The sequence below is a fragment of the Thalia democratica genome, chromosome 5 (genome assembly GCF_965202585.1).
Source record: "Thalia democratica chromosome 5, ktThaDemo2.hap1.1, whole genome shotgun sequence".
NCBI classification, from domain to species: Eukaryota; Metazoa; Chordata; class Thaliacea; order Salpida; family Salpidae; genus Thalia; species Thalia democratica.
This window is the reverse complement of record NC_139169.1, coordinates 54,700,047-54,763,790: the sequence shown is the minus strand read 5'-3', so window position 1 is coordinate 54,763,790 and position 63,744 is coordinate 54,700,047. Positions and strand designations below refer to the sequence as shown.

The following is a 63,744-nucleotide window of genomic DNA, read 5'->3' as shown; positions in this document are numbered from 1 at the left end:
CCTATTTAATACAAACTAGTTTGAGAAATGGTAATTTATTAAGTTGATACATTTTAAATCAAAATAGTTTAAATTCCATCAAATAATCAAATAAAAATTACCACACACTCAGAATATGACTATTTGAATACTTGAAATCTCAGGTAAATTTAGTCATTTTTCAGTTTTTGGCTTGAATTGTTTTTTGTATTCTAAAATATCAGGCTAGTTTTGGTCACTCGGATTGACTTTTTTGCTTTAAAGAGTCGTAAATTAAATTTATGATGTATGTCATAAACAGTGTTGGTTTTAATTAAAATATATTTTAAATTTAAAGTTCTACAGAAGATATAATTTGAATTATTATTTATACTAATTGTATACATATAAGTGTGAACAGATAGTGTTGACAAAAATCCCGGAAAAGCTTGGAATTTTAAAGTTTATACTTAAAAAATCTGAAGAAGCCTTGAATTTGAGAATTATCGAAAAAACCTGGAATTTTAAACAATTTTTTCATGTAAAGTAATAAAAGCTCGATTTGACACAAAAAATCTACCATATAAATATTTTTTATTAGAAAACACATTTAAAGTATCTTGACAGTTTTTTTTAACATTAACTTAATTATATACTATAAATAGAAGCAAAAAATTATAGTTTTAAAAACTTTATATTGGTGCATTGTACCTTTGCTTTTAAATTGTTTTTATCTATTGTTGTGCTTTGTATTGGAATTACACCTAGAAATTCTTCTAAAATGTAGAAATTAGTAAAAACACCTATAATAAAAATTCTAAAATTAGCAATATCTGTTGTATCAGTTCTCGCATCTTAACAGATTGATTTAAATCCTAATTTGGTTTATGCGGCTTTATAATCTTCAGACATCTCCTAAATGCGACTTCTTGTTCATATTGAAGAAATAAACATTAACATTTTACTAACCCAAACACAAATTATTTAAATAAGTTATAACTCTCAACGGTATCTTTTTTTAGTAATTACGTTTGCTACTTAAGATTATTTATAACGCAAAAACTGTTTTCTAAAGTTAACATTTTTCGATATGAAAAGGTGGTTTATAATATATAAAATGTATAAAAGTAACCATTAAATGTTTTTCTAGCTCGGTTTTTATAGAAAATTAGGTTGTAAGTAAAATAATAAATGTATTTTATTAAGTTTAACTTATTAAGTATTTAAAGAAGTACATATTCTATTAAAACTTAATTATATCAAACAATATAAATTTTATTATAACAGATATTTATATATTAAATAGGCATTCTATGTGTAGCTAAAAGTCATTTAAAGTAATTAAGTGAATAAAAGTAAAACTATATCTGGTGTGACCAAAACAAAAGTCCAAAAATTATTCAAATATCACTAAAACTTAAACTGTGGCCCGCGAATATTTTGAAAACTTTAAAATTGGTCCGCGAGCACCAACTGCCTGCCGACCCCTGCAGTAGAGCCATGATAAACTTGAGCATCTAAAAAGGAATTAAAGGAAAAAAAAGTTCATAATAAAAAACTCAGTTAAATAAAACGTTTTAATAAATAAGTTAAAAAAAAATCCTAATTTATTTTAGGAGAAAAGCTAAAATAAGTAAAAAAATTGAAAAAAAAAAAAATTAAATTTTTAAAGGGGCCCACTCAAAAAGAAAAACCCCATTCCAATAAATTTAAAAAAAATTAAAGGCAAAAGAACGTTCTTTAGAGAAAAAAAAACTTCCAAGTTAGCTTTAAATATATGGACAACAATTGGATCTAAAGTTTAGACATTTTTCTAAATTAAAAAAAATATATATTCGAACCAAATTAACCCTCGTAACTTAACCTCTAGTCATCACAATAAACACATAAATAAAAATAAAAATTGCTCAATTAAAGCTAAACAGTTACAGAACTATCTCTTAAACCTTATTTACTAAGTCTAAAAATAATGTATGGTATTTATAATTCTTAAAACTGTTAAGTTTTACAAACAACTGTTGAGTTAATGTAACTTATCTTCTTAAGTGACTCTTAGATGTAAAACAACTTGTATTTTCATATATGAGAATTTATTTTATATAGCACACTGTTCAAAAAATTTAAATTACTTACAACAATATTTTTTAATTAAGAATAATATTAGAACAAAAATACTAATGTTTTTTCAAAACTATAGAAATTTAAAATGTGCATGTTTACTAGATTTAATAGCTTACTTCAGCATTATAAAAATCTCCCTAAATGGAAATATTGCACATGATAAAAATCAGTTGCTCTTAATGATCATTTAATACACAGTTGTTTTATATTTTGATGTACTTTAATTAAAACAACTAATTTATTTCGATATTCATTTAATCAAAAAATTTTATCCCCTTAACCACCTTTGACAAAAGCTCAGTTTTTTGTTGTTGCTAAGATACTTATCCTTTTGATAAGCTGACTTAGAAAAAAAAGTTTTGTACCCTACATTTAGTGAAGTAAAATAGTCGTAAAATTTTTCAAAATGTTTTAGTATTTTTAGAAAAATTAAGTAAAAAAATATTAATTGTATTAAGAATAAAATAGTGTGTGTTTATTTTTAACCAGAATATAAATTTAAACTTTAGTAAAAAGAAAAGAAAAAATAAAGATTTTGTCTTAATGAAAAGTTTGCATTGCTTACATCCTTTAAATTTTTAAAAGTATTAACTTTAGCGACTTGTTTTGGTTTTTTTATCCTCCGAAAATTTTTAAAAGAAAAACTATAAAAGTCACTAAATTTTTGCTTGATTTAAATAGACAATTATAAAATATTTTTTATGTTTTAAACAATACCATTTTTAAACTTTGCTTAACTTAGTAATTTTAAACTAAATATTAAAATAGTTATTTTATCTTTTTGTTAAACTTAAATTTTTATTCATGTAGTTTTTTTATTATTTTATTTATTATTATAAAACCGAAGAAAAATCAAGAAAGTAGTAATGTTTTAAAAAAAAAAATTTTTTGCCTAATAAGCGAGTAAAGTAATAGAGACTACAGAAAAAAATGTAATAAAAAATGTAACAATCTAATTTTTTAAAACTATTTAATAGTCAGTACGAAACATTAAAACACGGCAGGAAACTAAAAATAGTAAGCAAATAAATGAGGTAGATTGATATTAAGATTTTAAATACGGCAGTATTTAGCAAATAAAAACAAACATCGTTAAAATGGATCCATAAATTTTAAGGTATAGCTAAAACATTGTAAAATTGTTTAATGACTAGAAAATATTTCCTTTACGACTTTATATAACTTTGCTTGCTCTTATTGCCTTACATAAAGTTATATTATTATTATTATTATTATTTTTAATATAGTATTATATTAATGTTTTTGCTTGCTTAAATATTTTTTCATTAAGTTAAATTTAATTTCTTAAAAAAAGATTTTAATTATTACTTTTTCATTTCTAACATTGTTCATAGCATAAAACAAAATTTAATCTAATGAAAATTGAAGAAAGAAATCATCCTTGAAAAGGGTTGCATCTGTGGTGGTTTATTATGGTCCGTATCCACCTCATGTACTTTTGAACATTTGTGTATGCTCCAGGTATCATCAACTTGCAGTCAGCATCACCCCAGCTTGTTATTCCCACCAGATAATGGACATCTTTTCGCTTACACACAAGAGGTCCACCTGAATCTCCCTAAAGCAAATTTTTGTAATGTTCATGAATACTGCTAATAAAATTGAACTTATGTATTAAATGTTAGTAGTAAGTACTTTAGTATGAAAGTAAAATAAATATGTTTAAATAAGTTCTTAGTTAATAATTTTGTTTTTATAAAACTTTAGAGCACGAAATTTATTTTAAGCAAATGAATAAAAACTTGACTTTTATATTTTAAAGCTTATTTTAAAATTATATTAACATATAACAAAAAAAAAGGTTATAATATGATAAAGTATAGTTGTTTCGAATATTTTGTAAGTATTTTTTGAACGCGTCATTTTTTTGTTATACAAAACAACGAAGCTTTAGTAATAGATAAGAATTTTTCAAGTAATATTTTTGTGACACTCTGTAAACACTTCTAAAAAATTATTTACGTGAAAACAAAACAGTAATGCGTTTTTGTTATTTCAAAGTACTCTTTGCTAGTATAAGTCTTAGGAGTCGAGAATCCCCTAGCCTTACTTTTAATTTTTAAGAACTTCTAGTTTTGTTAAAAATAGGTTTCTTTTCAACTTAGTCTGTTAAAAATCAATTAAGGATCTACTTAAATAAACGAATACTTTTTTTGAACAAGTCTAAAGAAAAATAATTTTAATAACGTTAATCAAATAAATTTTATAAACATATCAGTAACTAGTAAACTAGTTATTTAAACATTCAGAAATTCCAAATTTTTTTATTCATATAAGTAATTTATTATCATGCAGATATTCTTATTAAAAAAATATTTTTCAATTATAACGTTTTCAAACTTTAGCTGTATATATCATGTCATTTTCAATGTTATATGTTTTAATATTTAAACTTTAAAAAAGTTTCTATTTTAATTAATTTTTACATTTTATTACATAATCAACAGCGGGTGTGTCCAAATTATTTTCTCGAACTATCACTGCTTCAGTTTATTTTTAAGAAGTTTAAATAATTGGAATAATGTCTAAAATTTTTATGTTTGAACTATTTTTTTTAGAACTGATGACATCTTATGAAAATAGAAAGCTCAAAATGCAACTGTCGGATGAACAATTAAAATTTGATTAAGTTAAGTAACAAACATATTACAATTGTTGCTAAATTTTCAACATATTGACTTCTACAGTTAAATTTAATAAAGGTACATATATAAAGCAATATAAATTATTTTAATAGGTTAAGACAAAGTAAAGCTATGAGTGTATTTACTGATTATTTGATATAAAATTTATTGTTTAACAAGAATAACTATGAACGTCAAAACAACAGTCTTCCAAAAAAAAAAATCAAAAAAAAAATTATGTGAGGTACTTGAATGAGTAAGTTTACAAACATTTTAATTTTATATGCTAGAAATTTATTAAACCGCTTTTCATTCAGCGTTCATAATTAAGATCTGTTAATAACTTTTATAACTCTCATTAAAACTTATTATCACTTTATTAAGTCAAACTTTAATTAACATTATTACCGAGTTAATAGACTAACTTAAATTCAATAGTATACTGAATAATATCAAGAAGACATAAACTATTATTTTTTTTTAAACTGTAAAAAACATAAGTTTTTGTTGATAGCAGTTCATACAAAATACTATTATAGTTTAAAAAATAGCTGTAGCACTCTTTGTTATTTGAAATTTTCATCCCTAAAAGTAGTTAATAAAAAAAAAATTAAAGAAGGAAAAAGTAACCAAGCAGTTCACAACTGGATTTGTAAAACTTTTAGCGAAAATTGAACCAACCTATAAGTACTTTACGCTTAATTAGAGTGAATATACAATTAAACTCTGACCAAAAAAAAACACTTTAAAATACCAAAACAGTTTGTTTTGATACCATATAAATAACGTAAATAAACAAAAAGAACAACATCCACATAGAACTAGTTTACTGAAAAGCAGTTAATAAAAGTTATAAATGTAAATTTTGGACTAATAAGTATTAAACTATTACACCACTTAAATTTATCTATTTAAAGAAAATAACATATTCATGCTTTTTTTAGTTTAATAAGTCTTTTTTTTTTCGGTTTTAACTTTAACTAAACTAAAACAAACCAAACAAGAGTTTGCTCCAGTGCCTCCCGCGCAAACCAGTTTCTCGTGGATGTTATAAGATGGATAAAACAAGTTTTGGCACGCGACTTTGTCGATCAAAGGAACCTCTCCTTGTCGCAATTTTCGAACTATGTCTTGTGCTGTTTTTTTTATAAAAATAATGAGCGGCTTGAATCTCATTTATGCTTTCTTAAATAAAAGTGAGCAACAAATTAAATTTAAAATTTCTAATTAACTTTTACAAAAAGATTAAGTAGCAATGAAACATAAAAAAGAATTGTTTTTATCAAGAAGTTTATGTTTAACCAGTTAAAAAAGCTACAAAAAAGTATGCTTATTGGTATTACATCTAAGCTATTGAAAAATAACTCAAAAAAAAAAAAATAATACTTAAGTCATGTACTATACGTCTAAAAACTAATATAAGTTTTCATTGGCATAAAAAAATTAATAGAATTAAAAAAAAAAGATTAACATACATTACATAAGTTATTAAGTTTTTTGATAAACTTATACAGTTGAAAATAATACTTTTTTTGGAACAAAGTAAAAAAAAGAAGGATATTTTAAAACAACTTTTGCTTGTTCTTCCCCAACCAGTTGTCATGCAAACAGTTCCTGGTTGAAACTCAGCATCATTTTGTGACAATAAACAAGCAGTCTGTACGGATGGAGAAGATCTTGCAGGGGTTCTAAAATTTAATTATACTTTTTTATAGTAGTTAACTTTTTTTAAATATTATAATGTTTTTGAATTTAGGAGGTATCAGTATAGATGTAACTAGTACAATCTCGTAGCAATATGTAAGTATTTTTGTCAAGTCACTATAATCAATTTCATAAAATCTATGTATAATTTTTCATTATTAGACCAATTAATATACCTAAGTTTGACTAATGCAATATCTCCTTGCAGGTCACCAGAGAGTGAATAGTTTTTATTGACGTAAACTGCTTCAACCTCAAGCTTTTGCTCTGAACCTTTGTATTCAAGCAGATCATGACCACCCAATACCACACTGTGTTGGTGACCTCTGAAAAATACTTCTTTATTAACTGGATAACTTTTAAAGAACTAGAGTATGCACTAGCTTAATTCCTATAAAGAGCACAACTGCTGATATTTAATATAAACAAATTTTTATTGTGTAGGTAAAATGTTAAAGATAAATTGTTTAAACAAGGAATAGTTTTAACTCAAATGTACACTTGATTGTTAATTATTAACTGAAAACAAATAATAACAACTTTGAACTGTATTTACAAAAACTAACAGCCCTGGACAATGGGCAGCTGTGAGTATCCAGTATCTATCAATTAATGTTGCCCCGCATATATAAGAAACCGGAGTGCTGCTTGATAAGTCTATTACGAAGTAAGTTGCCTGTTAAATTTTTACTGATAGTAAAAAAAAAATAGTATTTTAACTACTTAATATCAAATATTCAAGTACTGGTAGTAAAGTATTAAAAAAATATAACATAATTGTTTTAAAAATTGACCATTAAATTAAAAGTTTGTTTATCAAAAAAAAATCGTTTATTGCACTCATTTCTTTTCAAACAACTTACATTAAAAATACTGTTTAAGTATACGTTTAATTTTTAATGTTTCAAAAACTATTAATTCTTTAAAACAAAGTTTTCTGGCTAAAAGGACTTCATCAATTTTAATAAAAGTTTTTATAGAAATAAGTTTAACGATACTATTAACATTAAAATTACCTGCCAAGGCCAACTGTTACGTTTCGCTTCATTTCCCCCGCTTATTTTCAATCTAAATTTTTCAATTTAAATTTTTGTCAATAAAATGTTTCAATCCTTAACAAAAACATATACTATAAAGAACTCAACTCTAAATACAACAAACAAATATGGGTAACGTATACCATGTAAAAGTTTGTTACTAAACTAAAACTTATTAAGGTTTCAATAAAACAAAACTATTTTGTTGCAAAACAGATACTAATATAATTATAAAGTGATATGTTAATTGATAAAAAATTTTACTATGACAGAACGTTACTTAAATATAAATATGAATTATTTTATAACATATATTTTATCTAAATAGATTTTAACACTTTATCAGAAAAAAATTATACCTATGTCTAAAGATTTTCGGTTTTATTAATTTTATTTAAGAACTTTATTAATTCATAAACTGCCCAGCATACTAATCCGTGTGCAATAACTTAGTTTAAGTTGTTTTTAAACAAATTAATACTTTTGTAATGTTTTCGTTTAAAACAAGTTTTGTATTTCGAATAACTTAATTTTGTACAACTAAACTTGATAACTAACCTTATGTTTGTTTGACTCGTTTGTTTTTCATTTAGAGAATACATCGTGTTTATATCAATAGAAGTTTTTATTGTTTCAGTGTTTAGTTTTTCAAATTCAATTTTTTTATTTCTAAAAGATGCTGAATAGATTGGAGTAGTTTCTTGTAGATCTTCATTTATCATGTATTCATGATTTGTTATAAGACTTCTATATTTTTTTTTCGGCAGTAAATTGTTTTCTAAAGGTTTCTTTTCAATAAACTTGAATAGTATATCGGAATAGGAAATTTTATTTGACATGAACTGCCGTACCTATCAAATTTTTATTTATTTTAGTTTTAGTTTTAAAATAGATTTAAAATATAAGCTGTCTAAATATGAAAAAAGTATAAAATATTTAATATTTAAAACTATTTTTATTTTATAAACTTTGAATATTATCACCAACAAAAAAGTTTGTAAGTTTTTTTTTGGTTAAATATTTGATTGTAACTATTATACAAAACTAAGTTATTGTTTTAAAAATATTTTTTATTTTAGAACTAAACCTCAGGAACTTCGCGGTGCTCAATGCTGGTTGGATTGCTGTTAGCATTATTTTTCAAAAATGAAAGATCTATTATTTTTCCGTACTGTAAACTTGTTATTGGCTTAATCGGAGTCACGCCACATCCTATTTTGATCAATAGTTATTTTTATTTCATAAACAAAAAAATAGAAACAATAAATTACAAGTCTATAAAAAGAAAAAGTTATTCGTTTAAGTTATTAATTTGTTCATCAATTAGCATCAAATGTTTCTTAAAGCTAGAAATGTGTTGAAAAATACGTGTTTTGGAAATACTGCGGTTGTAGTAAAGTGAGCACGTTTAATAATTTGACGGATGTATTCGTTTAACAAAGTTTATTACCAAAACTAATCAACAAAACAAAGCTTGAAAAAAATATTCAAAATATTCGGTTGGATTTTTTTGATTTAAGTATTCTTAATATAGAACTTAAGTTTTAAGGTTGTTATTTCTTTTATTTTTTCTTTGTTGATTAATATGAAATTTTTCGTTTAAATTAAGATAAGCGTAACGAACATTAAATTATTTTTTTTCTAAAAATATTTTGATCAGTTAGCACTTAGTACTAGTTTTTCTTACGTAAGAACAAAATGAGTTCAACAAAACGCAATCTGAGTACAGATAAAGCTTTGTATATATAACATACAATCTATTTTTATAAAGTTTAATGTTCGATTTTATTTGTAATAACACAATAATGGTTTTAAAATTTTAGTTGTAGTAGTGTTTTATTAAAAAGCTAATTTAAACAAAGAAAAAGATCTACAAAACTGAATAAATATGAAAGTATTTTGTTAAGTTTTATTTGTATGAATTTTATTATTTTGGCCAATCACAGTTAACAAAATATCTAACATTTAATATCTATTACCAAAAAATTTAAAAACTGACTTTTTTTTGTTCACTTTTATTGAACAAAAAAAGTATTTTTTAATTTTTACGAAACTAAAACCTTGACAAAAGTCCTCATCGCTTCCATCCCTACAATCAGCTATTCCGTCGCACTTGTGTTTTGCCAATATGCATTCGTAGTTGGAGCATTGAAACCATTTGGAAGCTGCATTGTCATTGCAGCATTTCACGCACAAACCGTTTTGTATTGTGACGTCGTCAATTGCCAGCTGACCCCTGCTACCCCAACCTCGAACAGCTTCGAAGATAATCTGTGGTTTGTTTTACATTAATGAAATAAAACCTGTTTTTAAATAATGATCAAAATGTAGTCTAAAATGCTAATAATTAAAAATTTCTGTACATAATAGTTGAATTTCGTTATCTATATAGTTTACACTTTTTTAATAATTTACATTTTTGTTATATAAACGATAAAGTAAGTTTAACACTTATAGTTTTAAATCATAAAATTACAGTTCTAAACTTAAAATTTGGAAGACAAGGCACGAGATTAATAACTTTTCATTTGTTAAACCTTTTTTCACATAAAGGGATCTTAAATTACAAAACACTTGCTATTAAAACACAATTCTTCCTAAACAAAAATTGTTTTGTAATTTTTCGTGAAACCTTATTTTATAATAAATTATGCTATAAACCTCATACATTAATAAAAATAGTTAGTGGACTCTCTGCTCATCTTGCTACAATTTTTGAATAATACCTTTCGTGTATTGACTAAATAAAAAATTCAATCAAGCTGATTGTACTAAAGTTTTAACAAACTTGAAATGGCTGATCTTCTTCGATGTCGATTGCAGCAAGCACCCACCTGTTACCTGCACTTCTGCTACGCTTCCACACCCTCTTAACATTTCCATACTGCACTTTAGTGCCGTTTGTTGTTGAGTTAAGATGCTTTTTAAAAACGCTTATATCCCCCATTCCGTTTCCAAACATGCGATACCAAAACTTTAGACAATATTCTGTAAGAAATAAGTTTGATGTGCTTTGCATTCGAGTTTTATTTTAAACATTTAATCAAATAAATTATTGAAATAAAACCCAATATTTTTTCTAAGAATAAAAAAATAAAACCTATCAAGTTTAGGCAAGCTATAAAATGTATAATATTTTTAAATATGTTTTATGTACCGACTACCAACAAGCACACTTGCTTTTTATTTTTGACTAAGTACAGTAATTTTATAACGGCACTTTTTATTACATATTGTCAAAAGTTTTAGTAAAAAAACTTTAAAATAAAACTTATAACAGCTAACTTTTGTGCAATTTCTTCACAGGATAAATAATAGGACTTATTAGTCTTCCGTTATCACCCTTTCCTCTAGGTGTTGAAGATTTAATATACAAAAATCTGTCATTTCTATTTTCTGCAATAAGAAAAAAACTCGAGTTGCTACATACAAAAAAGTAGAACAGCAAATATTTCTATGATAAAAGTTTAACCGTAACAAACTCGTCATTAGTTTTTTTTGATGACGATAATCACCGTCATAGTATTACAACCTCATCAATAAATGAATTAAAATTTTACAAACTTTTTTTAACACTAATCCAATCTAGCACGTCATTTTTAATATCTTGCACCCAACCGCATAATCCTTCGTTGAATGAACAGTTGAACATCTCTTTAAATAGAAAAAGCTGTTATTTGAACTTTTAGTTTGTAGCTAAACTATTTTAAAACTAATACTCATAGCTTTTGTAATAATTTGTGTTTTAGTTTCTGTACTTAATTATTACTATATATATATATATATATATTTATAGTATAAAAAACAACTAATTTTCGAATCGTTTACTTAGTTTCAATGTTTAATACATATCTTCAGAACGAAATAAAGAACAAAGCAAAAAAAATTTAAAGAACTACACAAAAAACACATTGTGACGTTTCAAATAAAATTGAATAATTTTAGTTAGCCTATTCTAAAAACAACTTAAGTACAAATCAACTTATTTTTGGTTTGTTTGTTCTTGTTTTTGATTTTATTTTGTTGTTATTTTTTGTTATTAATTATTGGTTTTTGTTCTTTTAAAATACATGTTTTGATTATGGAGGCAGGGTTGCTGCCTTTCTTTTCTTTTATTTAGTGATATATCTTTTTAATTTTTTCAATCTCGTACTTTTCCAAGCAACATAAATGGCATATTTTGTTGTTTTTCGGTTTTGTTTTAGTTCTGCAGAGTATTTCCTATTTTAAATTATAGTATTTTTTGAGTCTTTTAACTCCCAAATATAGTTCAATATTCGATATTGTGCCTATTTAATTTGTTAGTAAAGCTTGGTTTATGGTTGCTATATCTGTTTTTAGATGTTGTACTAGTAGAACCCACGTAAAATTTGTTATATCTTCTGTTTTTATAATAGCTCAGTAGATTATATTTTTTGATAGGCAGTTATTGTTTAAAGGATATTTTTCTTTCCTGCAGTTGCAGGTTTTTTCTTGTTGTTTGAAGTTTAGGTTGTATAATATTTTGTTATTGTGTTTAAGAATTTTTGTTTTAAAATTTTCTATACAGCTATAAGAAATTTTGAGTGTGTTCCTGTTAAAAAATTTGTGGTATGGGTGGTTTGTGTCAAAGTGTTTATTTATCAGGTTTAAGAATTCTTTGCCTATTTTAGTTGCTACAGTTAGGGAAAAAGGTGGGTGGAAATAAATAATTTTTCCTTTTCTTTGCTTTTTTGTTGTTTTTTCATTTGCCTTTTGGTATGCTAGGTTGAATTTGTAGTTGGTGGATTTTAGTGCTGATTGATACTATGTTTTATACGATTAAATGATTCTTCGTTACTTGATAAATTGTTTAGTCTTTTGTTAATAGTTATAGGTAATTGTTTTAATATTTGATTAGGGTAGTTTGATTTGTTGCTTACATAAAGGATATCCGAATTTGGTTTTCTGAATGGGTTGTATGTTTTGTTGGGTAAGTTTAGTTCGATATCTAAAAAGTCTGTTTTGATTAGGCCTGCATCCACTGTTATTTTAAAACCCCACTTGTTAAAAATTTTGTGTAATTCTTTTGTTGTGTTTTCTATGGTTCTCGGCGATTTAGGTTGGATGACCGCAAGGCCATCGTCTCTATATATACCGAATTCTTCTTCATTGAATATATTAGTTTTATTTTATTTCGCTTAGCATGAAAAGTCCTACCATGTCGCACATATATTTATTATATATAGTTATTTATTCAATATTTAAGATTATTATTTGTTTTAATTCTTGAATAGTTTTCGCGTGAAAACATAACAAACTTACGGCATTCCCCATCTGTAAGCGTTATGTCATCAATTGAAACATCGCTTGTCCAGTTTAAACCTCGAATTCCATGAATTTCAATCTTTGACCAACCAGTGTTCTTATATTGTTTAAACAAACTGGTTATTTTACGCAAGAATATATTTAGATAGGTAGTTTTAAAGACTTTTTTTAGGTTAGATAAAAATAAAATAAATAGAACTCCTTAAAACTTTTTCTAATTCTATAAGTCATGTGATTTAACAAAAAGCTTTATAACTTTACCTATAAAAAGTTATTAAATTATGCGACATAAACCAAACAGAATTTTTATAAAAAATACAACTAACTAATAAGCTTGTCTGAACTTCTAACCACTTATTTCCATGATTTTCTTTTTCGCTCCAGAGTAACATATCACGAAGAACTCTGCTTGTATTATTTTTTTCAACTACTATGTGATGGACCTCAATTGAGCCAATGCCTTAAAATATTTCAAAAGTAAAGTGAGCAGTATAATCAATGCTTTATTTAGTAGTTTGTATCTACAATAATCGTTTCAATTCTGTTCTAAAAAAGCAAGGTATAAAAGTAACTTTTTGTTTGATATGTACCCTTGAAATAATAACATTCTAAACACAAGTACCTTTTCCATGCAAATGATACCACATGCTCATACACACTGGTTTATTAATTTCTGTGTAGTGGGAGGATATAATTGCTTTATCATTGGGCAATCGTGGATTCGATGATTCAATGTATGCAAATTGTCCATCTAGTTTGCATGAAAAGTAATTTGGTAGTACAAAGTAAAGCAATTAAATTAAAAAAAAAAACATTCTTTTTTAACGAAAAAATTTATGGCAAAATACTACTTGGTCTAAAAAACTAAATATATTTTTTTTAATAAGTAAAAAATAATTTTCTATATCTATTTACTTAATTGATAATATTAAAGAAAAAATAACTTCCAGTGGTATGATCTCTTGTAGGCCCAGTGCCAAAAGAAAGAGTCTGACCGCCATTTGAAACGGTCCAATCGAAATCGTCTTGGTAGGATTGTGTCCAGTTACACAAAGTAAAGTCATCAAAGTTGCAAGAAAGATCATTAGCTAAAGTTTTATCAATTTTATTACAAAAAATATTGATTTAATTTTGTAATTTGTTAGTTTTATATTTTTTACATAAAAGACCCACTAGTGTAGTTTTGTAGCTCGTTTTGTTTTCGTGCTGTTTCTATTTTAATTTGTTTTTGTGTAACACCTGTTAAGTTTTTTTTATATGAGTAGTTTTTAATACTTAAAATGTTTATAAAATAGCAGTATAGTTATAAACATTCATTTAGATTTTACTTAGTTTTAAATTTTACTTAGTTTTATCTATTTCAAATAAGCTAGCTACTTGTATTATGTTTTAATGTATTTTCAATAACTTTTAAGCAACTAATCATATTTTGTTTTTATACGAAAATAAACTTCTTGGAAATCGTAAGAAACTGTGAAGAAAACACACATGTCAACATACTTTACTTTAAGGTAGATTATAATAAATTGTAATATAGCAATGGCGTAGCGTGGTGTTTTGGTCAGAGGGTGCGCAAATTTTTTTTTCAAAAAATCCCTTAAGCTAAAACTTTTGTAATTAGCTATAAAAAGATCTTTTTATAAGTAATATAAATGAAATAAATTCATTAAGTAAAATAAGTTCGAAGTAACTGTTTTAAAGAATATTTATATATTACAAAATTTAACAATCACAAATAAGTATAAATTTCATTATAATTATTTATACTTCCACAAATGTAAACTTACTAAATAAAAATTGTTTTTATTACATACAGTAAACTTTATATCTTTAAAAATGAAAATATTCCATAAAACGAAAGTGTCTGTTTTATTTACGAAAAAAATATCAATCTCTTTAATATACAATACAACAGTGATAACAACACCTCATTGCACATAATTTAAATAAAGTTACACAGAAGTTAAAATAGACCAACTTCATAACTGTTTATACAATTTATTACAACTTTGTAAAATAGTTTAAAGTATACTTTTAAAATTTAATTCATCTGATTGTATTTGTTTAAAATAAAAATTACAAACAAAGTTTATTTCTCATAGGCCGACACGCTTTTTCTTGTATGTTTACAAAAATAAAGTTCAGAATACTAGCAGTAGTCTTAACACTTATTGTACCATAAAAAAAAAATTGTAAAGTTGTTTAATTTTCCTTTAAGCGTGACGTATTTTTGTAAACTTTTTGTAGAAAAATCTGTTATAAGGTTATACTACTGCGGTGCACTAATAAGTTACGTACTTTTTGAGTCTAAATTCTTATGAAGTTAATGATGTTATAAAATTTTTCCTTATGGAGTTTTTCATCAACTTTGGTGCGCACTTTCGCTTGCTGACCGAATCAGTATATTGGGTAATTTCCCTAACTTGTCACTAATTGGTATTCAAAATTTCGTTTAACTTTTCGAATACTAGATAAACATAGTTGAAAAAAGGCAAATTAAGCAGAAAAAATAAATAATAAAGGATAAAAATATTACATTCTTTTTTTGGGTGGCCCGCATGCGCCAGTGTCCCTTCCCACGCTACGCCCCTGAATAGCTAATCATAAATTTTAACTTTATAAGTTGCAGAAAACGTTGATTTTTTATTCAACATTGTATATAAGTTAACTAATGAACCTTAGTCTAAAATAATTAAACTTACAAATATGCAATTTTTTCATACATTGTACAACAATTGTGTATAAAAAATTAAAATCATTTATGATATTCTATCTATTAATCGTCTTTAACTCCTTTAAGCTTTAGTTTAAGTAATTTTACTTTAAGGTAAATTGTTAGTCTGTCTTAATATAGGTTTTTAATATTGGTCTTTTTTAAAATAAGTTACTTTTACTTCTAGTAGTACTGAGAATTTTTTTAATCATGTTTCAATATTTTTTAAACACATACTGCACTTAGTTTTAATAAGTAAATCGTCAACTGCAATATCCGAATAGAAATCTTCTCCTCTGGTCGCTCTGATAATTATTTGGAATTCAAATGCTTCTTTAATTTGTACCTCCGCTAACTTCCAGTCATTTTCGTTTTTAGACTTTTGTCCACTAAGCCAAAGCTTACTAAATAGTCTGTTAAAACAACCTTTTAAGGTTTTTAAAGAGTAAATAAATCATATTACAGAGTTTCAAAAGTAAGTACACTTGTAACGAAATAATGTTTCTTTATAACAACTAAACTTGTTTCTTTTTACCTGTTGTTACCAACGGGAGTAGTGAAAACTTCAAGTTTACCCATAGACTTTCCAAACATGTGATAGTGAAACGTAAAACAAAAGTCTTTTTGAGCCGGAATTTTTACACTTCTAAGCTGTGTTTTGTCACCTTTTTGTGCTAAAGAAGCTTCCGTGTAAATGTACCAACCATCTTAGAAAAGCAAAGAGTTTAAAGCTTTACCATAACGATAGTTACTAAGAATGTAAAAGTTGAATAGTTTAAAAAACTGTAATTAAAACTTAACCCTGCTATACAATTAATATTCACAAGATTTATATAAAATTCTCAAATCATTCCAGGACACAGTTAATTTATTACTTGTGATTTTTTCCCCTGCATCAGTAGTTACATAAAATCAAAAGATGGTTTAAAAAATCTACAAGTTTAATGCATACTTGTTTAGTTCAAAGCACTTTAAGACAATAGCCCGTCTTCAGTTAACTTATATTAAACCCTTTTGAACTAAACTAGTATGCATTAGACTTGTAGATTTTTTAAACCTTCGTTTGATTTTTTGTAACAATTTATTTAACGATTTGAAAACTGTTTTAGTTTTAGTTTCAGATTTTTGTTTTTATTTTTCACAAGATAATCATTATATTAAGATGTATGATTAAACATGTTAATATTTCTTTAAATAAAAAATTTTACAAAGCATAACCCATTTATATAAAACTTTAAAAAACGAGTTGATATACCTAAATTCTTATTACAAATTTTATAAGAAAAAAAAATTAAAATCTTGGTTTTTGAGTTTTTTATTGTATAAAAAAAAAAAATTACAAAAAAAAAGTAAAAAAATAAGTTTTTGTTTTTGTAAATGTAGTTGTAAAAAGTCATAACAAAAAAATATCTCAAACAAAAGTTTTATTTATGTATATATTTTTTTATTTTCGGTTTGAATCAGTTGCTTGTGAAATAGGATTATACCAGTAGATATATAAACCCAAAATTCTAACCACCAGTAGTGTGGTCGTTTCTTGGACCTGTCATTTCAGAAGTTGTATTGCCGTAGTGATTATGCCATAAAAAGCGCTCATTCTGAAAATTTGTTTTGTCAACTGACCACAAGCACAGAGTTTGTTCGTCAAAATTACAATTTAGGTTTTCTGTTTTCAAAGAAAAATTTGAACTTTTAGAAAAAGCAACTTAAAATAAACCATTTACATATATATTAGGGTTTTCAGATTTTTATGGTTAAATTTAATTTTCTACTATATTTTTTCTGATCGTCAAATAGGTTTATTTTTATTATATAATATTTTTAGATAATAATATTAAATTTGATAGATACATTTAGTTGGAAAACAAAAAAAAAATATTTAAAAATAAGATTAGTATAGTACATAAATTAATAAAAAATATTGACTCAAGATACAAATAGTGATTTCATAGTTAGCAAAATCTAGTTATTATGTTGACCAAATAACAAAAATAATTGTAAAAAAAAAATTAAAAGTAAAGTCTAAAAAACAACTTTATAGTTTTTAAGTAAGTACTCTATAGGTGTACCCGGAAATTTGTCTTGAACTGTTTTTGGAATCTGATTGATTGGAAAGTTTATTAGTTCGGTGGAATTAAACACTTTTACATTATTTGGGTAGCAACCGGTCATCATGACATCATCAATAGCAATATCTCCCTGATGCTTGTCTGACCTCCGAGCTTCAATAAATACCTAAGTTCAAAAAATTTTGTAGTACATAAAAAGAAAAAGCTGACACAATAAACTTTTAAAGTCTACTTTTCAATGAGCTTAAATTTGACTATAGTGAGAGTTTTAATTTAATAACCCTCACAACTTTACTTGGTTGTAAGTATACAGCAATAAGTTTTAACTATACTACTGTATACACTTTTAATGATAATTTTGAAGTAAACATTTTTTTTATAAGAAACTTGATTAAACCATAGTTTATGAACAAAATAAAAAAACCTCTTCGTTTTTATGAAATCTACTTAAAGTAAAAAATAATTATCATTAATTTTAACATTCATGTTGCGCTAAAGGTAGCAATAAAACAATATAATTCTATATTTAGTTTAACTTTAAACAATCACATTTAAATTGTTTTGATACTAAACTGTCATTTCTTAAGTTTCGTACATTTAATATTGTCAAAAACTTGTGTTTAGTTATTTTAGAAAACTTGTTAATTTGAGATATTTTTTTTTAAAATTCTTAATTTAGTAGAAAAAAGGGTAACAGGTCAAAATTGCACGAAAGCACAAAATTGCACGAAGATACTTTTGCACGAAGACAAATTTGCACTAGGGTACAAAATTTCACGAAGACAATATTGCACCAAGAGTCAATTTTGCACGATAATAAAAAAAAAAAAAACAGAAAAAAAATAAATAAAAAAAACGAAAAAAAAAAAAACTAAAATATAAAAAAAATTAAAAATAAGTTTCTGAACAAGGGTAAGGGTTAGGGTTAACAGTGTTAGTAAAGATGAAAAAAATAACTTAATAAAGTTATTATTTAAAGAAAAACAAATAAATAAAGATTAAAAATAAATTAACTAAAGTAAAAAAGCTACCGACCAAGGGTAAGGGTTAGGAGTAATAGTATTAATAAAAAAAAAAACTAAAAAAAAACTAAACTAAAAAAAAAATCAACCCGTGCAAAATTGTCTGCTCGTACAAAAGTGTCTTCTTGCAAAACTTACCCTTCGTGCGAAAGTATCTCCGTTTAATTTTGTCTTTGTGCATAAGTATCTTCGTGCAGTTTTATGCCTTCGTGCAATTTTGTCCTCTCGTGCAATTTTGTACGCTCGTGCAAATTTGACAGCTACCCAGAAAGACCATTTAGGGTATTAATTTAGCCCATCTTAATTTGTAACTTTAGTTTCAGACGTTAAAGGAATTATAAAATTGTAAGTATGATTATTAAACACAATAATTTATATAAAATTTTTAGAGTAAATACAATTTTAGAACTAGATCATGTACATCTAACAACTTTCAACGGTATTTCAATGAGCTTAAAATGATAAAAAAGTAAAAACAGATGATCATAATAGAACGACAGCAAATGCTTTAATAGAAAAAATATACAATTTAATTTTTTTTTAAGTTTACAAATTAAAAAATAGTATCAAAACTAGTTAGTTCCACATAAAAAAACTTTAAACGATGTCAACTTTTTTATAAGAAACAAGTTATGTGTTCACCTGACTGTTTAAACTATGTTCCATATAGTTTAAAATTCAAATCTTTAAATTACTGAAATAAAATTTAAAAGAGTACAATCAAGTAAGTTTACTTCGAACTAAATCTGAATGATAGTTCTAACCTGAAAATTAACGTTGCTACGAAAATCATCAGGTATATTTATTTTCGCTAAATTCCAGTAATCTCCATGACTTCCTTCTTTTTTCCAGACAATAACATCGTTAAGTACGTTGTTGACTTTTCTTAGAAAAACTTCTAAAGTTCCAACCGATTTACCATACATATGATACCTATTATTATTATTATTATTATTATTATTTTACATTAAAAAAAATCACCGAAGTCTTAAAACACATAAATATATAATAACTATAAAAAAAACTAACTAACAGTTTTATAAAATTAAGTTTTACAGTGTAATCAAATATAAAAAAGTAAACTATAGATTATAAAACTATGTTTCGTAAATAAAACGTTTACAAACATTAAAAAGGTTTTGTTCTCGTAATAAACGTTAAGAAAATGCTATTTAGTAATTTAACATTGAAAGTCTCAATAAGAAACCTTTAAATTGATTTTATTTTTACTAATAACTAAATTACCTACTAAACTTTGAAACAACTAACTTTTTTGTTACTTTACTATTACAACTGAAGGTTACCCTTTCAATAAAGTTTAATATTTAAGGTTTAGTTTTAAAGTTATCTAAATAAATGATTAGTTTATTTTTTCTATAAAACAAATACATATCTCATGAGTTATGTAAAATAAAAAGTTTCTCCTGGACAAGACATTAAACTGTACCCGGAGTGTATAACTGGATAACCGAAAGGTTTATTTGTACACAAGGTCCTCTGACCAAACTTGTAGAGAGCTTTGTTTGTCGTTCAATAAATAATTTAATTGAATAAAATCAGAAACGTTAAAATTAAGGTTTGTTTATTTAATATATTCTAATAAAATTGATTTATTTTTAAAGTTTTGTTTGTAAATATAGACAACTATTTCTTGAGAGAGTTAGTATAAAAAGCTTAAAGTATAATAACAAAGCAACTTTTAGTTATGAAAAGTTTATGATTTAAACAAACCAAAATTGAAACATTGGTGTTTTATCTTCTGTGCAGTAAATGGAAGGTGAAAAAATTTTAGCCGAGTCCCTGTTCACCCGCGGCCATGATACTTCAGTGTATAAATATCGTCCCCCTTCGATTCCTTTATTTTCATATAAGATTAAGATGTATCGTATTTTGCTATAAGTAATTTTTACCATTCTTTTTGTATAAAGCTTTTGTCAAAGGTTATGAACTTCAGAGCCTTCGCAATACTAGTCATAAAGAAATGATTGAAAATAATTTTTTTTATATTTCAAAACAAGTATATAAATCTGCTTTAAAGTGCTTTAACGCAGCATAAATATAATTTACACTGCTACTTTAGTTTGTAAAATAAGTAAATTCACTAAATCTATTACTTTAATTAAATTATATTAAAAAATTAAAATATAATATAAAGTACCACTTTACATTCTTATTAGTATTAGTTCTATCCGAGACAACTAAACTTTATTTTTAATTGTTATATTTTATTTAACTTAATTCAAAAACTGTCTTCTTTGACAGGTCTAAAATTTAAGTACATACATAAGTATAAAAGTAGCTACTTTAATTTTTAGAAGTAGAAATTACTAAAACTTGTGTGATTACTAAAACAAATATTTCTTAAATACATACACACAAATATGTTATTATAACTTCCGTTCTATTCTATTCTTTGACAACTAAAAAGAGTTTATTATCAATGTAGGATTATGAACACTTGAATGCTTAAAGTAATAAAATAACTTATATATTTGCTGCGGCCACAGAAAGTGCAAAAAACTAATAACCTCGAAGTTTTTTTTAAGAACAGAATGTTAGTTTTGACGTTGTGAATTTTACATTAATTCTAATTTAAGAACTAAGTTTAGAAAATGTTATAGCTAAAGTTAGTAAAACTTAATTCTGAATATCTATTATTATTGATAAACTTTTATCATTTTTATAAACCTTTTAAGCATATTTAAGTTTTTAGACGTGGTAACTATAAGAAACTGAACAAAGTTTTAATACAAAAATTAATTACATAACTATTATAATGATGAAAACAAAAATATGGAAAATTCATAACGCCAAAGTCTGGATTTTTATTTGCTATAAAATCAATGCCGTAATTTCCGACTTAAATTTTGTCCTAATGTTTGTTTTATTTTAATATTTCTGACGTTATTACATTTTTGGTTATTTTTGCAACTATGGCGGTGGGATTGTAAACTTAATTTTTTCATGATAAATAGTTGATATATATAAAAAAAAACGAGAGAATAGTATAATTACAATAAAAGCATTACTTTACTGCTTGTTATAAGTTTCACTAGTTAGTACTATCTCTTTGTTTTTGTTTTGACACAAGTTATCATAGTTTGTTTTAAGTTTAACTACAGCAGTGTACTTTAAAACTAATGTTTGATAGTTATTAAAGCGTAACTTGATTATCTCAATTTTTTTTTAACTTTGTGTCACTAAACATCTATAAATTTTTACGTTACTACCTTTTGAGCCGAGTGTGTGGTCTCTTACTGGTCCTGTTAGCCTGGTTTGAGTGGGTCCCTTGTTAGGTAGCCAGTTGTATTGGTCATCGTCAACCTGTGTCCATCCACACATCGTATCTTCAAAATTACAATCCAATGTTGCTGCATTTCGCAAAGTTTTTTGTTTTATAAACATCAAGAAAAGAATTCTCTATAGAGCTTTAACATTAAAGAAAAAAAAAATGTTTTTTTTAAATAAGAAATAAGTTCTAAATAACTTAAAACTTATTATAATACTTAAATTCTAAAAATGATAAATTTATTATTGGTAATATAAAAGCTATGGTTCTAAAACTAAATACTTAAAAAAGAGCTTATTTGAAAATTATACAAATGGTGCTAAGGAGATTTCAAATACTAAAAAACATCAGTCTCAAACTCTACACTTTGCAACGATAAAATTTTTCTAGGTAAAAGCGAGTATGTTAGATCATGTTTAAGTTTTCTGTCCCTTAAATATTTATCTTTAAATTAACCATAAAAAAACTACCTTTTAAACAAATAAAAAAATCTATTGTGTTACGCCGTTTAAACAGCAGTTACGAGGTTAAAATCTAAACAATAAAAATTACAAAGTGTATGAAAATCATTAATCTCAAATTACCGGTGATCACCGGTGCTTTTTTTAAACATTTCCTTTATTTAAACATAACAAAAAATTAAATAAAGCTAGTAATTTGATAATGTTTGCGTGATCACGACTTAAATATTGACAGTTTTTAAATAATTTAGACTAAAAATAAGAAAAAAAGATGCCAACAGAAGCTTCACAAAAGAGTTTTTACTATAAATGTTAAACAAAATAGTGTATTTAACCATTTTTCAATTACTACATAACTTTTATAATTTTACTTTAATTAGAATAATGTACTAAAATTGTGATATATTTAATCAAAAAAAAAAGTACATTAAAAAAACATTACGTATTGAAAGAAAAACATTATTTAGAGAAAATATTTTGCTTCAATGAATACTATGATTTGAAATAATTTTATACTACACAATTTTTATTAATATCATTTTAAATTAAGTCAATATGTTTTTTTATTATTGTCGTTTGATATATTTTATATACCAAAAAAACATGAATTTAAATTTAGTAAGTTTTATAGTACTTACATTTAGTTTAGTTTTAATTTAGATAAGCAATATTTTCTTTTATGTTTATACAGATTAAGTTTTAAGTTAGATTATTTTTAACTAGGTTAGAAAATCAACAAAAAATTATAACTTATTAAATAAAAAAAAAAAAAATAATTAAGGATTTTCTGTTTAAGTTGTCACTTAAAAAAGTCAGACATTAGTAAGCAACTGTATAGTCTACAAACTAGTAATCTTTTAGACTAAGTTTGTGTTAAGAAAACAATTTTAACAAGTACAAGGTATCCTTAAATGGTACAAAAATAAGTATTGTAATTTCTTGTTTGTTTACAAAATGTATACGGTACGTATATAGCTCTGAAGCTCTAGTAAGGTTTTTCTAAAGTGTTTTTAACATTTTTTAGTGAAAAAATAGTTACTAGTTAATGTTTTACCAAAATAATTATATAAAACTTTATTTTTAGCAGTGAATTTCTTTTTCAGTCATGTCTATAGTTATGTATATAAAAAAACTGTTTTTGACGTTAAAAACCTATTGGAACAATTAACTTTTTCTGTTTTTTATTTTGTACTTAAAGTACCACATACTTAAAAGTAAACAAAATGCATATATATTAAATGAAAGTTATTATACCATTTAATTTATAACTTTTGCTTAAACTTTTAATTTCTATTAAAGTGAAACTCTCTGCAAATTCTAAATTATGCCTAACTTGTTCTTATCATTGGTATAATAAAATGATACTAACTAAAAAGTTATACAAAATTTTGAAGAAATTGAAAATTTATTCAATCATAAGTGAACATTTGTTAGAGTATCAAAATAAACTAATAAATGTTGGATATTAATCGTCTGATATTAATTAGTGTTTTTTGGAATTGTTACTTGTTTTTCAAACTTATAAAAAAAACTTAAACAACAAATAACTTATAAGAAAAACATAGTTTATGAGTAAAATTGTTTTTTGATGATATCTTAAAAAAAGTTCAAATTACAAAAATAGTTATCATAAGATAAAAAGAAATTTTTTTTAACATAGTTTTATCTTAAAGAAGATTTTCTTTAAAAAATTCCAGTTAGTATAAAGCAAATTTAATAAATGAAAAACTAGTTTAAGAAAGATTTGTCGTGCATTAAAAAAATTATCGTATAAGGTTTATTTAAATGAGTTTATATTTAGTTGATAAAACTTTACTCTAAGTAATCCATTATTTGGACAGAAATACGTTTTAAGCTTAAATTATTAACTCAAACAATATTTGTTAATTTCGATTTTAATTAAGTTAACAAGCGAGTTTAGCTTAATAAAAACTAAGTATTTTATTTATCTATAACTTTAAGTTTATTGAGGTGGTAGTTTATATAGTACTAATTATTCCTAATAGAAAACTAAACCAAAAAACTAGTTAGTCGAGTAAAAGTTATAAAGAAATATATTTTTCTTTAATAATTAAAAAATCAGACATATTACGCGCTTTACATTTTACCCAGATGTTTAAAAGATTTGGTTTTTGTTTACGTTAAAAAAAACTGTACACTACGTTTTTGACAAAAAATGGAATGTACTAGTTAATTTTCGCAAACAACAGTAGTACGTCAAAGCATAAAGTTACGGTTGTTAAAAAATATTTATGTAACAACAAAACTAAGTGCAAAAATCTTAGATGATGACATTTTTGACTTAGATGAAAATTTTACAATAATATTATAAGCTTTTTACAAAATACTATCAAAGCTAGGGAATACAAAAACGTAAAAACTAAAAGAAATTTTTAACGCGAGAATACTTTAATATTGTTCTTATTTTTCAGAGTTTGTCTGTTGAGAAATCAGAAAATATAATTAAATTTCTAGTTTAAAAGTAAGTATTCTTGATTTGTTATGTAAAATAAAAAACTAATGTAACTTAAAATGTATTTCAGAATGATCAAAAGTACTTAATGTAGCTTACTTTAAGAAAGTTTAAAGTTTTGAAGCACTTATAGGTCACATATGTAAAGTTTTATGACTATAAAATAAAAGTAATACTTCTTAAAGTTGAAAATATCATAGGTAAATGAAAAAAAGAATAAAAAAATATAATATTTAGCAAATTACACTATTAAAAACTCTAAAACTTTTAATTATTATAATTTAATTTATGGACTTATCAACTTTGCCCATAAAAATAGAAATATTTGCAGCTACAATTTTTGTTTGTTTAGTATTTATTATGGTAATTTAATATGTTTTACTATCAAATAAGTGGATAAACCTCGCTTGCAGTGACCTTTATCAAACAAAACATCATCTATAGCTATGTCTCCTCTAAAGTTGTCTCCCCTGATTCCTTCTAAAATTATCTGTAATTAAAACAATTTATTTGAGGGTTTATAAATTGTTTTAAGTTTAGAACAAAAGTCAAATTTAAACAAAACTTCTGAAATTATAACATATTGAAGTCAAATTATGTTCCTACATGTTTTGAACTAAATTAACAACACAGTACTATATTTGTTTTTTAAGTTCTTTGCACGCTTTAACTACTTTGTTCACAATTTAATTTACATTATAATTATGATTACATTATAATTATGATTACAACACAGTACAGTCAAAAATTCTTCGTTAAAAAAATTAAATTGTTTAAGTTTTTTTACAAGGTAGAAGCTAGTAAGCAATACAATGTTACTTTTTTTTCTCTATTTTTTTTAAATGTTTACCTTAAAAGGACTATCAGAAGTTATTTGCACTTTTTGTTGATTCCACCAACCATATGGACGAAAAACTTGTTTTTTATCAAAGTTTTTTTTTTTTACTGGCAAAACAACATTTTGTTCAGACGTCAAATCAACCGACCATGGACCTTTTAGCTTAAGTAAACTGGTCGTAGTTAAACTATCAATGTTTTGTTTGTACACATTTAACTGTTCAATACCAACTCCATGCATATGGTGCCAAAAACTAAAATATTTTGATTAAAATTTTTAACTTAATGAATAACCAGCGTAAGTAGGCTAAGGTATTTTAGGCTAAAGCAACGAATCAAATAACACTTACAAGTGTTTTAAAATTTATACTTTTGTTTTATTTAAACATTTTGAACACAAAAGGTACGCAAAAAAAGTAATGACCTAATAATTAGAAAAAGATTGTCGTGTAGTTATTTCTAATTTAAGTTATTTATTAAAAAAAATTTAAAGTTTTCAAATATTTAAATTTCATAACACTCTAAAATTTTTGTTTAAATTTGAACTTTTTTTTGAGGAATTTATTACATTAAATACATAAAATCTTTATCAAATCTGACAGTTTAAACCAAACATTACAACTTCATTTCAACATTATTAATCATCATTTTAAACCTGAAGCAGTAAGTTCCTCCTTTTGATACTGTTGGGCTTATCAATCTTGCTACATCACCTTTCTTTCGTGGTGAAGAGGTTTCAAGGTAAATGTAGTAGCCCCTACTTGCGTCTAAAATAAATTATTACGTTTTATAATTGAGCTGCAAGTAATCGAAAAACAAACTTCGTTTATAAATTAAAACTAGATTTCATTCTTTATAGTCAAGTACTTTGCTTTGGGATGCTTAAAAATTCGGGCTAGTTTTTTTAAGAAACTTTTTGTGATTTTTTGTTTGTTAGACTATAGCTTAGATACAAAAAAAATTCGAAAAACTTTTATTACGTTTAAGTATTATACTCAATTATTAGAATTAGTAAAAATGGTAGTACAGTTTTTGTTAAAGGTTCGTTAGATTTTAATACTTAAGTAATTTTTATCGTTTGGTAAATAATTATCGTTTTTATATGTCACGTAAAAGTATCAGATGTAAGAGACAAGTCTAGATATATATTAATCAATATCAATAAACAGCTTTATACAACTAAAGATTCTGATAAAGTTTATAAAAGTTTTAACTTGAAAACCTATCACGATCTAATTTTGTACTATTTTGTTACACGTTTAAAAAATTTTAAAGATGTCTGGAAAATTTTTTCAAAGTTTTAAACATTACAATAGTTTAAAAAGTTAAGAGTTTTATTTTGTAAAATTTTAGTTTCCTTATCAAAAAATTCTCTGTAACATTTTAAAAGTTTCTAAAATATTCAAGATTACTTAAAATTCAACATTTTTAAACTATGTCATTATCTTCAACTAGCATATATCTGCAAAGCTACAAGTAAGACACAAGTATTATCAAAACCTTTTGTTGTATGGTCCCATATAGGACCAGTTTGACCACTAGGGGTCCTTCCCTTTCTTCTGATCCAAGTAAACTGCGCATGAATGTCATGGTACCACCCACATAAGTCCCTGTCGAAGGTGCATGACTGAGGAGGTCGTACCCCATTTTTTAAATTGGTTCTTTTTTGGTTTGTAAAGTTTGCCGAGTCTAATTTAGCAAAAGTTTTGTGAAAATAAAGAAAATACTTATAAACTAAAATGCTAAAAAATATATCGAATATTTAAAATTTTTGTTCTATTTAATAGCTAACTTATCCTAGTTAAATTAGTATATCTTATACACTTATCAGGTCGGTGTTGAAAAATGTTATTAAGTAAATGTAATAAATAGTTGGTAAGTTTTTGGTTGTAATTGCTTTAATTTTAAATAATATTGAAAAACTCATAAAATAGTTAAAACCTCTAAATACCCCATTTGAGTTATCTAAGTTTGACTTCGAGTACATCCAACTGAGGTTATAACAACAAAAATTTTCTGTCATTATTAAGACTTTTAAAAATTTGGTATCATTATTTTATAAACTCTCAGTTAGTTTAAGATTATAAATATGTCTACGAAAGCGGTATTAAAATACTTATACTAAATAAAACTTCAGTTAATTTTTTGCAATAACTTACTTTGAATAATATTTAGCTTTATCATAATACTAATATGTTTCATAAGTTGATTTTTTCATTTCAGTATTATCTGTTGCTGTTTATCTTTAATTTAAGTTTGAAGAACTTTTTAAGCAGTTATATTTTTACCTTTTTAATAAAAACTAAACATGCAAATTGATTAGAAAGTATACTTTAGTCCTGTTTTGTATAGAAATAACGCTAGTTAGATACTTTTGTTAATATTTATTTTATTTAAACATATAGCATTTATATTGTTTTTATTTTACCAGAACTACAACATTTAACTAAGTAATACTTTTTTTTTAAATTACTGTAGATTATATACAATTTGTTGTAAAAGAAAAGAGTGTTTTCATATTATAAAAATTGTCGATTATTGTTTTAAAACGCAGAAGTCGTTTTTATTTTAAAATTAACAAAATAAGTTAAAATTTTTAATTTTATTTTTTAACTTATCACGTTTATGATAAAAAAAACGTACGTGATACGTAATGATTGATAAAATTTTTCAACTAAAGTTTATTATAACAGTTTATTATAACAGTTTATTAGAGACTGTTTCTTTTACTGTTAGCTTAAAAAGTATGTTTTTCGTAAAGAAAATTTTCTACAAACTTTGACTTTAATAAATCAAAGCACACTATAAATTACAACTGGATAAACAACAATAAAAATTTAGTTAAATTTTTACTTTTGTTATAAATTTCCTGACTACACCAAAATCTTAACAATAACTATGATTGTAGATTTGTAGTTTACGTTGCAATTATAGTTTTCAAGTTAAGTTGTTTAACGTAAGAACTAACGTGTAGCGTTGAAACTATTTTGAACTGAGCAGCTGCATTTTTTGGTCAAAAACAAAAAGATGAAAGAAATAATAACAATAAAATCCACCATCCAACCAAGTCCAAACAAACTGTTGTTTTTTGACCTCACGTCGTGCTTTTTCATTTTCAGTTTTGAGCAAGAATGATTATTCTCCAGATTATTGTAAACGAGAAAAACAATACTAGACCGCCTCAGGGTTACTGTCAATTTGCCTTTAGATTTGGTAACTATTTCAAATTTTTATAACACTTCCCAATTAGTCACCCAAAGTCAAAAAAAAAAAACTAGTTTGCAGTTACAGTTTTCAGCAGTGGTTGCTATATATTAAATTTGAAAGATTGGTAGCTTCGTAGTTTTGTACCAAAAAAATCATACTTACTGATTTAAACCCTTTTTAATTTTTTTGCCACACTCTCTCTGAATATTTATTCGAGAAATTACAAAGTTTAAGTGTTACTATGGGAGAAATCGCTTTTATTTTTTACAATAACAGTAATTGTTATTAAATCTACACGAAGTTTGTCTACACGATTATAATTAGAAAAGTAACTATCTAAGTACTTAGTATTACAACTTAATTCTTTAATACTAAATTGAAAAATCAGTTACAAGAATTAAAATAGTTATTAAAGATATGTTTTGTTTATGTTGATTTAAGATAAACGTATGAAATATTTATGGTCGTGTTAAACTGTGTTTAAATATGTACTAAAAACCTTAATTTCATATACTCTGTATAAATGCATATTATTAATGTGGCTTTTGATTAACTGAAAAGTATACTTATTATAAAATTTTGTAGGAAACTTATAAAGATTTGAAACATTTTTGTTTTAAAGGTTAACACTGATTAGTTGGCAACACAAAACAACAAAATCTTGTATTATTACTATTATTATTCTAAATATTAACCTTATAAATAAAATGTTTAGTATAGACTTAGTGAAAAAATTTAATATTTTTCAAAACAACAGCAAACACGATCTCGACTAAAGTTATTTTAGCGGAAAAAAAGTTGATTAAAATTTATTAGTTCTATGCAAAGTAAAACTGTGTTTAGGTAACTTACGTTTTGTAAATAGCTATTTTTTATATTACAATAGTTTTAAAATCTTAACTCATTCTTACAATAGAGAAAAAGCTTTTCACTTATTCAAAACTAAAATATTTAAAAAAATATATATTTACTACAGAAACTAATTTTATTAAAATCCAAACTAAGCTCAGATTTGTGAATTTGTTTATTTTATAAGAAAAACTATAAAAACCTATTTATTATTGTCAGTTAAGGTCTAAAACTTATGCTTATAGTTTAACTACTTACAAAAATGTTTAAAACTAAAAACAAACTGATAACTGAGTAAACTTTTAAAAATATTAGAAATAGAGAAGTAACTTTTTTTAATTACCATAGATATCAGTATTTACTTTTATAAAAATAATGTTTAAATTACAGTCCTAATCTTGATGTTTAGTTAGTTTTAAGATTTTGAGTACAAAAAATGCAATCAGAGACATGTTTTCAATATTTTTAACATTTTGCTTAGAAAAGTTTAAAAGTTTTATTAAACTTAAATTTAACTCTTTAATTCAAAAACCATTAATTATTTTTTTGATGAGTAGTGGTTACACTTAAAGTTTAATTGTTTTTCTCTTTGAAATACTACTTAGTTCTCCATAAAAAATTATAACAAGATATTCCGTTATAGATATTTTGCTGTAATAAGAAAGTAATAGTAATCACAAAATACACACTAAATCGGAGGAAACGGCAAACTATATCGAGACTTTTCATTTTGTTTTTAACAATTTGTTTAAAATGGTTTATGCATAATTTATATTTAAAAGTTACAAAGATGCTGATAACTTAGTTGTGAGCAGGGGTGTCGCGTGGGTAGAGAATTAAAGCTGATGCTTTACCTAAAAAAATTATAAACTTATATCAAATTATAAAACTGTAAAAAAGTATTTGTTTTAAATAAAATTTTGTTACAAAACGATTTGTGTAACTGTAGTACTTTTACCTTACTAAATTAGTTTTAAAAAAGAAACAACATAGGTTTTTATTGATACTTGTAAATTTTCCGCATCCCCTAACAAAATATCAAGTGTCGACACTGATTGTGAGTATACAAAGTTTAAACTGAAACATTTTTGGTTAAGAGTTAAACTTAACTTTAATCTTACTTTTAGTATGATAGTTTGCAAGTAAACTTTTCTATCTAAGTCAAACTCTTTACTTAAAAATACTTCTAATCCTCACAAAAGTTAAAACGATAATTTGTTGTACAACTTATACAAAGTTATAGTACGCTTACTTCAATCGCAAATGTTTATGGATCGAACCTTCTATAAAAAATCATCTCGAGTCTGAGATTTATATCGATGGCAGTTATTTTGTTGTTTTATGCTAACTTTTAAAGCAGTGTGTATTTTCCGTTTACAGCGGTTAATTTCAATTTTTTTTTCGATTTGTTTAGGTTAAAATTACACTATAAAGAAAAAAAAAGTAAAAATAGCATAGAAGTAAACCAAAGAACAAGCTTAATTCAGTTCTTTATCCTTTTTAATTTTTACTGGTTAATATGTGTTGTTCTAGTATTTTCTATAACTTTTTGTTTGCAAAAAACTAAAAAAAGTTTCTAAATTAGCAAGACAACTTTTTAATACTAATTACCAAGTTAGGCAGAGGATTATATTTAGTTTTACATTAATGATTATTTTTTATGCTGAACTTATATTATAAGAAAGTACTGTACTTTCGAAAGTCAAAACTTTTATTATATATGACTAAGCACTACCTATAAAGTTTTTAAAATTCTAAGTTCAGTGTTTAAAGTAAGAATAAAAATTCGTTGCTAAAATAATAAAGTTAATAGTAATCAATACAAGAAATAATTCACGGTAGCATTAATAAACTGAAAGAACTTATCTACCCCACTTGGAGGCTTTTTTAGCTCTTAGGTCTTTTTAAAAAGAACTGTAAGTGACCTATTTATGGTTGTCTATTATTTTTTTTAGTTGAGGTATTAGTCTGTTTTAGTATTAAACAAACAAATTCATAATATAACTTCGAATGCCTAGCTTGTTTTAGGGTTGCAAAAAACCTTGAAAAACCTTAAATTTTAAACATATTTTCATGTAAAACAATAAGTTTTTTATTAGGTATGAAAAACCTATTAATTACAAAAATTTCTTTTGTGTATTTTTGTGAATTAGAACTTTAATTATTAAAAATACGTTTAAAAACCGTTATAGTACCTTTTCAATATTTATTACTTTTTAAGACAAATTTTTATCTTAAGTTAGATTTTATACTAAAAATTGACATGAAAACTTTAACTTTCAAAAGCTTGGAAGAAACTCAGAAACATGGAAAAATTACAAAAATCTTTGGAAACCCTGTTATTAAAACTATTCCTAGATTTACTTTAGAATCATCTAAAAACATTAAAGTTTACAGAGTGTCATTACATTTTCCTACTTAAAAATTATTTTTGTAATTAATTAATTTCGTAAACTTACAAAACTTTTAAAATTTATACTTTTAAGGATATATAAAACATTGCAAATTGAAAATTGTGTTTTATTTAACTTTGTTTTGAAAACGTTTTTGTAATAATATTGGTACTAAGGTATTTTCTACTTTAACTAGTAGCATAGTGTTTTTTTTATTTTAAGACATAAAAAGTAGCTAAATGGAAATAATATTCTAGTAATAAACTATTAAAGTTAATTTAAATTCTGTAGATTCACGTTGATAGAAGTGAGAATATTTTCGAAAAAATTGCAAGTGTAGTTATTTGTAGTCTGAAGAATAAAAATAAAAATTTAAAATTTTTATCGTGTTAATTATTCATCATAATACTTTCATTTATAAAGTTTCTCAAAGCTTATGTTAGTTTAAACTAAACTAACATCTGCTATATACTTGATTTAAAACTCTAATTCTAATATACCTTTTTTTATACAGACATACGGTATAACACTTTTAACTTTTTGATTAACACCTAGCTTTGTGATACGAAAAGAAAACATTCATGTCAGTTATAGATCAATTTTGTACTGTAGACTTTATTCATAAATATTACTGTTATACTATTTTTATTTATTTCTTGTGTGAACTTGAATATTGGAAAATCAATCTTAGATACTTACTTGTTCAAACGGTTTGCAGAAATATAGATGTTTAGTCTTTAATAGAACGATAAAAAATAGACCAATATATTTTGTTAGTTTTTTGTAGATAACAAAAAATTAGCATAACCTTTAAAATAATTGTTTAATGAAAAGGACAAGTCGTTTCATTTACTACAAAATAGCTGCACGAACGCTTTAAAATTCCTTTTTTTTTTCATTTGGAAACTTCTTTCATCTATTAATCAACTACTAAATTACTCACTTTTGGTTTGAAGTTAAATGTGTAAAAGCTGCCAATGAGATAAAAAAAGTATATAAATTATTTCTTACTTCTGTATTTATCAATAGCGAGTACTTCTTGATCCCTTGTTAGGCAGTTTATAAGAGTATTGTTTTTTTAAAGGTTATGGTTTACAACACGTCTTCCATAAGTGAACTATCAGTTTGATTTCTTCACAAATGTTTTCTTGTTTTTATATTATATGATTAGTTCAAACTTTTTCATAAAAAAAAAGACTGCTTAAACTTACAAATTTTATTGTGGTATATAAATTGATACAGTATATTAAACTAATAATGTCCTGGACATGACTTTAAATTGTTTCCTGGTGTATGACTCGATAACCAAAAGGATTTTCGTACACCAGGTCCTAGGACCAAATATTTGAGCGTTTTTTTTTCATTCAATAAACAATAAAAATATTAGAGTTAGCATTCCATACTTTACTGCTTTAGCATTAAAATAGTGGATTTCAGTTACATACTATGAGTTGAATAGTGGAAAAATAAACTATAAGTCTCATTTCCCTCTAATACTTGTAAACAATTAAGTACGCCACGAGTGGACAAACGTCAAAAAATACTCCATGTTCAATCAATTTGAAATAAATTTACAATCGTAAAGTCTTTTATTACATGATTTTGTTTAGCAGTGTTAAAACAATGTACTAAATTTTTTTTTAACAAATATATATATATAGTTTTTCACTTAAATAAAGTTTTTAGGTTAATTGTGATGTAATGAGTCCCTCTCTTACCAGAAAAGTGCAATGTCAAAAAAAGACATAAACGTATAAATTGTACTAGGTCGGCTGCAGCTGTAAGATTTTCGAAAAAAATTGTTCCTAACATTGTGCAAATGTGGTAAATTGATAATACAGCGGTATATTAAGAACATCTGTAACTTTATCCCTAACCCACTTTACCCAAACATACAAAAAAATAAATCAAAAAAACAAAGTTTTATCTATTAATACTTAAAAATTACTCAAATAGTAGCTAATCAGAATTAGTTTTACTTATTCAAAACAGGTCATAATTTTTTTAGGTCTTGCAAACTATGAAAACAGCAACTAGTTGAAAATAAATTGAGAAAGAGTTAGATAAATAATTTTATAAGAGTAAAAATAGACTCAAGTTGAGCACAACTGATTTTAAAAGCAAGTTTATCTGTATCTGCAGTTTTTGCTCTGGTTTTAAAACATTTTTGGTATTTAAACTGTCCATTGGTGTTAGACTTTTGTACAAACTATTTTGACAGTTTTGCTGCCAAATAGCTAACTTTACTTAGTAAACATTTTTAATTTAAATTTTTTTAAAGTATTGCCATTTTGTTTTTGTATTTGGTTTTTTGTTCTTGAATGTTTTTATTGTAATAAATTAAACAATATTTTTATTAATATACTATATCAATTTAAACACCTTTTATTTTTGATTTATTAAAAATTAATCGGGATTAACACTAAGTGTATATTGTTTTAATTATATTAAATTCTATTTGAAAACAGTTCAGCTTCAGTTATAGTATACATCTAAGCATTGAACTATGGATACAAACTATGTACCACCCCAAACCTTGATGTTACTGAGCAAGTAACTAGAAGATCATTAAATCGCCTCAATCCAGTTAATGATTAACAAAGGGGCAAATACACTGAGGTTTTTGTAATAAATTTTAATAAATGACTTTTATTTCACAAAAAAAAAAATTAAAGTTTAAAGTTAAAATTTTTTTATAAAATATCCTCAATGTATGAATGAAAAAAGTATAACTGTTGTAATAAACAAGGATATAAATAAATTCTAAGTATTGCTGACATTAAAATTTTCGATTTTTAAGTTATTATCCACATTTTATTTTTTTTTTTAAAGAAGTAATTTTTGTAGTTATTTTGTAAACACAAAAAGTATAGTGTGCAATCACATACTATTAGTGATGTAATTAGTACGCTAGGATTTTCTTAATTTCAAGCCGAACGTAAGAGTAAATTGTTTATACTTTTATTAAAAACTTAAACTAGATTTTAGAAGTGATTTACCGAATCAACAAGTTCGAACCTGGCCGGAACTTTCTTTAAATCAAAATTAGTCCGGATCTCGATAACAACTTTCAAAAAAAGATCTAACTGGATTACTTAAGCTTTTTAAAATAAATAAAGATGAACTACACTTGGAATATAGCTTTGTTACAAATAAACTATTGTTATGTTATGTGATAGGTAATATTAAAATGAATTTAAGTAAGTAACTTCGAATATAATAATTTTCAATTCAATCAAAATTTCTATAGAACAGGTGTCGGCAAACTAAAGTATTTCAAGCAAAAGTGTTTTAGTCTAAACTTAAATTATAGATTGAAAGAAAACTTATGAAAATGATCAAAATTAGACTTTTCTATATTGATTACAAATGTGCTTTTAGTTTGAGTTACAATAAACACTACTGTTAATTCAAGTTATATAATGTTACAAATATTCATTAAAACACTATATTGTTGGTAAAAGTTTAAGAAATTACTATGGTCTTCAAAAAAAATTAATAGAACTTTCTGGAACTGTTTGCACTATTGTTATAGAACATTCAATAAAGTGTAAAAAAAATAATTTTTTTAGGGATAAAAAAATTCTAACAAAATTTAGACGAAAGTTTCGAATATTAAATGGTTTGTTTATTAGTAAAACGCTAATTGACTTTAATTCAATAAATATAACTTTATTTATCCGTTTTTTTTTAATGCGCATAAGAGGTACTACTTTAAAAAAAATCTCAATTTTTTTATTATACTATTTTGTAATCTTTACAGTAGATATAAAAGTCTTGCAAATATTTCTAAAAATCTAAACTATAGATAAGTTACTACTGACGAAAGAATCTGAAAATGTGCATTTGTAGTGCTTGTGCTTGTTAGTTTGCTTAAAGCTTGTGTTTCTTTTTAGAAGACTTATAACTATAAAGTTAGAATGGTTGATTTTTGTTAGATATTTTATTATAAAAAACAAGACTTTACTCGCTTCATACCAAATAATTTTTTTTTTGGCCGGACTTGTTAGTACACTAGCTCAAATGCTATATAAAAAATGTATGTTAATAAAACTTTATCAATAATAAAATGTACGATTTTCTATTAAAGCATTAATTAATATCCAGTAATCTTACAATAATTTCTGAACGATAACAAACAACTACTAACTGAATAACAAAGTATAATCTTAACAAAACATCTATTGTGTGTTTTTTTACTCTTTTAAAACCAACAGTGGTAATTAAAAAGTTCTAGGTTATCGTTTATAAAGTTTTTTTTATGATATTAGTAACTGTGAATAAGATCTGTAAATATGATAGATTTTTAAATAGAGCTTAGAATTTTTCGACAAACGCTTTTCTTTGGTATAGTTTCTAACTTATATTTAAATTGTGTGAAAAAAAAACAAAGAAACCGAGACTGATGACAAATATCAAAGTTAAAATGTCACTGACGCAGGTAAATAGCGCAAAAAAAGCGCGAGGATTGACATCAGAAACAAAAGACTCAAACTGGATCATTCCATTGCTTGTCCGTATGATTTGGAAGCAGTTATGAGAAACCAAAATTTTAGCGGGCACCAGTTTGTTAGAAAGTTTGCAAGTGGAAGCGGCTTCAGTATATAATATTTCAATAAACACGGTTATGATATGCTGCTGCTGTTTGAAAGTAAAGAACGTATTGTTAAGCTTTAATAACAAACTTATTTATCTTTTTTAGGCTTAGACTGTATTTTTATTATATATTTTTATACTTTTAGGCTTAGACTGTGTTTGCATTTTCATATTATTAGACAAGTTTTATGAGAACATTATGAATAAGAATTTTCTAAGTAAACACATAGTTTAGTTAATTTTCGTTTTAATTTTCTTTTTATTCTTTCATTTTATTGATTGTTTTATTTCTTAAGGTTTTAAGCTTAGATTAAAAAAAAAACTATTTTAGCTCGTGAGAAATTGTATAAGCATGTGGTGTACGACTCGATAACACAAAGGTTTTTCGTACAAGAAGTCCTTAAACCAAACTTTTTTAGCGCTTTATTTATCGTTCAATAAACAATATATATATTTAGATACGTTTTTAAATTTTTATCACCTGTTTACACCTTTTGTTCAAAATGAAGCATGATGTCAAATTCAACTATTTTTTTTCTTTTCAGGAATGAAAGCATCTTCTACTTTGTTTTTAGTAGACAATTTTAGAAACTTATTAAACGGACCTACGAAAACATTTTTATCGGACATCGTCTTCATGCAAGGCTCCAAAATCAACCGAGTGGTCGTTCGTCCGACAGCCTTAAAATGCCTCGACTGGGACGACCTGTGCTACCCCAAGCACATGAGGAACGTGAAAACTTCTAAAATACAAAAAAAAACCACTCGGTGCCTGTGGCGGGGAGTTACCGAGAATTCCGCGCAGTGGCGCACTCTATCTGGTGCCACGTGGCGTTGGGAAAGAAAATAGTTTTGCTGATCGAACCTAAGTTTGATAACTTGAAACACTTTATAGGCTGGTCGTTGAAAAAAAAAACGAAAATCCGGCGTAGCAGCAAAATTGTAAAATCGTAAGAAATTGTAAAAGCATGTGGTGTACGACTCGATAACAGAAATGTTTTTCGAACAGCAGGTCTTTGCGGACCGAGTCGAGCGGTACCAGTTGGTAGAACTGAAAGAAGCAACACTCTGATGATTCCTTCCGGTTGGATCCACTTCGCATACGCGCGATCCAATTTGCTGGTTTCTGACGGAAAATTTCTGTACTCTTTGACGGCGAAGACGCAGTTCAAAGTGCTCGGAGAGTTGGAAGGCGACGGTGGTGAGTTCAGGTTTTATACTGAACTTTGCTGATACGCCCTGGTACGTGTTTAGTTTGAGAGGAAAATTTTATATGGCTGTAAAGTACAAACGTTAAAACAAAGTTGACGAATCCGTGCAACGAACAGCTGTAAGTTTGACCTATCACGAGTTGAAAATTCTGAAATTGCTGCTAAATAATTAATTTCCATTACTCACAGAGTTTTGGTTCGTCAAAGCAGATAGTTCATTTTTCCATCTTAATTAAATCAAACTTATCTGAACACCGCTTTATAGCTTAAAACTACAAGATACTATACCTCCTCGCACAACTTACTTTATTTAGATGCTTATTAATTGCTGTGATTAGTTTTAAGCATTAATCAGTGAACTTGTTTAGTGCATTCACGTATTTTAAAGTTTAAAAATATATAGTTAAATGTATATTTTTTCTTATTTTGAATTGTCGTATGATTTGTTTAATATAGACTCTTTTAGAAGTATGGTTTTCAAATGCTAACAACTCAAATTCCAACATTTCAAACTTTGATACTTCTAACTGATTGTAATAATCTCTTTACATAGTTTTTTTTAAACTTAATTTTCAACATTTTAATCGTTATAAATTTAATACTTAAAAAAAATTTAATTTATATTCTGAGATACAGCAAAAATAATGTTGAAATTCACTAAAGTATGAATTATATATTTTAATATATTTTTCTACTTTTTATAATCCTCAAAACAACTTTAAACTAGACCTTCGGGAAGTAATATAATAAAATACCTTGTAATTACTAAGCTATAGATTAATAAATTGAACTGTCCCAACTCGAACTTTTTTCGTGTAACCAATCCTATCTAAAGAGCAATTATTTTCTTAGTCGATACAATTTTTGGCATGGTTGTAATTTTATTTGACTGTAGTTTACAGTTTCATTTATCTATTTAATTGAATTTAGTATAAAGTTTTAAAAAAGTTAACTTAATGAATTTTTTTATAGTATAGCAAACTAGGAATAATTGCTTTAGAGTAGGGGTGGACAACGTACGGCCCGTGGGCCGGATCCAGCCCGCAGAGTTAAAATGACCGGCCTCCTAAGGTTTCTTTAAATGCAGTCAAGATCAAACGTTTTGGGCGTATTGAAGGGTAGTTTATTGAGAAATTTTTTCGGAGGGGACCACAGCTTTTTTTAAGTTTTATAAAGGGGCCTTTTAAAAAAATTTGGAAGCCCTGATCAAAATAGATATTTAAAACATTTACTTTAACTTTTTTTCAGTTTAATCAGTAAATTAGTTTTTTAAACATGTTATAACTCATATTATACAAGTTTTAGACATTAAAGTTTTAAAGAAAGAGTTAAATAAATGAATTTTTTAGTTTTAGTTTATAAATAGTTGAAAATGTTATAAATTTATAAAGCAGAAACTTAAGTGTGTACATTATACTAAAAGCACAAAAATTTATGAAAAGTCTTAACAACGGAATCATTTCCTATTTAAAGTCTTGTTGTAATTACTATACATTTGACTAGATTTAAAAGAATAAAAAGTTTTTTAAACATGATAGAAAAAATCAACGCTCAAAAATTTTGGATAAAGTATCTGGTGTATAGAAATACCATTCGGTAGTCGAGCTGCACACTAACTATTTAATTATTTTATATTAGAAACCAAAAAAAGTATCATTTACTATTAAAAATTTTAAGCTTTATAAAAATAACATTTATGATAGCACAAAAAACCATACATTATAAAATAAACAAAACTCAATGTGGCATTAAACTTACAATAAAGTAAAAGATAAATGGTATCTAATTTAGCACTACAAACTTAGGAATATTGGCTCGTTTTTATTTTTTTATAATTGTAAATATATACATTTACTTACAAATTTAACAATAAGAAGAAGAACAATTTAAATGTTTAGCAAAAGTAACGCACTTAAACTGTTTTCTAAAAAAGGTCCTTATAAGAAAAAAAAAAGAGCTATAATTTTTTCAATTCATATTTAAAGCAGCTTAGTTATTACTTTCATTATTTTACGTTTTTACGCAATTATATCAAATACTTTGTAAATCTACCTCATAACTTATAAAACATCATTTTAGTTAGACTTCATATAATTAAAGTACAATAGTATTTGTTAATATTTGTTAAATATTTGTTAGTATAATCCTAAGACGTATTAAATCAATATGATCATTGTAACTTGTATTTAGTTTATGTATTTATTTGATTATTTTTTAGCAAAAACATCTCAGATCGCGGGTAATTTTAAAATTGACCTTGATCTTTCAAGTCAATAAGCATATCACTCTACAGTTTCTCCGATAACCTAGAGATTTATGCTTATTTCTATTACAGCTTGGCAGGGACGTAGCTAACTCGAAAAAGTTAAGAATCTGCAAAGTACAAAAAACAACAGGGACAACGCATAATGACGTAATAAGGGGTACAGGGCAACTTACGTTTTCTTAATAGTTGTAACTACTTTTTTTTAAAACTAAAACTGTTGTGATTTTGCTCGAGTTGTCCCTGCTCGAGTTGTCTTTGCTCGAGTTGTCTTTGCTCGAGTTGCCTCTGCTCGAGTTGTCTTTGCTTGAGTTGTCCCTGCTCGAGTCGTCCTTGCTCCAGTTATCCTTGCTTGAGTTGCTCCTGCTTGAGTTGCCCTTGCTCGAGCTCAACTTTTCACTACCTGTCTTATTGTTCGCGCGTTGTAATGAATTTTTAATAAAGCAAGATCATGATTTTTAATTCACTTTCATTCACATTTAAATAGCTGTAATTTTAAAAAAGATTTTTTTTACAATGCATTGCTTTTTGGTAAAGAAAATCTGAGCTGAAATAAATGTATATAAACTAAATGTATCTAATTTGTTCAACTTTTTAGACACTACAAATGCTAAAAAGTATTTATATTTAAAAACTATTTATCGGGACAGCAAAACAAAGTATTAGGAAATACTAGAAGCTAAGAAAGCAGTTTTTTTAAGCTATAGAATTGAAAAAAAAGAGCTTTTTTTTTTGCAAAATTGTAAATGTGCCTGCAGCTTGATAAAAAAATTAGAAAAATTAGTTAAATAATTATGTACTATATCAACATTAAAAAAAAAATATTTGAAACTAAATGGTAAAAATTCATACTAAGTTTAAATATAAAGATACCGAACTTAAATTTAAACAAGTTTTCAACATTTAGTTTTTTCATTAACATTTTTAGGTTTTTACATTTTCATTGTACATTTTGTAATGAATAAATCTTTGAGCTTTATCAATGGTAATGTACTTAATCTACATTTTCAAAAAAAAAACAACTTAAATTAAATGATAAAAGTTAGATTTAAACATATAATAAATTCAACTAGCTCATATTTAAACAAGCTGTAAGATTTAAAACAACAACTTTTCATTAGGTTTTTAAGACTTTTAAATTAATACATCTAAGAGCTTTACATTTATATCATTGAGTCTAGTTTTGTTTGCTCTGCCTCAGCATTTCAAACTGCTTCTAGTGTGACCAAAGAAAAGTGAACTAGAGATTAAATAAATTTATTTTACATTTTAAAAATGTCTTGTTTTTTTATTATAACTACAAATGTTGACTTAGTTTTTAAAGTTTCTACGAGTTCTGTCCATTTAAAATTTTTATACATTATAATACCCAAATATTTATGTTTTCCAAAACTTTTATTTTTGAATATAAAACCATACACTTTGTTTCCCTAAAATATTGATTAAATTTGTTTACAATAGCCAGTATGAATGTTTTTATAGTTCCAAACTATAGTTGGTACTGTCTTGTACGTACATATGTGTTTTGTTCATAACTAGTAAAGTAATGTGACATCTGCAAAATTTGAAACCCTTAACTAGTACAGTTATATATTTCATAAAAATGTAGTAGAAACAATAAGGGTCCGAACACTTAGTCCTGCGGCACTCTAACATCAATGTTTTCAATAATAGAGACATCTACCCCAAAATTCACAAACTGTTTTATTACAGTTCGGTATAATCCCAACAATAAACTTATACCATAGTATTCTAATATGTTTAACGAATTCCCCTTATCTAACATGTATCAAAACCTTTACTTATATATGTATGTATCTAGCAGTACCAGAATCTTTCTTATAATTAGAAATGTAACCGTAATATTTGGTGTAAGTTTCAAAACTACTCATAAATACGCCTAAAACCTATTTTATTAATCTTCATCATTATGTCCAGTCCAGAACATCTAGGGTAAGTTTCAAATTATGGCCTCTATACTAGTCATAGCAAGCCACCCTTTAGCTCCTTTGCAGCTTATTGCCCCCAAATTATCTGAAATGGCTCACTCTGGGAAGGATTGATTTAGTTTGAGCTTTAAAATGTTTCCTTAATATATAGTGTAAGTTTCAAAACTATTCTTAAATACGCCTAAGACATTTTTTAGTCTGTTTATCATCAATTCCAGAATATTTAGTGTAAGTTTATAATTGTGGCTTTATGTCACTTTTACTAGTCACGCCCTCCTCTTTAAGCCCATTTGCAGCTTATAACCTTCTAAACTTCTATATATGGCCCACTTTTGGAAACCCTGCTTCAATGTTTTGTACTATATAATCCAACTCAGAACTTTTAATATATTCAAATTTAATAAATTTAACAGTATTCTTTTTATTTAGATTATTTGTGGCATCAGTTAGAAGTTTATTGGTATCAATTTTTTTTACAATGTATTAGCTTTTAGTTTTCAAGTTATTTATCTTTATACCGCTATAAGTAAAATTTTGAGTCATATAATAGTACAATAAAATTAATAATAAAAAAGATATAGTAATATATGTAAGACTCGATAACTAAAAGCTTCTTTCGTATACCAGGTTCTTAGACTAAACTTTTTGAGCATTTTTATTTTGCCGTTAAATAAACAATAATGTGTCTTCGTTCAAAAACATCTAAAGACATAAAAACATTTTAAAACCTAAAAATATTACCATTAAAATGGTCGTTCATTTACATTATTAAACAAAAGTTGTTTCAGAATTTGTTACTGGTGAAATTTTAAAGTACTTTGAACCTAATCTATAAAACAAGAAAATTGTTTTTAAAGCATGCTTTTAACTTCAAATCCTACTAATATTTTTACTATTTTTTAACTTAGAGTATTTTTTTTTCTTTCAAAACTATATATAATCAAATAAAAATAGATAATCACTTCGATAAATACAGTTCTTTAGTAGACAACAAAATAATTTTTTTCAGATATTTTGTTTACAACTAGAGTATAAAAAGTTAAGACGTATTTAAATTTTTACAACTTATAATAATTAAGTAAAAAAATCGAATATAAAAAATTACTTAACACAAAAAATAACTTAACTTTTTTTTTAATTTACTAAAGCTTTCTTAAAGACAGTTTATTTATTTGTTATTAGTTATGTAAACGGTGATTAAAAAAATATACTTTGTTTCTTTTAGTATTATTTTCTTAGCGTAAATTTATTGTTTTAAGAACCCTCATAAGAAACTACTTTTAGTTGATTTCAATAGTTGTGTATTTTGTTTTAAAAGTCTGAACTCTAAAAATTAAAACTATTTTTCTAAATTCATATAATTATTCAACTGATTTGATAATCGTACTAGATGTTGACTTAAGTGTTAAGTAACTTATTTTGTAGAACTTGGTCAAAATTCAAATGATTGTATGATAGATCTTAAAGTTTCTCAATAGATATAATATAAAAAAGCATTAAAAAACGTATAATTGTAAATATAAAATTAGTACAACTCTAAGTAGTGTTAATTTGATTATATGCAAGTTATTATTTTATTGAATAAATTTCTTCATTAAGACTAAACATCATATAGAAGTTAAATTTTTGACTTTTGCAAAGTAGAAGCCCTTCAAGTTAATCCGCATCAAATTTCAACAAAAACTTTATAAAAGTCATTAACATTTACCATACTTTGTTTGAATAAGTTTAAATTGAATAAAAATCCATAAACCTTAATATAGGCTGTATGTGTAGCTTTAGAATTATTGAAAATCTTATAAAAAAGTGGAAAAACTTGTTTAATGTTGTGTTTTACAGGTTTAATGGCTTCATTTCTTCACTATGTGGTTTAGAGTAGTCAGAAACTCCAAACATAAAAAACTTTCGTACACATAAAGGAAACTTTTTACTGCTTACTATCGGGAAAAAAAGACTAGGATCGGCATCTTTTGCTTTTTGATGACCTTTAAAATTAAAAAATGTTGAATTAACTATTTAGAAGTTTAATAAAAGATTTCATTTTTACTTTTATTTTATAAACTCGGATAAAATAAAGAATACAGCCAATAAAGTCATTTTTTAAATTGCAACTTAAAATACTTTATGACTTTCAATTAAATAAAAAACGCAATCTTATAGCTTATTATAAGTAAGTTTTGACAGTTATATCTTAAAACTATAGTTTTGTTGAAAATTCTCTTAGTATTAAATAATAAGATCTTTTTCTATTAAGCATTATAAAAAGTTAAAACTAAAAAAAAATTGTTCATAAATTTACCGTACAAAGTAAAAATTCAATATTTTAGGTTGAGTTAAGTTATTTAAATTTGTAGTATATCCTTACCAGTAATAAATGAGAAAATTAAAGCACAACTAATTGACACGAAAAATCCAAAAAACCCAAGGTAAGGAGTCGGTATTTGATAAAATGTGTCAGCCAAGAGCGGTCTAAGAAAAATTAGAATGTAAAAACTTTATTTAACGAGTGAATAAATAAGCTAAGTACCTTTCTTGTTCGTTACTTATATCATCGACAGAACTTAAAAGTATGGTTGAGTTTGTAATTACAGTGCAGTTTTCTGTAGATCCTTCATAGATAAAATCTTTGTGCGTTTTACCCCAAACTTTTTGGCCTATTGTTACCCAAGCATTGAAAACTGTTCCTACCAGTAGTCCAACAAAACCACCCTACGAGTTTGTTATGTGCTTTTTTCTAAACTTTTACAAGTTGTGTAAAGTAGATCATAAAAAACCTTTTCCATACTAAATTGTTATATCTATTTTTATTACAAAAACGTTATGTCATTGTGTTTTTTTCTGCTTTTTATTACACAATACTTAAAGGATTGTAAAAATGAGGAAAAATAGCTTTGGAAAAAAGTCACAAAGCTTTTAAAAACAAATTAAAACAATTTCTGCGCACAGTAAATTTATTCCTACGAAAACTACTTTAAATAAATAGTAATAATTTTTCTAAGGGAATATTTCTTCAACGATTAATTCAAATTATAACACCACACATTATTGATAAAACAAACTGAAAATATTCGAATATTCAAATTTATTGTTGAGTTTTGAAATACTAATCTATAATTAAAAATACCAAAGCTAAATTGGATAAATGGTACATTATTAAAAAAAAACTACTTTAGCATATTTTTTATCAAGACACCTGTTAAACTTAAGTTTAAAGAAGGTTAAATCTTGAATTTAGTATGTATTAGTAAGATTAACTACATAGTAAACAACTATGGGTTATGTAGACCATCTTTAAAATTTAGTTTATAGTAAACACGGATGTTTAATGAACCTTAAAATACATATTAAGTCAAAACAACTAACTTTTTTTGTTATCCATGGAAACATCAATCCAGCAAGAAAGATCGCGCTCACAGGAGAATTAAAAGTAGAGTCAACAATCATCAGCATATCATAAGCAACGTTTCCTAGCTTGCTGACCAACATTGCAAGAATCAATATTATAAGTGACAAAAGCACAGCTAAAACAAAAACAAGGTAAACATTTGAAAAAAAGATAAATATAGTTATACAAACATAAAGCGCGGCTTATTTTCATTCCCTTTTCGTCGCTCATTTCTTTCAAGTTTGGTCTTACAAACACTTCTAGTATCGTCATAGCAACAGAGTTAGTTCCTGATGATACCGTGCTAGAAAATTATACGGAAACTTAAGTAAGTATAACATTTAATGTAAAAAAAGTAGTTTAAAGTTTTATAAGTAACAAGCTAGATTAGATAGACAAAATCTTTTATAGGTTTACATAGTTAAAAAAGTACTATTAAGATTCTAATTAAACAAAAATAATTGTTTTAAAAACAGAGAAAAGCTTTTTGATCAAAGCATTGTTTGCAGAATAAACTTTTGAAACAAAATAGTATAATTCAAGTTATACAAAGGTTATAACAAATCAAGTAAAGTCTTCGCTCAAAACTAATATGTAACGAAATAATTGTAAAGTTAGAAAACGGTTTAATTAAATTAACCGTATCTATGTAAATTGTTATGAACAAGAATCTTATTTTAAGCTGTTCGAATTAAAAGATAAATTGCGGGTTGTATTGGCAAGTCTCTGATTTGTTCCTAATAAACTAGATAAAAATATTATTAAATATGTAAACAAAACTAACTACAAATTATAGGTTTGTTAGATTTGTTTATAAGCCATTTAATATATCTAACTACCTAAGCATTCCACTGTATATTGAAGCAACAAATAATCCTGAAAATCCTGGTAGGTTTTTGAAAAGTTTCACAACCATGAGAGGAATCATCTGATCTGCAAAATCTATTTCTCCTGATTTTATTGGATCACATCCTTTGTAAAACAAAAACATTGGTATACCATTTAAAAATCCAAGTCCGTATATAACAGTTGAAAGGAAAACGAAAATCATCATTGTCCTTAAAAGTAGTTAATTTTTAAATTACTTAAGTATATAGTAAAGTATATCTAACTTATAACAAACCTAAAAGTTAATTGTTTCGCATGTTAAGGTTTATGTTTGTTTTTGAAAGTAATGATAATAAAATTTAAAATTTTTTGAATCTTAGCATAACTTTTTTTTCAACTTGTAACTACATATGAAAAAATAAAATAAATAACTTTTTGGCATCAGTTTGATTTTCACAAGATTGTAACCGCTGTGTCATCGACTGGTTTGTGCAAACATAATAAATGTATGAAAATGACATTCCAAAAACGTAAGAGTAGAACGTATAAGTTTCGTTTAGGTTTAGATTGAAACTGTTATTTAAAATAAACGAAATAAAATATGCAGTTTAAAAGTTAGAGTAGTTTTAAATAAAATTTAGTACATACTCAAAAAAATTGTTTAGACCAGCATCATCAAGAGCTTTAACAGAGCTACCAAAACCTCCAACTTGTATTGAAGCATATATAAAAACCGTTATACCTCCAGACAGCATTATCAATGACTGAATTCCATCTACCCATACAATGGATTTTAAACCACCCTTTAAAAGTTTTAAAAATCATAAATAGCTTTATGAGGACTAGAAATTAATAAGAAATAATTGAAATTTAATAGAAGTTAAGAAATGAATTTCAATTCACTTATGATAGCTATTTTTTTGTTGTTGGAAAGTTAAGTTTTGATTTGTTTACCATAATTTAAAAAATATATTATTATAAATATTTTCCTATTAATAAAAAACTCATTTAATTAAATTTATACTTAATACTTAGTTTTTTGTTTTTGTTTTTGCTACTTATGTTATTATTGTTTTTGCTTTGTATAATGTTCTCTATTGCAGTTGTATTTTTTTTGTTAGAGAATTAGTTATAAGATTTAGTTGAAATTAGTTTTTTTTTATGTTATAGAAAGTATACTTTTTATTGAAAATTTTCAACATTTTTGAACGTTTGTATGTAGTATTACAAACGTACGGTTATGAACTTTGTTTGTTGCTATTTTTTCGATATTATTTTTGATTTTATACAAAATTTTATTTTAAAAATGCTAATTTTGATGTTATTCTAAATCAAAATATTAAATAAAGTTAATATACTAGTTTTTTTAGATCAACTTTACTAATACAGAATTATAGATTTAAAATTAAAGTTTTCCTCTTTTTCACTAAAAATAATTTAATATGTAGTAAACGAACAAAGTACTTTAATATTAGTTTTATAATTATCAGTGCTTTAAATTTTTTATCATATAGATTCGATCATCAGACTACAAGCTTTCGGTAAACTGGACCCGGTTTCCGTTTTTTATTGAAATTCGTCACTCAGTTGCAACCAAAAAACCCTGCAGTGGTCAATTTATAAACGGTTTATGATACTTTGCCTGAAAGTACCGTTTGCTAGTATGATAACTGTTTACAGATTGACAACTGAAGACTTCTTTGGTTGCGACTGGCTGACGACTAAAAAAAACTTATTCCGGGTCTCAGTTTACCGAAAGCTTGTGGTCTGATAATCGAAAAGGTATGATCGAAACCTCATGCTAATTTGAGCTTATTTCACGGCATACGGAAGTGTAAGCTAAAGCTCTGTATATTTTCGCTGATGTTTTCTTTGATGGTTTAAAACTTTAAAAGAAATATAGTTTTAGTTTATACTAGCCAAACAACGAAATAAAAAAATACAAAATTTCATAATCCAATTTTAAATACGTATAAGATCTGATTATCAAAATACGTTTGCAAATACCTTTATCTAGTTATGTTTTGTATTTATATTATCATTTAATGAATATTAACTGAAGTCGTGTAAATGCAGCAAATGAAAACGGTAATGACAATGCTCCAACCAACAGAGATAGGAGTTACTAAACTTAGCGCTGCAGCAGTCATCTGAGTTCCTATGGCCATCCAGGATACCTTTTAACCGGTTCAATTTGTTAACAAAACTTCCTTGAACTAAATTTTAAAGTATTCTTACATTTGCAAGTTTGTTATTTTTTTGTAAATAAAAAGTATATTTAAACGTCATACATCGCTTTGAACTTTTGGTATAAACGAATATGTTCTAAATAACAAAAATTCTAACCTGTTGGAAAATGTAGACGAAAACACAAAGAATTTTTACCATTGAGTTGTAGCGAAGCTCGAAAAACTGAGTTATAAGATTTAGAGTTAAATTGTTCTAAGTATTACATACTTTTTTTTTAGCTTTGATAATTTTGATTGTTTTTTTTGTAAAATCCTTTTAGTATTTTTAAATTTTAGTCTGTAATTTATTATAAAAACTAAAGTATTAAACATAAGTTCAACTAGTTCAGTTTTTTTTTTTTTTTTAAATATCCAAAACAACTGGTATCCAATTTTTACTCAAAAAATTGAATGTAAAATGTAATGCATTAAATTTTACTTTGAGATTTACATCACATAAAACAATATTTTAATAAACTTCTACTAAAGTGCTGTTATGATTTTGAAATAAACTTATTGATATTAAACAATAATTTTCAAAGTTTGTAACATCTTTATAAGTTGTAAGTATTATTAAGGTTATTTGAAGGGTATTGGTATATTTTGAAAAATACTCGACGTTAAGTTAAATTTTATGAAATTTTCACTCAAATGCTTTTTTACCTCAAAAATATTAGAAGGCTGTAAACGAAAGAGTAAAGGTAATACAAACATTGTACACGGAAAAGCAGTTACAGCACATGATGCAAGAGCCCAGAAGTTTTTTGTGCCTTGCTGATGTACCATAACAGGACTGCTTATAAAAGCTATTGCGGAGATGTATGTTACAGCCATTGAAGTTCCCAAAAGGAACTAAAATGTTCAGTTTTTTTAGATTATTTAATCTAAATTTTTTAACTAAAACTCTATTATTTATCTAACACTCTAAACCTTTAAATTAAATTAAAAAAATTAAAAAGAAGCCTTGCTTAAAATTAATCTATTTAAACTATTCGTTTTTTATTTTTAACTGTTTTGAATATATAAACTCATAGAGTTGTAAACATTTATTTTTTTCACATAGGTAATCAATCTATGAACTCACAGGAGAAATTTGTTTGCTTCCAAAGTAGTAATTTTCTAAGTTTTGTTTTTTTCGGTCCTGTATTCCATGATATACGCCTACACCAATAGCAACCAATAGTGAACCTATTTTTATTAAATTTTTTGAAATTAAAACTAATGATTAAAATTTTATGTGAACTTTTTTATTTTAACATCTTTGATTTTAATAAAAAGTATGAAACTATAATATCTAAAAAGATTAGTATTAATGGTTTATTTTTTTTTTTAAAGTTTTATTTAATTTAAATTTAACTTTTGTAATAAACTTAGAAAGATCGATATATAGACTGCTGTCCAGGGGTTTGAAAAACTGTGTAAACTTAATAACAGGCTTTAAAATATATTTAGGTTTAATTAAAACTTAAAAAAGTAAAAACTTTAGAGTCACATGAGATATTAACCTTTTTAACTCCTAGTTTAGATTTATTTAGTATCAACAAAAAAAGTAATTAAATCGGATTTTTACATATTCGATCAAAATCGTTTTGTTTAAGTGGTTTACAATAAAATATAAAAAATATAAACCTGTTACTAACATAAATTACGTACAAATCTAACATAATTAGCTACTTTATTGTATCTTTAAAAAGAAATTTGATGACAATATATGCTAAAGAAATGTAAAAGTTTCATTATCAAATATCAGTTTTAAATTAAATATAGGCTCTACTAAATAACTTTAAAGTATGATACTGTCACCACAAAGCTTTATTTTTTAAGAAAGTCACAGCAAAACATAAAGTTGAATACAATTGGCAAACAAAAAGTTCAACTGAAAGTTAGTAATAGTAATAATTTTGTAGTTCATTGGAATTGAGTATCATTGGTTTTGCATAGAAATATCTAAAACCGCATCAACATGTGTACTATATGCAACCTTGAAAAACTTCATACTAAAATGGCAGATAAGAGAGCGATCTTAAAAAAATAATATATCACAGTACCCGCTCTCTAAAGTCAATTTTTTTTAAGTTTAAGTTAACAAAAATGATTTAATATATTGTTTATAATTTTAGTGCTATTATTATATTTTCCCTACAACTATTTATATTTTACTTAAACAATAGCCTTGTCAGAGTATACATTTTTTTAATTTAACTATATGTTAGTAATTAATTTGTATTAACTTCGTACCTCAGTTAATTGAAATTTTTAACTAGTAAGTATCTTTATAGTAGCTATATAATCTTTAATGTCTCTAGTATTTAAACTTATAAAATAAAAGTTTTAAAGTAGCTATAATTACATCTAGAAACTCAAAATTATTAATTAAATTTTGTATGCATTAAAAATAACTTTTTTATTAGAAGCAATTATTAATTTCATCACTTCTGAGTTCTGCGGTATTTAAACTGTGGTTAATGATTAATTTTACAAGTAATCAATATTATTTCATATTTTGTAACTTTATAGTTTTGGAATTAAGTTTTGCCGTTAAGCTAGTTAATTAATAAAACAATATACTTTTATAAAATATTTGTATCTCTATTTTTACTAAATTTATATACGTTTATATAACTTTTTAATTTGTCTACACACTATCACAACCAAGGTAAACATATCAAAATATAATTTTATAACTGTAAACGTTTTTAGAAGTTCGAAACTATATTTATCAGGAAAATTAATAGAGGAAAAGAATTTTATTTAAAATTTTGATAATGTTTATTTTTCAAACTTGTAAATTGCTAAAAATTATATTTATAACAAAAAGTATAAATTATTAATTATAAACAAAACATGTATTACGAAGAACAGTGTTTACATAACGAACGTTACCTTGGCTGAAATAGAATTTTTTGATTTTTTTTTTTAAATCAAACTTTTAAACCAATTGTTTCCAATTTCTTTAATGCTAACTTGGAACTTTTTCTTTTATTCTAAAAAACGTTCTTTTGCTAACTTTTCACAATAATTTTCATCGAAATGGGGTTTTACTTTTGTGGTGGGGTCTCTTAAAAAACTTAATGTTTTTTTGCTTTTTTTCACTTTGAAACGTTTTTCCCCAAAAATCTTAAATTCTTAGCATGATCAAAAAATCCCTTAATTTACGTAAACAAAAAATTTAGGTAAAACTTGTATAGGTCATATATTTAAAAACAATAATAAGTTGGGATTCATATAACAACGTTATAAAACTTAATTATATAAGTCTGCTAAAAATAAAACTTATTAAAAACATAATTTACTTTTCCTATAAATCTATGTAAAAAAAATCCAAAACCGTGCAAATTTGGAACTTTTCTGAAAAATTTAACTAAGCATATGTTATAAACAAAGAAAGTTGAAAAAAAAATAATAACGTCTCAAAACTCAATTTAATAAGTATGTTAATAATAAAAAAGTTTGAAAGAAAAAATTGGAGAAAAACGTTGCAAAGTGAAAATATTCAAAAAAACATTAAATTTTTAAAGGGGCCCACTTCAAAAGTAAAACCCCAATTCAATGAAAATTATTGTAAAAAGCTAAGCAAAAGAACGTTCTTTAGAATAAAAAAAAAGTTAGCATTAAAGAAATTGGAAATAATAGGTTTTAAAGTTCGGTTTAAAAAAATATATATACCAAAAACGTTATTCGAGTCAAAAAACGCTCGTGTTTACATATATTTAGTATTATTTTTTTATGGATTGAATATTGCCAGAGTGCTTCTGTTTAATTTTTGTTTTAGAGCTAAACATATTATATATTACAAAGCAACTTTTTATCGATATTGCTTTCAGTTGTTGCAATGTTTATTGTAATTAATACAATATATGCATATCGGAAAAAAAGTATTTTTAAAATATATACATAATTAATAATCTAATGCAAAAATATTAAAAACATTAAATTCATGAATAAAGTAAGTGAAAGAGTAATAAAAATTAGCATAAGCAAATACTATCTATTAATTGATTAAAAACTTTGTTTTTAATAAATAAACATTATTAAATACAGGTTAATAAAGTAAAGAACGATTTTAAATTTTAATATCGTGATTTTTTAAATATAGATTGAGTAGTTGTAAGTAAATTGAATCAGTTTATAATAAAAAAGTAGTTACTAATTGCTTTTGTTATTTTTACTACTCTTTTGATTACTCCGTTACCATACTAGTTTAAAAATCTTATCTCATTTTGGCTTTGTTTTATCTGATCAGAACAGCTTGAAATATATCTTGTTTATCGAATTTGTTTGTCCTGTTTTTTTTACTATATAGTTACTAGACAAAAGTGCTTGATTATATAAAATCATAGAATGACAAAAACTAGACATTATTAGATATGAAGCATTAATAAAGCAATAAAGAAAAGAGTTTCCAGTGTTGTCAAACTTTTATTATGGTTATAACTTTACTAAGCTAAGTATAACAATCCAAATTATAAATGTTATTACAATAAGGTAAATGACCTGATCGCTTAGAGGTCCTAATGACGGTTTTGAAAACTCTCTGACTTAAACATTGCGAGACCGAAGGACATAGCTACAAAAAAAGAATCTACAAATCTACTGCTGTAAAAATTAGTTTTATTAAATTCTGGTAAAGAAATTATAAGTCATCTGTAACAGCTTTAAACTGAATTTTATCAATGAAACGTTTATACTCTATATTTTAATACAGTGGTCGTCAAGGTGTACACTGGTGCAAATTAGTGTACACAAAATTTATTTTGGGGTGCACGAAATTTTTGCGGTAGATGAAACATATTTTGGGGTGCATAAATTTTTTAGGTCACCCAAAAAAAAAATAGACGGTTTATTATTTTTATGTGATAAAGTTAATTAGTAAAGCTAAATACAGCCCTAATTACTTATTTTAATTCCTCTTTGTTTATGTCAAAAAAAAACATTTTTCTACCTTCTTATCCTTTTAATTTAAATAAAGTTTATAATGTAATAAGTCTTTTTCTAGGCAATATTCCTAAAGATTTTTCTCAAAGAAATCCTTAAAGACTCAAAATGGTTAGTGTACAATTTATTTTAATTAAATTTTCTTGTTTAAGTTTTGTTCTACAACATAAATTCCTACTATATTATTAATTAGTAAATGAGTACCATTTTATTGTAAAAAGGGGTTGCGGAAATGTTGTTCAACAAGTCTCTAAGATCTGAGCGGTATAGATAAAATACTGTTTTTAAAACATGCTAAAATAAACAAAAAAATATTAAAGTGGACATAAGGTCAACTGTTTAGTTTGCTTATATATTCTCAGTTCAGGTCATAGAGTATTTTCATGTAAATTAAAAAGTTTTAAAGAACTGAAAGCACAGAGATTTCCGTTAAGGATAATAAAAACAATTGAAATTGTTTATATGTTTTTAACCACTACTGGCGCACTTACTCGAGTCTAGGGGTGCACCATATATATTTTTTGCAATTTGGGGTGCACAGATTTTAATCAGCTTGACGACCACTGTTTTAATATATGATACATTTTGACACATAAATTCATTTTACTTCTGTTTTTAAAACGTATTCAATTTTTTTTTCCTTAGAATTATATACTATAAACTATGTGATACCAACTTTTACATGTTAGTACTTTTTTACAAAAAATAAAAATTACTTGAAACTTTTAAACGATTTGTACGAGTGATAGTGTAGAAAATTATAATAAAAAATTCACAAGTTAAAAATATAAGTTTTTATCAAATTACATTCAGAAACTTACCAATAAAAAGGACTAAATCAACGATTCCAAAGTTACTTTCAGCATTCATATTCTTTAAGTGTCTAAAAAATCTGTTAGTCTGAAAAAATATTTATGATATCAATTTATTAAAATAATTATTTTTTTAAGACATTTGTTAGTAATAAGTACACCTTTTAAAACTAAAAGATTGTATAAAACTTAAATTTTTTTAAAACGTAAAATTGATCACTACAACTTACAAGTGAAAAATATTTTAACTTGAGGAAACTTAATACTGCACTGGTGTTATATTTTCAGTGATAGTAAGTTTTTTTGAAAACATAAGTTCATAATCTCTTACAAAGTAACAAATTTTGATAAAGTGTTTAAAATATTTTTTTCTGATAAAAACGGTAAATTTAATTCAACCAAAAGTATTTGTTAGACTGAACTAAAAAATAACTTTTATAATTACAAACTTTAATTACTACATTAATTGCGGGTTAAAAATAACACAAAACTTCATTCTAGTTTAATTAGCATAGATAGTAGTAGGGAAAAGTTTAGCGCTAAATTTTTTGTTCTGAACAGCAAACTTTTTAACAACAACCATGAGTACCATAAAAAAATCTAACAAAATAAAGGTAGACTTTTCATATTGGTGTAACTATAAAGGAACACAGCTCGAAATTAGGGGATGAAAACTCACAATCAGGATCAAGTTGTAAATTCACAGAGTACATTTCTGTAGAAGGCAAAGGACATATATAGAGTCTTAGAGGCGACTAAAAACGTTGTTCTAGATCTAGAATTTAGATGCAGATACTTTAAGAAACGAAAATATAAACACAATTTCTAAATGAAACATGAAACTAACTGTGAAAATTGTATTGGGCTCGCAAGTTGAAATTATTTAACGACAAAAAAAGAGCTAACGTGAAACAATTAAAATTATGCTGGTTATGTAACTTGAAAAAGCTAGAGACTGAAAGTTTTAAACGAAGAAATCTTTTACACATAAAAGTAACGAGTAACCGTCAAAATTCTTTTAAATTAAAATTAGAATTTATTGATAGTGGTTTTATACATTTATTTACACTCAAGAAGTACCACAAAACAACGTCATAACTAATATATTACACTTAAAGTTTATAAAATTTTATCTACAACATATTGCTCTATTTGGTATTTACATTTTTAAGCTTTTTTTTTTGAAACTAAAGCTTTGTATGTTAGCTGATGAACTTTAGTAGTTTATGTAAAACTAAAATAAATCTTACTATGGTTTTAATAACTAATTATTAAATTAACCTACTTATCAAATACTTTTTCAGTGTTTTGAAGTTAACCTTAAAATATACCTGTATAATTCTATTAGGTTATTTATACACTTATTTTATAGTATATACTTCTATTTTTTGAGAGTTAGAGTATGGTTTTGTTATATCACCGTAGTTTTATAAGTTAGTTTTGTAAATATTTACTTAACTCAATTAAATCAAGTAACCAAGAATCATTTAACCGTATAAAACATGATTACTAATCAGCACTCGAATCCGCCAATCACAAGTTTAATCTAACATACCAAAAAGCAAAAAAAACAACAGAAATGCAAAAAAAAAAATCATTTCAACCCACCTTTTTCTCTAACTTTAGCCACTAAAATAGGCAAAGAATTCTTAATTTTAATAAAAAAACACTGTGATGCAAATCACCCATACTACAAAATTTTCAACAGGAATACTCTTAAATTTCTTATAGCTGCTTCAAAAATTTCAAAAAAAAACTTTTAAGCACAACAACAAAATAATAAACAACCTAAACCTCAAACAACAAGAAAAAACCTGCAACTGCAGGAAAGAAAAATTACCTTTAAACAATAACTGCCTAGCAAAAAAAATAATCTACCGAGCTACTATAAAAACAAACAACGTAGTAAAATTTTACGTAGGTTCAAAAAGCACAACATTCAAAAATAGATACAGCAACCATAAAGCAAGTTTTAACAACAAATTAAAAAGACACAATACTGAATTATCAAACTATACATTGGAGTTAAAAGACGCAAACAAAGACTCTAACTTAAAATGGGAAATATTCTGCAGAACTAAAACAAAACCAAAAAACAATATAACATGCCATTTATGTAGCCTAGATAAGTATGAAATCGAAAAAAAGAGTTATCACTACATAAAAGAAAAGAAAGACAGCAACCTTGTCTTCACAACCAAAATATGTATTTTAAATGAACATAAAACACTAAACAATAACAAAAATAGCAACAAAATAAAACCAAAAATAAGAACAAACAAAATAAAACATAAGTTAACTTGTACATAAGTTGTTTTTAAGATTAGCGTCATTTGAAACGTCATATTGTAATTTTTTATGACTCTTAAAAAATGTTTGCTATTTGCTTTATATTGTTCTGATGAAACGTGTAAAACGTTGAAACTTTAAAACTTTAGTAAACAATACGAACATTAATTGTTTTTTTGTATCATAAATATTTATCTTATTTAGATACCACAGATGTTTTTGTGTTAAAACTTTATTCCGACTAATGGCGTTTATATTTATCTGTGGTATATATTACGATGAGCTTATCTTATCAGGATCTCTAGGATTTAAAGCCTTTATATGTTACATCTTATTTAGATATATATTTTTTTAAAGGTAGAAAACATCTAAAGAACTTATTTTCCCCTCTGCAACAATAAAAGTTTTCTGAAGGTCAAGCGAGTTAGTTTGAGCTCATCACGTGTTATTCCACCTGCCCTATCTTTAAATTTACTAAGAAAAAATTACTTTTTAATAAAAAATAAAACTAAAACCAAATCTGTCTATAAACTAAAAAAAAAAAGATAACTAACCAAAATAAAAACTAATCCTAACCCTTTATTCAAAAACAAAACCATTGGTGACACGCCATTTGGCAAACACTCACAAGGCTAAAATCTCAACATCAAAAACTACAAATTGTGGGAAAACGATGAAGCTCAAAACCCCAAGTAAGTATCCGCCGGCGTTACAATAAAAACACATCAAAAATCCAATCATGTGATCACTGCCACCAGTGTGAACTCACAATCAGCTTTTGCAAACTTAAATAAACCATTATCTTATTTAAAGTATTTAGTTCTAGAAAAAACAAACTAGAATAAAGAAATACAGTAAGTAGGAAAATAAGATACAATTTGTATTGAAAAAAGAATATATATATATATATCAACACTAAAATCAATAAAATAATAAGTGTTTTACAAATTTTTTAGTATTAACTTAGTAAAAAACTCAAAAAAATTGAAAAAAAATAAAGTAAATAAAATAAGTATTAAATAAATAAATAAACTAAAATTAAAAAATGTAAATAAATAAAAAACAAATAAAAATTTTGTATTAAGTTTATACTTTTACCTCTAGGTTCTAAAAAAAAATTGAATAAATAAAATGAACTATCTTAAATCTAACACAATAACAAAATGAAATCAAATAAAATAAGTTAACAATAAACAAAATATATTTCAATAATTTATAACAATCACTCTTTCATTACCAGGACATTCAGAAAATAAAGACCCACACATCACAATCTGATGCCCCAATAACATGAATCAAATTTCAACACAAACGAAACATACATGCAGAAACACTCTAGATCTACTCCTTGTAGTTATTCAACAAAAATTTTTTATATCTAAATTTAAAACAATCTATTTTTAAGTTTTTAAAAGTTTTAGGGACACTAGACCAAAACTTTGGGCCCAAATACCTAAAGCAGTTTAGGCTAAGTCTCGTTCTAGGTCTTTGAGATATTGAGGTATCTTATTATTGTTGTCCGTTGCAATTTTGTTTTTTTAGCTCGTTTTGTATGACTAAGTGCTTTGCATCAAAACTCAGTTACGACTAAAATTTTTTAAATATCTTATCAACGACTTAATAAATTCCTTTACTGTAAGTTTTAGTTATAGTTTTAAAAGTTCTCTTCTCTATATTAACATTTATATAAAGTATGTTTCTAACTTAATTTTACCTATACAAATCTCAGTTACTATTTTTATAATTTCTAAATAATAAATAAAACAAACTTTATTTTTAATTTACTTATCATATTTATTGGTTTGTACCAGGGGCGTCGCGTGGGGTGTTGCACTGCCGCAACTGCACCACCTTGAAATTTTGTAAGAAAAAAAAAAGTATCTGTAGCGTTTTCGTTATTTTTTAGAACAAAATCTCTTTAAAAACTTCCATTTTTTGAAAACGACCATTTTGCCCACTTCACTGCCGCAAACTCTTAGCTGACTGCCGCAAATAAACTCAAAAAAGCAAAATTTTTTAAAGAATTACCGCAAAATCAATATCTTGCGGTAAGTAAACTAAATTTAAAATTCCCTAAAACAGGACATGCTTAAGTATCATCTACAAGCTATTGTAAACATAAAATAAAAACAAAGCTAAGCTACTGCAAAGGATTAAACTTGAGTTTATGTACCCACATGATTTTTTTAATTTAACAGATCACTTCTATTAAAACTGGACAATAAAAGAACAAAACTTGTCATGAATGAAATATTGAAAGAAAAAAAAGATAAGAACCTTAAATCACTAAAGTCTAAGAAATTCGATTTTTTATTTTAATCTGCATACATAAACTTAATTATAACTGATTATAGTTATCATAAAATTAATAAAATATTTAATTAAATTATTTTTGAATGTAAAATTTAAGTTCTGAAAAAAAAATAAGAAGTTTAATATAAACTTCTAGTTCACTCATACAGAAAAATAGTTTAGATTTATATTAAATGAAAATTAGTATTATTGAAACAGTCACATATTTAAATAAAGTAAATAGTCTTAACTTAGAAACTTAGAGTAGTTTAACATTTTAGGAAAATTTAGTCTACTTTATATGACTTTTGGTTTAATTTTTTCATAAACAAAGCAAAAGTTTTAAATAAAATTGTTGAAACATGGTTGCCTTGCCTCATAATCAGGATAACTTAGAAATGTTAAAAACTCAAGATGACCCAAGATAAATTAAAACAGACCAAATTATAAAAATATTAAGGCTGACTAAAGCAGTTTTAGTTTTTTACTCTGAAAATAACAAGCTGATTTAAAATTAAAAAATAAGTGTTTTACCCCTATGGCCACATGAAAACTAACTAACCATTTTTTTACTGCTATAAGGGTTACTTTTTTAAAAATTATCTTTAAAATTCTTTAAAAATTCAAAAGCCTCACCAACTAAACTTTAAAAGTTGAGCTCCTGAGAAAAATACTGTCATCAAAATGAAAAACATATTAAAATTAAATAAAGAAAAGATACCCTTAAAATCTTTTGAATTTTAAACCTCTAAAAAAAGACATTAAAATTAGAAAAAAAGTTAATAAAACTCTTAATGTTTGTAAAAAAAAAAGTGCAAAATAGTGAGGGGTAAGTGGGGGGGAAGGTTTATAGGCACTTTTTTACATGCTGTTGTTATTTTAACTTTTTCAAAAAGCTAATAGTTACTCTTTAATAAACTTGAAATTTCCAATTAAACTTTTAGTTACAACCGGTCAAAGCCAGAGAGTACAATGATTTATTATACAAGGAGCAAATCAAAACAGCAAAAAAATACAATTTTACTAAAAACCTATATTCTCCATCATTCTTAAAGCAATTTTTATCAAACTTTTTCATCCTAAGTTTTATAAAATTTGTTTACTTTTGTTAAAAAGAAATTTAAATTTTTAAGTATCAATATATATTTTTATATATACAAAAAAAAAACTTATGTTATTTTTTTTTCTTAGTGTTTCAAATATCTATTTCAGCAATTTGTTTTTTTTTATAAAAGAAACATCTAAAGATTTTGAGGCCAACTTATAAAAAAAAAAATATGGTTTTAGTGATTTGATTTATTTGCTGTTTGAGTTTATATTATATTAATAAGGATTCTTTTGTACCTCTGACTGTGAGTTACCATATCTCAAAAGTTAATATGAATTTTTTATATTTATAAAAGATGAGTTGTAGTAAAACTAAAACTTTATAAAATAATTTCTAACAAATAATTCTAAAGTAGATGTTAAGGGCATAAAAGAGGGGGGGGTAAAACACTTTTTTTAAGCGCTGATTTAGTTTTTGCCTCCCATAAGGAACCTTTTTTTGCCTTTGACTTTGACCAGCTATATCTAAAAAAATATATTGAATTTTTAAAATCTGTAAAAAGCATCTTGTAGCTTTGTAAAAACTACATAAAATAAGATCAAGTTGTGAAGAAAGTGTTTCTTTTTTTGTAGTAAAGAAATTTTTTTTTGTTTGTAGACTTTTTAATTTCCTTGCCAAGTCTGATAAGACATTTATTTTTTTGTTAAGTTAAATAATAATGAAATAACCATTCTTAGTATGATGTTTAATCAAATATTTTTTAAATAAAGTTGAGGCAAAATAAAAAAAACTATTAAAGTTGCTGTATTTTCATTATAATAACAATTTGTTTTGTCTAAATTTTTTCTACTGTTAGTTTCAACTTTAAAGCCTTCTTAAAAATCACTACTCATAAGTAAGCTAAAATTTTTTGAGTCTTTTAAATTGATTAATTTTTTTTTTAATATTCCTATATTTGCTTTAATTTTCAAAGTATTTACTTTTTTTTTAAGTTGTTTTCTTAAATAATTTTTTTTTGAAGAAATAAATGTTTTATTTTTAAACAAAATTTTCAAAGTTACATTAGCAATTTAATGTAATTGTTCTAGAAAAAAGTCTTTATTTAAGATAAAATAAGAGTTTTAAAGTTAGGGATTTTTTTTTAAATTCTGCACCACCTAAAAAAAATACCACGCGACGCCACTGGTTTGTACCATCAAACAGTTGTTAAAAAATGTTTTTAATTTTAGTTGTTTAAATATTGTTAATTTATTTTTTTAATGTTCAACACTTATCTACTGTTTTTTTTTAGGAAACCATTACATACATGCATTACTTCTATTAATATTCCTGTTTATTGAACGAAAAAAAAGCGCTCAAATATTTGGTCCAAGGACCCGGTGTACGAAAAAACCTTTCGGTTATCGAGTCATACACCAGAATACAGTTTAAAGTCATGTCGAGAACTAATGTAATAAAGTTTGTAAAAAGCATTTATAAAATTTGTTTATAAAAAATACTTGCTACTTGTACACGTTTTCTAAAAACCATTGCTGTTATAACTATATATTTTTTTCTTTGAAAACTAGTTTATCTTTTAAAGTTTTTATAGTTAAACAGTATTATTCATTTTTAAATTTTAGTTTTCCAAAACAAAAATATAAGTATGCTTACTTTATAACATTAAAAAATTAGGATAAAGAAATGATATTTTTTTTACTCTACATAGATTATTGTTTTAAAAAAGGGTTTTTTATTGTATAAAACGAATTTTTAAGAATATAAAAAAAAATTGAGTAACAAATACAAACTAAGCTGATATTTATTCTTTTTTGATTCGAGTCGTGTCTATAAAAGAATTAGTAGAACACCGTTGAGGTAAAAAATAAGACATAGCATTTAGTATAATTGTTTTCAAAAAGTTTTAGCTGAATATTAATACGATTTAAGTAATCTAATGTAATTCTAAATAAAAGTAAGTAAATTTGATTTTAAATACCATAACGAAAAATTGAAAATTTATAAATCTAATTATTTACAACATAATCTTTTAGGATATAAGAAGAAGACTATAATTCAATCAATTTTGTAAATAAATGTTGTTTTACTAACATTTTAAAACTAAGTCTTTCCATTTGCTTTTTTTTTAATGAATTTAACTTTTAAAACTGTAAAACAATGCAACCTTTTACCTTACCTTTAAACAAAAGTTTCACAAGTTTAAGTGGAATATTATTTTTTGCACGAGTCGGTCACTGATAGTGGTTGATTAAATTCTTTTAAAAATATTTTGTCTGTTACCATAGCCGCAAGCAGTTAGTATTGTTTTAAGCGAACATAATTATAAGTTCAAAACTGTATTTTAATTATCATCCTGTTGAAAAAATATAAAATTCTAAAAATAATTTCTTAAGTACACTGTTTTGTCCTTAAAGAATATATTTCAAATAACGATACAATTTGTAGTGATAATTCTTAACCTTAAAATATTTAAAAAACAGCAGAGAAACTTATAGTAAATTGTAAAAATACATACTTAGTGAAACTGATTCTATTAAACAATACTTTGCATTGAGTTACAAAAAAAAACTATTACTTTTTCATTACTACATGATTTATAGATCTATTTTAAAACTTAAATTGTATAAGTACATTCTAGAGACTTTTTTCATTAAGTATTAGTAATTAAGTAAAAGTACATTTATTTACGTCCTTCTAAAAACGTTGATAAAATCTAAATTTAGAAAAGCCTAACTGAACTAATATCAAAAAAATATTTTGAAGTGTATAAATACTTTTACTTAATCTTTTTAATATTACTTTAATATTACGTTGTATAAAGTAAGTTAACAGACAACATTTGAATTAATTTAAAACTTATTGAAGTAGTTCTATATAGAATACGTAGAGTTTCAAAAAAAAATCATCAAATTTATTTATATAAAACTACAAATGTTTTTATTTTAATGTAAACTAAAAAAAAAGATTGAACAAGTGCTAAAATTCTTGTTTTTTAGTACGAGTATATGATAAATTAAAAGTGCCATATAACTAACATAGACAAATTAAAGTTGATTACCTTAACAAAAGTTTTAGATTTAAGCTGGTAGTAAATCAGACAGTTGTTATAAATAGTCACTTACCGAATCTAGAGTTGAAGATTAAAAATGGTAAAAGTAATTTTTTCATAGAAACAAAACATTATATAAAAATCAAATAAAACTTATTAAAAAAAAGTTTCCAAAAGACATAACTCTAAAACATCAAACATAAACAAATCTATAGTATAAAAATTTTTACAACATGTAAATGATGTATAGTGTAATTTTTTTAATTAGTTTAAGGATATTTCTTATTCTTATAAAATTTACAAAGTATTTGATTAAAACGTAAAGTTATGATTTATAACTGTAACTTATTGGCAAATGTTTACTTTTATTGGATCATTCAAAGTATTTTGATCAACAAACACATAGTAAGCTTTTTTATTCTTGATTTCAGGACAAAATAGTATATTTTATGCAGTGTTTTAAGTTTTAATAATATATTTTTTGGTAAAGGAATTACTCTATGCATACTTTTCAATGTTCTAGAATAGGGTTGATCACTTTTCTCTAGTTGGTGAGTAAGATGTGGCAGCATTTGTGCCGGACTTTGGCCGGATTTTTAAGACTTATATCTTAGCAAGAAGCTTTAATCTATTAGAATTAAAAACCTTCACAAAAATAATTATGTCTAAACAGACAAAGATCTGCTACTGGGAGCTAAGATATTTTTAAGTTAGCTTAAATATGATTTATAACTAATTTAATTCTAAAATTTGTTTCAGAAGCGAGGTAAAAAATATAGATTTCCTGCATATCAA

At 25.1% G+C, this 63,744-nt stretch overlaps 2 protein-coding genes across 5 annotated transcripts; both read right to left on the bottom strand.

Moving 5' to 3' along the window:
• Window positions 1-3,085: 3,085 nt before the first annotated feature.
• On the bottom strand, window positions 3,086-28,728 carry LOC145835384 (MAM and LDL-receptor class A domain-containing protein 1-like). 2 transcript variants are annotated; one of them, XM_082942949.1, is made up of 29 exons: window positions 28,584-28,728; window positions 27,116-27,304; window positions 26,271-26,382; window positions 25,629-25,869; window positions 25,181-25,268; window positions 21,786-21,926; window positions 20,287-20,410; window positions 19,320-19,488; window positions 17,534-17,699; window positions 16,981-17,130; window positions 16,000-16,171; window positions 15,702-15,877; window positions 13,925-13,990; window positions 13,696-13,839; window positions 13,374-13,502; window positions 13,078-13,211; window positions 12,749-12,848; window positions 11,030-11,119; window positions 10,751-10,861; window positions 10,254-10,453; window positions 9,526-9,736; window positions 8,553-8,677; window positions 8,024-8,316; window positions 7,445-7,496; window positions 6,995-7,104; window positions 6,605-6,754; window positions 6,297-6,412; window positions 5,721-5,860; window positions 3,086-3,658 (listed from the first exon to the last, which is right to left on the bottom strand). In XM_082942949.1, exons 1-29 carry the CDS (start codon window positions 28,726-28,728, stop codon window positions 3,476-3,478), a joined length of 4,227 nt encoding a protein of 1,408 aa, XP_082799075.1. In that variant the 3' UTR covers window positions 3,086-3,475. The 2 variants fall into 2 exon arrangements, with proteins under 2 accessions (XP_082799075.1, XP_082799076.1); XM_082942950.1 differs by lacking the exons at window positions 3,086-3,658; window positions 5,721-5,860; window positions 6,297-6,412 and having other exon boundaries at window positions 6,630-6,754; window positions 6,995-7,085.
• Window positions 28,729-40,470: 11,742 nt separating this feature from the next.
• On the bottom strand, window positions 40,471-54,355 carry LOC145836125 (sodium-coupled monocarboxylate transporter 2-like). Of its 3 annotated transcripts, XM_082943935.1 has the most exons (14): window positions 54,281-54,355; window positions 49,609-49,712; window positions 49,188-49,376; window positions 48,643-48,708; window positions 48,354-48,473; window positions 46,945-47,099; window positions 46,729-46,869; window positions 46,308-46,526; window positions 45,660-45,772; window positions 45,447-45,604; window positions 44,611-44,792; window positions 44,449-44,552; window positions 43,900-44,068; window positions 40,471-40,537 (listed from the first exon to the last, which is right to left on the bottom strand). In XM_082943935.1, exons 1-13 carry the CDS (start codon window positions 54,327-54,329, stop codon window positions 43,917-43,919), a joined length of 1,752 nt encoding a protein of 583 aa, XP_082800061.1. In that variant the 5' UTR covers window positions 54,330-54,355; the 3' UTR covers window positions 40,471-40,537; window positions 43,900-43,916. The 3 variants fall into 3 exon arrangements, with proteins under 3 accessions (XP_082800061.1, XP_082800060.1, XP_082800062.1); XM_082943934.1 differs by lacking the exon at window positions 40,471-40,537 and having other exon boundaries at window positions 43,736-44,068; XM_082943936.1 differs by lacking the exons at window positions 40,471-40,537; window positions 48,643-48,708 and having other exon boundaries at window positions 43,736-44,068.
• Between the last annotated feature and the right edge of the window lie 9,389 nt (window positions 54,356-63,744).

Coding starts and splice junctions, on each gene's coding strand:
- LOC145835384 (XM_082942949.1), bottom strand. CDS start 28,728: ATGAAAAAGCACGACGTGAGGTCAAAAAACAACAGTTTGTTTGGACTT. Junction 13,212..13,373: donor GTATCATTTGCATGGAAAAG/GTACTTGTGTTT, acceptor AAATATTTTAAG/GCATTGGCTCAATTGAGGTC. Junction 6,413..6,604: donor ATTGCATTAGTCAAACTTAG/GTATATTAATTG, acceptor ATTAAATTTTAG/AACCCCTGCAAGATCTTCTC.
- LOC145836125 (XM_082943935.1), bottom strand. CDS start 54,329: ATGAATGCTGAAAGTAACTTTGGAATCGTTGATTTAGTCCTTTTTATT. Junction 48,709..49,187: donor AGCCTTCTAATATTTTTGAG/GTAAAAAAGCAT, acceptor CTTATAACTCAG/TTTTTCGAGCTTCGCTACAA. Junction 45,773..46,307: donor ATATACAGTGGAATGCTTAG/GTAGTTAGATAT, acceptor ATAATTTTCTAG/CACGGTATCATCAGGAACTA.